We start from the raw sequence: 64276 nt of genomic DNA on the forward strand, positions 1-64276 counted from the left end.
GGGACCGCATCGGCTCGTTGATGCGGTCCCCGATCCGACTGCCCCATTGCCGCCCACATAATCCGATCGTTTGGCCCCAGGGCCAAACGATCGGATTATTTTTTTTTTACCTAAATGCTCCCCGATATCGCCCACCCGTAGGTGGGGATATCGGGGGAAGATCCGCTCGCTTGGCGACATCGCCAAGCGAGCGGATCTGCTCGTGTATGGCCACCTTTACTGTTGGTTTCTCTGCTAAGTTTTTTTTTTCTTTACACAGAAATCCCTTTCCATTACTGAATCTGAGGATCTTCTTGATATAATCTTCACTAAACTTTAGGGATTCCATTCACACACTGCCATCTAGTGACTCAAATAAGTTATTTTCAGAATCCACATTTAACGTATTTTTTATCCATCTTACAAGTTTTCCTAATAAAACAACATATGTTGTAAACTAAAGAGTCTAGGGGTTCTGCTTAAACCTGCCCGTTATCTGATCAGTCCAGTTTGGCCCAGTGTGGAAGTGGCCTCATGATGGTTTTGGGGTAGGAAAAAGCTGAGTGCTTGTCATGGTTCTTGGACAAAGAAACGTATAGCTTAAGTAACAAATACAAATCTCAAGTTTTTGAATATAATGAACAGTTTATTGAAGTGCTGCTAAAGTTCTTCATTAATTCCCTTGTCTAGTTCTGTGCTAGTGTTTTCTGCAATCTGCTTCTCCCTGGCAATTAAACCTCTGCACTATCCACTATAAACTGCAAATTAGCATATAGTGAAAAAAACAATATAATTCATCAACAGTGAAAATTTAGTGTACTTTGGCCAGGTGTGTCAAGTGTTTAGACACTTTAACAAATGGTAAGAAGATAAGATCTTATACCACAATTGTTCTCTAAGTCTAATACCCCATGGGGAGATTAGCCACCAATAAATCTCTGCTATCGTGGGTGACTAATGTCCCCGAAATAGTTGCCTGTGGTAGCAGAGATTTATTGCGGGCAACTAATTTCCCCATGGGGCACTAGCCTTAAGGGTGAACTACAAAAAAAAATAACACAAAAAGTTTGCCCAACTAAATAGTGTGCATGGGATCTACAGGTCCTTTTCACTTTTTGACCTCTTTACTTTTCAATGCCCATTTCAAGTAATTTCTAACCTTACGATTCATATGGCAAACTTGATTTGTGCCACTTGTAAAATATGTTTATTACATAGGCAGCAGATGACATTTTGGATTAGGGAAAGAGTACAATTGGCGCACACAATATGCCACGGTAAAATGATTAAGCCATGCCCACGTATAAGGGACACACTCACATTTAAGGACGCATTCTTTATAAACCCAAATTCCTTAAAGGAGAAGGAAAGGCTAATAAAGAGTTAATCTCAAAATGCAGGCATACCTTCAGTTCTTTAGATGATCAGAAGCCAAACAGGAAGGAAAAACGTTGAGCTGGGTAGAGAAGATTCCCATAATGCAACACTCCTGCACAGACTTGGCAACTAGGACTGTAGGCGGCGCATGCGCACAAACAGGAGTGCTCCCCCTAGCGTCTGGTTGCCATGGCAACCGCCGCCCTTACAAACAGTGTATGCAGTGGCAGCTTGGGACGCAGGTGCTGGTGGGGGGAGAGGCAAGCAGCGAGGGGGTAACGGGAGTGGACGCAGATGACGCAGCCGACAGGCAAGTGCTGGGGGGGGTGAGAGGCACCTTTCAATGAAAGAAACCGATGGTGGCGCCGTTCAATGAGAGGCAAGCGGAGCGGGGGGGGGGGGCGGTTGCTGACAAGAGGCGAGTTGGATGCACAACACCAGGACAGGACGAGAGGATGCGGGGGGGGGGGCATTACTGACAAGAGGCGAGTTGGATGCACAACACCAGGACAGGACGAGAGGATGCGGGGGGTGGGTGCTGACAAGAGGCGAGTTGGATACACAACACTAGGACACGAGCGGGGGTGCCCATACAGACATGCTGAACAAGATGGCGGCGCCGTTCACTGAAACAAGTATGTAGGTTCTAGTATGTGTATCTCTGTAAATCTTTCATTAGGCAAGCTAGAAATATAGCGATTTTACATAGCAATGGTAGTACTATTTTATAGTGTGCTTAATAGATTTTGACTTTCCTTGTCCTTTAAAATGTGTCACTGGGAACTTATTGAAGCAGATAAAAATCATGCTCCTGGTCTAACAACCAACAATACTGAGATTTCTAGTTTATTCCTAGGGCAGTAGACCAATAATGATTGCTATGTTTGAGTAGACCTGGAGCAAATTTTACACGTTACTACATTTCTAGCTAGAGTTGACACCAGGCTGTTATTTTACCGGCCAAGCCACTAAAACACCTGCCAAGGATGGGGCCAGGATTACAAATTCAGCAGCAATAGTGCTGCTGGCCTTTAACAGGCAGGGGGGAGAAATGTCTGTGCACCTCACCCTCCTGCCAGCATACTAATAAAAGTACAACTTTACTAATGCACAGTGGCCTAGCTAGGCACACGATTGTCCCAGGGCGCAGCACCCTGCTACAAACTTTCAGATTTATGGAAAGAGGCAACACACTACTCACCTAATATGTTGACATGCTCCTTCATTCTCTTCTGTCTTATGCACTTCCCTCCTGTCTTTCTCCACTACCCATTTTTTTCCTTCTTCCATAACATTCCGTTCATATTTGCTTACATTTTACTTCACATCCCAAATTTTCCTGTCCCAAGTTTTTGCTTTTGCAGTTTTTTAATCTTACCTTTTATTCTAAACTTTCACTTCTTATGCGCTCTCCTTATTTCCTGTTTCCCTTTAATTTTACTTCTTCTTGTATTCATCAAAATTTACTGCATCACCTTACTATATTATACTCTTCTTGAGCATAAATGTTCATTTATATATGCAAATGGCTGCAGGCACTAAATATAGCTATTTTATTATTTTTTCTTAAAGGAAAAAGAAAGTCAAAGTCACTTGGGGGTGCCAAAATATTAGGCACCCCCAAGTGACTTTAACCGCCTACCTTTTACCCCAGGCTGGTGCCCCTGTTCGGAGAGAACAGCACCAGCCCAGGGTAGCTGCCTGCGCTTCCTCCTTTGTGATTCGCTGCGCACGCATGCGTAGTAGAGTGAAAAGCCGAACTTAAACATTAAAGTCTGCTTTTTTGCTCTACGGTGCATGCGCCGACCGCTGGCATTTCAGCCAACGGAAGCAGGAAGGAGGAAGCGATCCGCTTCAGGTGCCCCGGGCTGGTGCTGTCTTCTCCGAACAGTCACTTGGGGCTGCCAATGGGAACAGGAGGAGCCCAGATGCAGAGTAGCAGAGGTGCCAGCTGGAAGTGGTATTTGGCACCTGAATTCACAGGTAGCTTCAAAGCAATTAAGGCAGAAATCGGAATCGAGGAAGAAGCAGAGGTCAGGACTGGCAGCAATCAGGAAGAAAGGTCAAGGTGACAACAGGAATTAAGTCAGGAACAATGCTCAGTGTCTAACCAGAAAGGACGCTGTGCGCATGCATCAGAATGTGTGGTGCGTACACCAAAACGTATGCATGTTAAAGTATGCTCACACGTGTGTAAATTTGCTCACGAATCGCCACTCGTGCGCTGAGTTAGAAGCGAACGCCAAGGAGGCAGGTAAGTTTGGTGTTCCTGACAGCAAATGACTTTTCTCACCCCTTCTTTGTCTTCTACTTTTCAATTCTCTCCTCTTCTCTGTAATTCTAAGCCCTCCTGCTCCACACTCTGAACACCCCTGCTTCATAATTTTCCTTTTTCTTAATTACCTTCTCCTATTCTCCCATTTTCTGTATCCAAATCTCTACTTCCCAATTCTTCTACATCTTTGTCTTCTTGCATATTCTTGCTGATGCTATTTTCATTCACCCAGCTCCTTTCCCCAAGACCCCTTTGCAGCAAACCCTCAAAAAGCCATCAGGACACGGCCACAAGCTACAACAATTTAAATAAAGAAAAGGTATTTAAATTGTTGCCTTTGCATTTCAACTGGACAAGCAAAGTGTCCAATTGTGCTGTGTGAGCAACATTATATGTAGAGAAGAGTCAAGTGAATAGGATACTAGAAATGCTTTTCCATTTATAGAATTCATTCTGTGACATTTTTTCAGAAACCTGAAGTAGAAACTGCGCTCCCCCCGACATGGTTTGTTATATGTTGGTTTGTTTGTGCATGATTTGTTATATTTTGCTCAACTACAGGATAATCACTGTAACATCAAAAATAAATAACTGGGGCCTTTTAAACTAAAAATTTATGCATGTAAGGTTGACTGATTATACAGGTTGTGCACATTTCTGGAAAATGCCCAAGTACATATGAATCATTCACAGTGGTTCAGTTGTGTTACACTGGGGGTGGGAGGCCTCTGTCACTGCAGTGAGAACAATCAAGGTGATCTGTGATATCTTTTCAGCTTCTCTTGCAATTTCACAGTTATATGACTCATTCCAGTCTTCACGCCACAGTAAAAATAACATGAGAATATCGGCAAACATAAGCAAGAATACAAGCCTATATACAGAATTATAGTATATTACAAAACAATACTGCCACCCAAAATGAAAAGAATAACACGAGAATTATCTTCACATGAGTCTGTTTGGGTGACACATATTTAAAGGAGAAAGAAATGCATTTTGGCATTTTACTGCCAACAGATTAAGCACATTAGTGCCACCTATATTTATTCTGCAGAAAGCTTTACCATACCTGAGTAAACAGCCCTAGAAGCTCCCTTCTTTTTCTTGGTCTCTGTAGCTTCCGAGCTGCAGCTCTAGCCACTGGTAGGTCAGATCACAAATTCTTATGGGAGGGGGAGTGAATACTTATGAATTCTTCTGGGAGGGGGAGAGGGTGAAAAGAGAGAGCTGTGCAGACTCGTGCCCCTACACAGGAGGAGCCCTGAAGGAGATTCGGAAGAACATGTTTACGCAAAAGAAGACAAGGAATCGTGTGTTTCTTTTGATAGAGTGCAGCTTTTCTGTGAATGGCTGTATTTGCATAGCCCTTTCTGATAAAGCTTACTTAGTTTTCACCTTTACTTCTCCTTTAATATCAAGAAGACAAATAACACATTTATATATTAAATTGCTCAATGTCATATTAAGCAATCTTTTTATGCATTTTTTTTTTTACATTGACATTTTAAGAGAAAAAAGGAAAATGTTGCAATATAATGATAGTTCACTTTAAAGTATATAAGCTCTGCAGTAAGCAACAGACTGATTTAGCAGTCACTCTGGTGCTTTCCTGAGCTTCTTCCATCTCAATCAGCTTAGGGTGTGATATATTTATATCTGCATATCCAGGGTAATCTTTTGTTGAACTGCTTAAAGCCTTGTGAGTCATTGGTGCTCTCTTCTTTATAATATACTGTACATATATCATTCTACATTTTAAACGTGGCTGAACGTGCAATGCTGAAGGGCCCTTTATTTGCCTTTAATACTTTGAACCATTGGATCCAACATTTTTTTAACCTGTGAACATAGTTACCAAGCATTTCCAGCATTATTGCATGCAGAAAATTGTGGACATTGCAGTACCTGAGACTGATGCATCAACTCCTGTGCTAAATTTGTGTCCTTTGGCAAATTTGGTTTAATATGGGCAGGCATGTGCACACATGGAGGGAGATTTATTAACGCACGAACGCTCCGAATGCGTCCAAATGCGTTTTTTTCATAATCATCGTGTTTTTTGCGACAATTTCGTACCTAGCGCGACTTTTTCGTCGCTTTAACGCTTTTTCGTACTTTGCGACAAAATTTTCGCGACAAATCGTATTGTCGCGCCGAGTACGAAAGTTTCGGATTCCTTCAAGCTTCGGTATCGTGACTTTTCTTGCGCCAGGTTGGAGCTGGAGAGTTCCATTGATTCCTATGGGAGGCTTCCAAAATCATGTACCAATGAATAGATAAAAGTCTCAGAGCTTTAACGTCGTCTCCCAGGTGAATCAAATCTTAATCAGTTGCATCTTCCTATAATTTCTCCTCTGTGTGGAAGTCCAAAATCGGTCTGTGAAACTGTGTAGTGGAGCTACAAGGAAACACACAGTGTAGTATTAAAGGTATATATGAAAATGTAACAATAAAACATTTTGGCTTTAAAGAAAAAACAAATACCAAAAAACAAAAAACAGTGCCAAAGTGAATAAAAATTGACTTTCACCAATGCACCCAGTACGTAAAAAAACTCACCAGATATAACCAGTTTTCAAGGTGTATAACAATAATTTGTGTGTATCCTCCAGGTTACGCCCAGCCTCTCACCATTCAGGATGCTGCAGAACTCCCAACAGGCAACAACACATGGAACAAATAGGATTCCAAAATAGTGTAATAAAGTTTTTTATTAAAATGAATAAAAATGCCACCAAAAGGCTACTCACAAATTACGTGCTTCATGTGAAGATTTGCCATGCTTCTTCAGGAACCAAAGTTATATGTACAGTATACATTCTCAGCTATTTAAAGTTTATTGTGTCCGTATGGGGCCAACATGCGCATTCGTGCATTCTTGTACACCCCAACTTGTGCACGCAAGCACAAACGCATGTGCACTTTAACGCACATGTGCACGCAATTACCTAGCCAACACTATTGTTAATGCACACAATTACCTGGGCAACACTATTGTTGGTATCAAAGTCCCATTTGATAGTCCCATTTAGGGCATCTGGTCCATATATATATCCATTTTTCAGCAGCCTTGGTTCTTTCCTCAAAGACTTTCTACTTCCTGCTTCCCTTGGCAGAGTTGACTTAATTTGCTTAAATGGGTTGAGAATAATTTCCAGAGGTGCAATGTGGATTGGACACTCATAATGCAGAGACGTCTACTTGGGGGAGACTTATGCTTGGGGAATGGTGGCTCTAAAACAACTGATGCCCCTCCCTTTTTGATGTGTATGTACAATACTGTTATTCTGCCTTGCATGGTCCCTGAAAAGAAAGTGGCATCACAGAGTGGGAGGATTCTATGTGATGTAGCGGAGCATAAGCTACATTTCTTTGATCTCATTTGCAAGTTTTAATAGCAGCTTTAGTTCTGTTACAGCATTAATTCCCATGCCAATGCCCACTGGCATCTCTGCCTGTACCACAGAATTCACTTCTTAGCTGAACTTTGACCAAACTCGTGACCCTCTCAGAGGCATCCATAGCTCATCATGAAAGGCAAGAAGGCACTGTCTGTCAGTACTCCCTTGCTGATGCAACTCTTATGAATGGCGGGAACTCATCCACAGGCTTTTTTCTGTTCTTCTAACTAAAATCAAGACACAAAGGAAAGCCGGCACCTTGGCATTTCTCAGCTGGACCTAATAACGCAGCAGCACCCAGGTTAGATGTACTACTCATTCAGGATGCTGTATTCAGACGATTTTTCATCCAGTGCGAGAGGAAAGCACTAGTCATTATTAGTAGTAAGACTACTAACAGTCTTTTAAAAAAAAAATCACAGCAGGTTGTGCAATTCTTGGATGCGGCAGATAGGGGTGACACTGTAATAACACATAATATGATAATACCTCAAAGCCCCCAGAAATGTGTTTAAACTTTACATAACCTGACAAATTTTGTAAAATGGGAGTGGTATTTAGAGAATGTAGTCGCAAAAGTAATTGTGGTCAAAAAATGTTGCTGTGCTACGCGCAGCATTTCTTTTTCTCCCTCTTTGCATTTTCCAAAAGTTGGAAGGCATGCTACCGAACAGTTTGATGTCCAATATACATAGGTATACTTTATCAAAGTACATGGCACTTACATACCCCAAAATATACCTTGTTCGCACTAATTTCTTGGCTTACATTTACCTAATTCATAAGCACATGGGCAGTTTTGTGTATGGTAAATGAAGCAAAAATGTTTGGTGACCCCTAAAAACCATATGTTTTTGGAAAGTACACATTCAGACAAATCCAACATGGGTAAAGATGCCTTTCTACACCAAAGTACCAAGCTGCAAAGCTTTCCTAAAGTTAGCTTTTTTTTGACAACTCTGAAAATCACCTAAAAATGTTGCAATTTGCTGCATTTATCTCACACAATTATTTACATACAATGGCAAATCAAATAACAGTGTGATACCCAATATGCATAGATAAACCAAAGTATGCAGTACAGGCCCAAATTGTTGGCACCCCAGAAATTTTTCCAGAAAATCAAGCATTTCTCACATTAAAGTATTGCAGTAACACATGTTTTGCTATACACATGTTTATTCCCTTTGTGTGTATTGGAACACAACAAAAAAAAAGGGAGGAAAAAAAGCAAATTGGACATAATGTCACACAAAACTCCAAAAATGGGCTGGACAAAATTATTGGCACCCTTTCAAAATCGTGGATATATAAGATTGTTTCAAACATGTGATACTCCTTTAAACTCACCTGGGGCAAGTAACAGGTGTGGGCAATTTAAAAATTACACCTGAAAGCAGATAAAAAGGAGAGAAGTTCACTTAGTCTTTGCATTTTGTGTCTGTGTGTGCCACTCTAAGCATGGACAACAGAAAGAAGACAAGAGAACTGTCTGAGGACTTGAGAACCAAAAATATTAAAAATATTAACAATCTCAAGGTTACAAGTCCATCTCCATTGTCCACAGTGCGCAACATTATCAAGAAGTTTGCAACCCATGGCACTGTAGCATGAGAAAAATTGATGAAAGGTTGGAACGCAGGATAGTTCGGATGGTGGATAAGCAGCCCCAAACAAGTTTCAAAGAAATTCAAGCTGTCCTGCAGGCTCAGGGAGCATCGGTATCAGCGCAAACTATCCGTCGCCATTTAAATGAAATGAAATGCTATGGCAGGAGTCCCAGGAGGACCCCACTGCTGACACAGAGACATAAAAAAGCAAGACTACAGTTTGCCAAAATATACTTGAGTAAGTCACAATCCTTCTGGGAAAACGTCTTGTGAACAGATCAGACCAAGATAGTGCTTTTTGGCAAAGCACATCATTCTACTCTTTACCGCAAACGGAATGAGGCCTACAAAGAAAAGAACACAGTACCTACAGTGAAATATGGTGGAAGTTAAATTATGTTTTGGGATTGTTTTGCTGCCTCTGGCACTAGGTCCTTGAATGTGTGCAAGGCATCATGAAATCTGATGATTACCAAAGGAATTTGGGTCACACTGTAGAGCCCAGAAAGCTGGGTTTGCGTCCGAGATCTTGGGTCTTCCAGCAGGACAATGACCCCAAACATATGTCAAAAAGCACCCAGAAATTGATGGCAACAAAGCGCTGGAGAGTTCTGAAGTGGCCAGCAATGAGTCCAGATCTAAATTATATTGAACATCTGTGGAGCGATCTTAAAATTGCTGTTGGGAAAAGGCGCCCTTCCAATAAGAGAGACCTGGAGCAGTTGGCAAAGGAAGAGTGGTCCAAAATTCCCAGTGAGAGGTGTAAGAAGCTTATTGATGGTTATAGGAAGTGACTGATTTCAGTTATTTGGTGTGCAACCAAATATTAAGTTAAGGGTGCCAATAATTTTGTCCAGCCCATTTTTGGAGTTTTGTGTGACATTATGTCCAATTTGCTTTTTTTCCTCCCATTTTTGTTCTGTTCCAATACACAAAAAGGGAATAAACATGTGTATAGCAAAACATGTGTTACTGCAATACTTTTCTGTGAGAAATACTTGATTTTCTGGAAAAATTTCTGGGGTGCCAACAACTTAGGCCATGACTGTATATACAGACCCCAAATAAAAATAGTGCATATGAATTTTCTTGTCAACTCAGTTTCTGCAAACAAGACCCCCTACTTGTATATTATGTGCTGTAACACGCCCCTAACTGTACAGAAACCTCCAGAAAACCATATATTTTTGGAAAGTACACATTCTGACAAAATATGCGTAGATTTACCAAAGTATGTGGTTATGTATGGACCCCATTTAATAGTAGTGCATATGAATTTTTTTTACCTGCCAACTCAGCTCCTGAAACAGAGCCCTCAACTGCATATCATGTGCTGTAAGACCCCTATCTGTAAAAAGACCCCCAGAAAAAAGTACATATTCTGACATCAGAAACAGGTGAAGACTTCTTTCTACGCCAAGCTACCAAATGGCAAAGCTGCCGGTGCAAAGAGAGCTTTAATTGCAAAGCACTTATATGATCCGTGCTTGGCAGTTACAGCTTTTTCTGCAAGCATGTATAAAATCCATGTTTGGCAGGAAAAGTGTTAATCATCATTACCCTTGTGTACCGATAAAAGAATAAAGGTTTTGCGCTGAACTCAAATCCAAGTAAAGGCAGCTCTCAGTATCGTCTTCACATACACCAACCAGGAAGTGCTTAAAAAAAAGAGAGAGCACACAAGGTAAAACTACCTTTGTATTACCAATGATATAATTACAAGGTTTCAAAATCCTATTACCAGTTAGCAAGAGATGTGAGTAAAATGTATCAGGTAAGGGTCCACCACAGTGCTCCCCCTCCCACCTCCCTTGTATAGCCAACAATTAACATTTAATTATGGCAACAAGAGTGTTGATGCTTGCCCTTTCTGCTTACCTCACACACACTAATATTTACCTCTATATGTGTTGATATATTAACAGGTACAACTAGCAGAGAACTTCCTAACTAACAACTCCTTGTTTCCCTTAGGTGGATGACCCATAGGAAGTACTAGCTCAAAGGCAACTTGTCAGCTGCTACCACACCAATTAGACCTTTTTGTCTCATTCCTTACCCACCCAGGACCTCTACCCCATTATCTACTGGAGTTCCCAAACTATGGAAAACCTCCCCCATTATCACCTACTGTTCTTATGAGCCACCAACAACGGCAGGGTGGTTGCACCCCTTCATACCTTCCTGCATCACCACAATGATAAAGCCAACTTAGCTTCTTCACTCAAATCAAAATTCAACAGGTAGTAGGCTACAGTGTTGGACTGGGGTGCCATGGGCCCATCAGAAAACCTTAGACTTCGACTTTATTCTCTTTATAACTTCTCTGTAAGTATTATTATCTAGCCTTCCTTCCATTTTTTCTCTTATAAAAATGGGGTATGGCAAAGGCATACAAGGCCAATGACTGGGTGAACAGGAGGGCCCACTGACACCTGGGCTTGTATCCTGGTAGGCCAGTCTGACACTGGTAGGCTATTGCCTTTGGGTGTACCCCATCAGGCCCAAACCAATGATATCCTTTATCAGTATTTTCATTGGTGTGTACCCAAGTTTGTTGCCCCCAAAGGTAATGTAACCCCTATTTGGTTATATAAGACCAAAGTCCGGCTATAGGTAGAGCATGGGGTACATTGGACTCTCTTTCCACAGAATGGGCCTTCACAAAAGTGGAATTTACTACACGGGTGTTATATAACTACACCTTCCACTGCCAAGTGTAAACACAACATTTAAATAAAGAAGTAGATGGATGCCAGAAGCTCTTGCAAAAAACTTAACAACTGATTTATTTCTACAGACAAAAGATAATGTTGCAGGATTCAGACAAAATACTTACAGCACATGAGGTGATAAAGCAAGGCAGTCTCAATAGATGATGAAGTAGAACAGTACTGCAACACTGTGGTTAGTGTAGGGATAGTAGTCTTTTATCCTTAGGATGTTCACTTTATTGGACCAGATGCCAAACAGCCGATGGTGGATCAGGGGAAAGAAACTAGCCTGGCACCTGTGTCTTAACTGCGGTCCCTACAATAAGGCTGCAGAGCCTGTAAAGGAGACTAATCCTCTAACTCCCAAGTTTGAGCCAGACACTGTTCTTACTAAATAAGTCTAACTGCCACACGTTCCTTAACATGCTATAACAGGAGATATCATATTCTTGCTATACCTCGTTCACGGGGTCCCTGCTCCCTGACTTCTCTAAGGGTGATGGTACCCTTAGGGGCTAACACTTCTGGGCCGGTGTGGATCCCAGGCTTTCTGGAGACAACCCCAGAGGTGAATTGCTGCAGGCCAAGAAGGAAGAACCACCCCTTCCCAAACACTATATTAAAGTGTGGTAGGGTGTGGTGTAAGCTATGGGCCAATAAGAGTGGTATATATAAATATCAAATAGATACAAAAATCCTTGCCCAGTAACAAGGAGAAAAAGGAAGTGTAGGGTTTAAAGCATAAACATAAGGATGTCTGGGACACCAAGTTCAGACCCTACCATGTCTGTGAACTTTAGCAAAAACTCTTTCCAGTTTAAACCCAAAAACCCCACCATCTTACCTGCCATTCTGACGCACTGCTGCCCATCATGCTGCATGGTAGACATATGAATGATCCATGATTGCAATGATGACTGGCCAAATACTTGGAACAGAGAACAATAACATAAGCAACAGTATTATTTTAAATAATTCCAAAAATTGGCACTTGGACAAACATTCTTACTTCTCATAAGCTAAAAATGGGCCATCACCCCTGGGACATCATAGACATGCGTACATTTGAAAAAGCAACACTGGGCAAACCTCATGGCCTGGGAGTTTGCACAAGTAAATCACCGGGACCCTACACCCAAGGGGAATAATCTCATAACTGGTAAGGGTGGACTCTCAAATGGACCAGCCATTCACCCTAACTCAACTCAATGTTGGAGTTTGTTGTCCAGTACCTCGGGATGTATCATAGATGACCTCAGATTTTTTCACCATGTTACCCCAGGATATGCCTTAAATGGAAAAAAAAAACATTGGGAAAACCCTTTTTCCAATAGTTCAGACATGACTTTGTCCCTATATTTCCTTAGGTGACTTCCCCTTTTTGTCCTAATCTTCCTTTTTTGAAATTAATGTAAATTTAAGCATGAGAGCTCAAGTTCTGGGGTATCATCAGTCAGACTGGCCCACATAGATACCCGGAAAACTCCCGGTGGGCCCAAGTGTCAGTGGGCCCTCCTGCTTCTAACCATTTGGTCTAATTCATGGTAATTTCTATTTCTTTATGGGAACAAATCGATTAAATATAAAGAATAGATTATAGTATGTAAAGATAAAAAAAATGGGAAAATATAGAGAATGAAGGAAAAGTGGAAGAAAAATAGTTTGAAGAGTGAGCCCACAGTCTAACGTTTTCTGGTGGGCCCCTGGCATCCCAGTCCAACACTGGAGCACTAGTGCTTAAATTTACATAAATTTTCAAATTTACAGGCTACTTCATTGAAAGCTCAACAGTAACCCTTCTTATTTTGCCCCACCTGTGAGTTAGACTGGGAACCCCCACCAGACCCCCTTGGAAAGGGCAATTGAGTTGGATATCTTGGACACATTCAGTGTAGCCACAGGCCAATATCCCTGTGACTCCACTGGATGGACTTTCGCACAAACTGTTCATCATATTGCAGGAGGAGGAGGGATAATATTTTAACATACTCTCCCATACAGATTCGTTCCTTGGTCTCTTTTTAACGTGTGCTTCTAAATGCCCCACAAAACATACATAAGTGGAGACCATGGCAAAATCTGAGTTTTCCTTCTGTTTTTTCTTTACTATAGTCCCACTTTTTTCCACTTCTGGGGCTACCGTACTGGCCTGTTTTACCAGAGAGTTTGAGTTACCATTGCCAGCTGTACTATCTGCCTCTTGGGGCCCCTTATCCTCCACTTTTGTAGCACCCACCTGCTCCCCCCCTGGAGGAGCATCCTTATTTATCCCCACCCCACACTTCCACCACATGAATGGGGTTCTAAACTGGCCATGAGGACTCCAACAAGCAGCCAACTATTTTAACAAATCCCATATACCCTCAAGAATGCCCCACTAACGTTGTGCCTGTATTAAAACCTGGCTGATCAGACTGAGATGTAGATGCTAACTGTAAAGAATGTGTCTCTGCATTGGGTGAGCAGGTGCTGGGATGCTGGCAGCAGCAGTAGTGTCTCTCTGTTCCGGTAATTCCAGCAATAACACCCCCCTCTGAACGTGCTGCTGCTTATTGCCCTTCGTCTCCTTCCTGCGCTGAATTCCTCAGGGATGTTTGCATGCTCTGTGTGGGCTGTTAGTGCCCCACTTGCTCCCTCCATGCTGGCAGGCTCCTGGATCCCTGCTTCTGAGGGGTTAATTATGTAAAACTGCTCCAAGTCCCTCCTCCTTGTGGCTTGCTACTGACTCGCTCTCTCTCTCTCACACATGCTGCCTGGATCCGTCCCCCACCGCACAGGCTGTGCTCTCTTCTGCCGCTAGCTGCCAGCTCTCTCTCACTGAGACCGAGACATACAGGGAGCCGGAGCATCTTAGCAGCTGGACCAAATAGCGCAGCAGCGTTCAGGTAAGATTTACTTCTCACCCTCAGTATATTCAATCCCCATGGCTCTGGTTAAGTAAAATTTAATGACAGACGTGTTTCTATCCTCAGTGTGAGACGAAAGCACGACTTAGTAGCAGTACGACCACCCACATTCATATTAAATAAATGTACTTGTATGTGGCAGACAGGGGTGGCGCTTAAGGTGGCATGAAGTAAATGGCGGGCTCACAAGGTGACAGGTCGCTGCGCTTCTTGCCTTCCACATCCTTTCATCTACATGTCTGTATTGCGCTGCTGGTGACCTTGTAGCTGTTTCAGTGTAACCGACGCCACAATATTGCACTAAATTCTATTTATTTGTAACATAGATTGGGAGAAATAGCACACACTGCCTTAACTCAAGATTGCCCTTGTATAAAGCTCGTCAGAAGCTTACAGTTTCCCTTCCTTTATGCCGTCATGATTGAAATATCCGCTGCTCTACATCCAGCGCGCTGCCACAGATTAAGCTTTTGCTTTCCTAACGTTTATTTGACACTCGCTCAATGTACATTTTATGTTTCCAGCAGCTTCCCTTTATGTTGTGTTTAAACAAGTACCCACACTAGAATGTTCTTTCATCCGATATTTTTAGATGATTCTCTCTCCACTTGCTCATATGGACCCTGTAGGCATCTGTCATTAGCGCATTCTGATTGGTTGATTTAGTCAAATGCGTCATCGCTGTAGTGAGCGTCTACCAGGGTGTGCGTGTGTCTGTGCGTGTTTTGGCTACCTTGATGAATTCATGTTCATAGCCACATGGTGCTAAGCCAGACTCTAGCTTTTGTTTATCACAGTGTTCCTTGTAATATAACACCACATTTTCTTCCTTTACATACTGTTCTCAAATATAACCGAAGGGCATACAGGTTACATTAATGACAGCAGTGTCTTTTACTCCCACACATCTTCCTGTTACAGTTAGAACTTGTTTTCCTGTTAGTTGATCAGTGAGTAAGCACACACACCATTACAAAATGGTTGTTCAAGGTAAAAAATGTAGAAGGCCATTATTTACTGGGGACAAGAAAAAGTGTGAGATCAGGGAAATGTATTATGCTTTATATATCAGCAAGACCACAAGAGAACTGTAAAATGAGAAATGTTTATCTAAGTGGTAAGGAAATGCCAGCATTTAAACCCAGAAGGAAGTACAGGGGAACACTCAGTTTAACTGAAAAAGCTACTTAAATGAGTGATTAAACGTTTTCAGGAAAACTCAAAGTTGCTTTAGACTTAATTCTACTAAATACTGTATACTATGGCTGAATGAAAATCCTTATGCTCATATTCAGAATGTATAGTTTTTCTTTAATGGTTATTAGCTTTAATAAGCAGGAAATGCTCTCTTAACATCCTCTATTGGTCAATATTTTTTTGTAATCCTTTTTGTGGTACAGCACTGCTAAATATGTTAAAACATTATATGTGCTTATTAGTAAAAATAATAATCGAGCAACAAGTAGCAATATAAAGGTATTCTGGGGCATTTTGCCCCCTGTTTCATTACACTAAAACCACTAAAAATGGTTAATCAGTATATATATATATATATATATATATATATTATTAGCTTTTTGTCACCTCTGCAAACTTGATCTTAGTGTCGGAGCATATTATCATATTATTTTGATAAAATAAGGGCTTGCACTCCAATAATCACAGGCACAGTGGTAGTATTAAAAATTAATTATCTTTTATATAGTATACAAAAAGGAACAAAAGTCAATTTTAATCAATGGAATACAGTCAATTTCACATAATTCTATAAGATAATACATACCACAAGAATGTGCACAGGTAAAGAAAAAGGACACACAGGTAAGCGGATACACTTGCCAAAGATGAGAATTACCCCAAAGTTTCGGCACTGAAATCCTTTCTCAAGGGAGCATTTTATCATAGCCTGCTTTATGCTGAAAGGCAGTCACAATGTGTGCTATTGTCCTAAAAACCTAACCAGTATTGTTGAAATCAAAACCAGGCAGCACCTGGTGCAAATCAGAACTAGGCACTCTTTCCATTCCACTCCTTGTTCATGAAGCCACGCTATTGGGAGGTACAGGTATGGGATCTCTTAACCGGAAACCCGCTATCCAGAAAGTTCCGAATTACGGAAAGGCCATCTCCCATAGGGGCACATTCATCAAAGTACGACTGGTCAGAGTACAAAAAATTTTTTGTGCATTTGTGCCACTTTTTCATACGGCACAAAGTGTGACAAAATCTTATTGTCGCGCCGACTATGAAAGTTTTGGATTCATTCAAGCTTCGGTATCGTGACTTTCCTTGGGCCAAGTTGGAGCTGCAGAGTGCCATTGAGTCCTATGGGAGGCTTCCAAAATCATGCACAGAAGGATCAAAGTTAGAAAGGTTTTCCTGCATTTTACAATCGTTCGAAAAAATGTACTATTCGGCCATTATACGATAAGATACAATTTTTTCGTATTTTCAAATACAAATTTTCCGTACTTTAAAAAGCACAATACAAAAAAATCATATTTCATACGATTTTTTTGTATCATGCTTTTTAAACGTACGGATATCGTATTTTGATAAATCTGGCCCAAAGACTCCATTATAAGCAAATAATTCTAATTTTTAAAAATGATTTCCTTTTTCTCTATAATAATAAAACAGTACCTTGTACATGATCCTAACTAAGATATAATTAATCCTTACTGGAGGCAAAACAAGCCTATTGGGTTTATTCAATATTTAAATGATTTTTAGCAGACTTAAGTTATGGAGATCCAAATTACAGAAGATTCCATATCCGGAAAACCCCCGGTCCCGAGCATTCTGGATAACAGGTCCCATATCTGTACAAAGTCCCAATCAACATGAGTACTAATGTAAAGATTCCAAATGTTCTATTCCTTGCATTTATTTTTTATAAGAAACATTTTTGTATTTTACAGCATAAATTTGAATATTGCACCTCTACAAATATAAATTAAGACCAACAGTCGGTAGAGACACCATCCTACAATGCATTTTAAAACTTCCAAAATGAGTTTGGAATTGACTGATATGCAAAGCATGAATACACCAGAGGATGACAACATAAGTAATGATTCGAATGAGTTGATAAATGTGGACAACCCTAGGACGAGTAGGTGGGTATAATTCCTTATATTTCTTTAAGCTTTCATCCTACAAAGCTAAAACATTTCTATTTAGATAACTAAATTTAACATTTTAAAGGGGATATATAATGTGCTGTGTGTAGTATGTAGTCTAAATATATAATAAAACTTATTTTAAACAGTATACATTACAAGCCTGTCCCTACTGTAAAATAACTGTCATGGAGCCATGTTAGTTACAGATGAATGGCTCCATGACAGTTATTTTACAGTGGGAACAGGCTTAAATACCTAGGCATTCGCTGCACTTTGTAAAGAGGGCCATGCCTATGTCAGTTGGGTATACTCGCCCACAAGCTTAAAGGACAAAGTGTACAGTGGCCCCACAATGTATGGAAACTTTTCTTTTGTTCTGATAGTAAATGGATATCACTCAGGATCTTCACTATACTAATACCAATAATTGTATGAAACGTCATTCTGTAGAATATCATGGGTATTAGTATGGCCAGCCTAAGTGTCTGGATGCATATAAACATAGCAGCTTGCAGAAAGATCAGTTTTACCTTATATGTGCTACTAAGCCTGGTGTGAAGCTAGATAAGAGGATTACTGCTAGCACCGAGCACTTTCAGGGCTAAGTTATTTGTTCCATTGAAGGGAAGTTGCTATCTATAAGAATAAAGCTGGCCATACACATTCAGATTTTATTCTTCTTCCACTGATCGTTCGGCTATCGGTCGTATTTTTACATGCAACAATCAAAAACTAACTTAAAGGGGACCTGTCACCCAGACATAAAAAGCTGTATAATAAAAGTCCTTTTCAAGTATGGGTGTGTTTTTATAACACACCCATACGCATTATAAAGGCATTTAAAAATCCCAGCTGTCAGTCATATATTGCTTGCCCCGCCTCTATGCCTCAGGCATAGAGGCGGGGCAGACAATAACTTTAGCTTTCTGTTCAGCTCTACCTAGATGTCACTGCTCATATCACTTTTCCCCTCCCTCCTCATCATCTAATTGTGTAGCCAGTGCATGGGTATGGGCATCTGGTCCCCCATTCTGGCACATAAACAAGATTTTGGCATGATACAAAGCTTGTCTTAATAACTGTGTCCACAAAATGGTGCCTGCCTGCTTGCTGTGATTGTGTAATTCCAAGACTGAAGGAAACAAGATTCATATTATTTATATAGAGTAAGTGAAGTTTATTTTGCTCTACTAACAATATAGAAAAACATTTGGAGTTATTTCTTAGGGTGGACAGGTCCCCTTTAAGGTAGATGTAGCAATTTCTAAAACTAATGTAGGGACCCATAGGGTTAACATGTCCCTATGGCTTTAAACCCTACAACTTCCGTAGTTTGTGCTGTTACTGGGCAAAGACCCATGTATCAAATTATAGTTTTGAATATGTGTCTTATTGATTAACAGGGAGACCACTCCCTTGGCACTCTGATATAGTGTTTAGCAGAGGGGTGGGTCTTCCTCTTTGGCTGCATCTGCTGACTCTGGTGGAAGTTCCACTGAGCCTGGGATCAACAGGGCCCCAGTAAAGTGAGTACCCTAGAGGCTGCATCTAACTCTAGTGAAGTCAGGGAACAGGGACCCCATCAATGAGGAGTAGGAAGTCAATGAGGAATAATAGTGTCAGGATAATTTATAAGAGCACTTTCTAGGAAAGTGAGATTAGTTAGAAAGAGCAGTTTTCTGGCTCCAACCAGGTTAAATTAGCTGGAACTATTCTTCCCTACAGGCACTGTTGCCTTAGAGCAGCACCACAGTTAAGACGCAGGTATCAGGTCAGTTCCTATCCCTGATCCCTAGTCTGCTGCGAGGGTTAAGGTCCCCATACACGGGCCGATTCTAGCTGCCAATATCGGTCCCTTAGACCGATTCGGCAGCTATTCGGCCCGTGTATGGGCACTACCGACGGGACTGCCCGATCGATATCTGGCCTGAAATCGGGCAGATCTCGATCGGGCAGGTTTAAAAATCTAGTCGGATTGGGGACTGCATCGGCTTGTTGATGCGGTCCCCAAACCGACTTTGCCTATACCTGTGGGGCCAAACGATCTCGAGACATCACCAAGCGAGCGGATCTTAAGGTGTATGGGGACCTTTACACTAACTTAAGGTACACCTTCCACTGATGTTCAGGGCTGAATCGTCAGATTTGAAGGTAGAAACAATAGAAATTCTACTTCCTTCTGCCGATAGAGGGGATTATAGGCAGATAGGGGATGTTCTTTTTTCCCATAAAAACGATCAACGCACCAGAGGTCACCCTTTTAGATTAGAGGAACGGAGCTTCCATTTGAAGCAGCGTAGGTGGTTTTTCACAATGAGGGTAGTGAGGTTGTGGAATGCCCTTCCTAGTTATGTGGTAATGGCAGATTCTGTTAAAGCCTTTAAGAGGGGCCTGGATAAGTTTTTGAACAAGCAGATTATCATTCTCATGATAGAACCATTATTAGCTGCTAAATAAAATACTGAATCCTACTTTTATCTTTGCTGTTATTAGGTAATTCCTAGTTACCATATAGATGTTTACACCGTTCTTTTCTTGGTCATACGAAAATATCATAGTAGCGATCCGAAAGTCACAAAATTTTTGTATCGTTGTTAATGGCACGAAAACCTTTCTGAATTTGAAACTTCAATGCATGAGTTTGGAAGCGTTCCATTGGACTCAATGGCACTCTACAGCTCCAACCTGGCCAAAAGAAAGTTATGATACCAATGCTTGAATGAATTCCGAAATGGTCATAGTGTTTGCGAAAAATATGACTTTTTTGTGGAATTTAATGAAAACCACTAAAAAGTCGTACTATTTTAACAATATTATTTATTGCTACTTGTATGGCCAGACTGTGCCAACAGAATGCCATCCATCTTTTCAGTTTTTTATATACATTTAAATAATGGAGAAGTGGTGGAACTATTAATGTTCCATTATTATAGGCAGCTGATCCTCAAGTAATCTACTAAATCAGGAGATCCCAAACCTTTTATACCCGTGATCCACATTTAAATGGAAAAAGTGTTGGGGAGCAACACAAGCATTAAAATGGTTCCTGGGTGTGCCAATAAGAGCTATAATTGGCTCACGATTGGGGAACTGATGGCTGGGGAACACTGTACTAAATCATAGTCTATGAAACATAAGCTAAATATACTACCAGAAGTGAATTAATTTTTATAACCCTCCAGTCTCCTCTATCAGGTGAGGATGGAATTACATTCGGCATTATTCAAGCCATAATTCTGCATATTCAGAGAAAGAAAACACTTGTAGGAATGAATTCTTTTTTTTCTTCTATCTGCAGTACATTTATTGCTGATCGAGAAAGTAGAAGGAGCCTAACCAACAGTCATGTGGAAAAAAAAAAATGTGAGGATTATGTAAGTGTAAGTATTTTTAAATAGTTTTACACTTTTCCATTTTTAACTTTTTTAAATGCACAATATATTGAATTTAAACCAAAATCATATGTTACAAATTATTTAGAATGTTTTTGGTTAGGGGTTTGTTAGCACAAAGTTGCTCAATTAGGTACAGCAAATAGTGTGAGTGAATAGATGGGGTGTGGGCCTGTGGATGGTGCTTCAATTGTGGCTTACTTCATAACGTATACATTTAGTTGAACCTGTTTATGCTATTAAACCCAGTCAACCTCTGGGTCATTTACTAGTTTGTTGTTTACAGTTCATTTCTAAACGCAAACGAAAACACAGTTTTGTGCATGCTGAAAAAAATATTTTTTATATATTATAGGTTAGCGATAAAATATGTGTAACCTTTTCTTGCCACACTTCTGTAGAAGTAGATTACACTCGCTCTTTTATGGGCTGTTTCCTTGTAATTTGGAATCCAGTAGCCTGGTCCCACTTGCATGAACAGTACTGGGAACTGGGAATTACAGCGCAGTGCCTCCACCTAGTGGGCACTGAGGAGCACACCTCAGGGGTTTCCACTAGGAAGTCACACACTTTTGCAGCAAAGATCACTTTTATGTAAAAATAGAAAATTGCAACGGGCATCTAATACAGAAACAATCCTACACTGGGGGACCTATCTGTCTCTCTAGCAGATAATACACACTGATTGTCCTTTCGATATCACAGTCCCTCAACTCTGGATGGCATTAAAAATACATAGTTCAGTTAAATGCAGAATGTCCCTTCCCAAAAGCTCTTATACCCCAGGTAGCGCTACCTGCCCCATAGTACGACTGCTTGGATTTAGTAGCCGCTCCCATGTAGCAGGTACACAAACCTGTCCTCACATAGGGGCCCTACACTTCTGGCTTAGCCAATATCCTCCCTTTGGTGGCTCACTAACCAGGGGGCTCTTAAAGGCAGACACACTGGAGTTCACAGGCAGCTCTGCAGCGCAGATACTTTCCACAGTGGCACCAGTCACCTCCTGGATCTAGCAGCTTGGCAGGGAACAGGATGGGTTTTTTCTGTACAGCTGGGGCTCTAGGCCTCCTGGCCAAGCTCCACACAGGATAAAGATGAAGCCTGTCTGATCTCCTGGGCAGTCTCTATCTCACTGGTTCTGGCTGGATCTGGAGCAGGGGTCTCTTATAACCTTCTGGCTCCACCCTTGGTTTTGGTTTCAAAGCCAGGCACTCCCTGGTCCTCCTTCTCTCCCAGAAGTGCACTGGGGCTCCCAGCCAACCGGGTTATTGCTCTGCCTGTAACCTGTAAGGCTGAATAATGTCAGGCAGAACAGTGGGGAGGTTTCTCTGATCCCCTACAGATGCAAATTTCAGAGCCCACAGACACATGGAACCCTGAAATTAACACCTGTCTTGAGGAGTTTACTTCCTGGATTCCCTTGCATCTACACATTCTAATGCTGTAATTAGTGTCACATGCAACAGTGCTTTATTCACAAAATTTACCAAAGCAGATGCATCTTAACAGGTGCCTACTGTTATGGTGGAATTCTCTGGAAAGTATTGGAAAATGTGGATATTTGCCACATTGAGCTTCTGTTTATAAATGAGGGATATATTTAATTTTGTCTGGGTATGATAATTCAGTGTTAAGAATTTTCTCAACGCTGAAAGTACACTATTTTTGTAGTTTCCCTTTACACTGAAAAAATGCTGTTCTGTGAACCAGTATAATAACTTGAAACTAAACTGTGCTTAATTTTCAGAGTCCTGGCAGGACCTCCATTGGAATGTCTGTCTTTAACCTGAGTAATGCTATTATGGGCAGTGGGATTCTGGGTCTGGCATACGCCTTGGCTAATACGGGTATTATTCTTTTTGTGTAAGTACATGCTTTATATTTCAGACATCTTTGCCATGGATTCTGGGGGTTTGTAAAATAACATTTTTTCCAGCTGCATGCTGCTATTTGTCACTAGTGCACTGCAAATTGCTCGTGCTGGAAATCAGTCAGACCAGGTAGTCAGCAGCTCACAGCCTGATTGTGGTGTTTGAAGCTGAAAAAACATGTCAGGTTGAGCTACTAATAAATAAATGATTAAATATCCACAAGTCTAAGAATAAAATAATAAAGGATACTTGCTACAAATACTGTATGTATTTAAATATCCGCCACAGCAATAGATAGGCAGCTGGGCTCAAAATAAGGAATGAAAATGAAAGATGGCCATGTGTTCCACAATGGAATGCACTGCAATTTTTAGCCTTCCAAAACAGCGAAATCTTGCCAGCCCCATAGTAGGGGGTCAGCGGAGGGAGCCACCATGGTAAAGGGGAGGTTGGTAACGGTCCAGCCAGGTAACTGAGATTGTTATGGGGATTGTTGTGCTGGCGAGGGGTATGTGGGTCAGCAGGAAGGCAGTCAAACTGTGACAAAGAGCAGGGCCCAGCAGGATCAGGGCCCACCAAATGTTTTCTTGGCATGCCAGTGGGCCAGTCTGACTCTACTAATGTTTGGTTTGACCTCTTGGTTATAACCCTTTCTTTAATTTGTCCTTGCCTATTGTCTTCCGTGATATGTGGCTTTTGTGGTGGTTTTTGATTTTTTCACCATTGGCAGCTATACTCTGTGTTATAATTCTTGTTTCACAAGTAATTCTAATTGCTATGAAAGCTTTGTATCTTGTACGTTACTGGCAATTATGTCACAGGAGATTAGAGAAGGCATGCATAGATCTGAATGCTGTTTGTTGCTTTTGTGAAGTGGTTTTCAATCATATTATAAGCAGGTGACATTGCATCTACAGACAAGAGTTACAAAATGGCCTTGTTTAAAATATAGATTGCCATTAAGTCAAAATGTATAGCTGGTTTGTGTAAAGGCTATATAATCACTTTCTCTTGAAATAAATAATTCCTTCCTCTACTTAAAGAGGCAGTTGCCACACCTAAACAGTCTACTAGAACCAAATACAAGGGCCATAACATTTTTGAAATGGCCAGTCCATTTCATTCTTCTGTCTTTAGGCGAGGACTTCAAGCAAACAGACCTGGGCCATCCATATGTAGGACCAAATTGTGCTGATCCAATAATTGGTAATGAGTAGAACAAACAATATACACACATGTAAAAAACAGCAAATATGTAAAAAAAAGATTATTATTATTAACATTTATTTATAAAGCGCCAAAATATTCCGCAGCGCTGACATATTCCGCAGCATTTATAACAGAATTACAAAAGAAGTCATACCCCTGGGTAGTATTAAAGCAACAGTAACACCAACAAAGTAAGAGTTTTAAAGTAATTATAAAATGTGATGTTGCCCTGCTCTGTTAAAAGTTGTTACAGAGATACTACTGTAGTTCATATAAATAAGCCACGGGGGCAGCCATTTAAACTGAAAAAAAGTAGAAAAGGCACAGGTTACATACCGTAGCACAGGGGTGTCAAACTCAATCACATAAGGGGGCCAAAATCTAAAACACAGGCTAAGTCGCGGGCCAAATTTTTTATTTATATTTTATATTTATCACAATGTGTAAAAAGTGGAGTAAGACATTACCGGTGATGTTGCTCATAGAAGCCAATAGATGCTTTGCTACTGTTGAAATCTGATTACTGATTGGTAGCCTTGGGCAACATTACTGGTAATGCTTCACTCCACTTTTTACACAGCATGATAAATATACCCCTTAGTTACTATGTGAGGAAAATGGAAATTGATCAGGCTGGATGCTCAGACACACTCACCAAGGGCCACATTAAAACAGCCAGGCGTGCCGGATTTAGCCCCCGGGCCTTGTGTTTGACATATATGCCGTAGCAGATAACAAATATGTCCTGTAGAGTACAATGGTGTTTTATCTGTTATCTGCTATGTAACCTGTGCCTTTTGTCCTTTTTTTCAGCTTGAATGGCTGCCCCTGTGGCTACACAGCTGGGTATTTATATAAACTATAGTAGGGTTTCGGAGGCACCAGTTATACCAGGGCAGGGCAACAGTACATTATATTGTACTGTTCATTTAAAGGACATGTAAACCCCACGCACAAAAATGTAATCAGTGAACAGCTTCTTTGAAATCTTTCAATACCTGCCATTCTGGTTGTTCAAAGGTTAGTAGTAAGGCTGCAGCATCTCTTAATCACATAGATTTCCTTCTCCTCCTCTAATGCACTTGGCTCCCTCCCTCAGGAATTTACTTTGGCTGTTGGCTAGTGACATGCTCAGTTGTTCTCAGCTCAGATTACTAAACAAGTCCTTCAGTCAAGCAGCCAATGAAGACATGGCATTGCTGGTTTCCATAGAAACTCTGCTCTAGCTGTCTGCTCATATTTCTCCTTTCCTCTCTTTTTAACTCTCCCGAGCTCAGCGTAACCATTACAGTGCTCAAACAAAGCACAACTTTTTATTAAAGGACGTTCTCCCTGTGTGAGCCTGCATTCTTGATTAAATTTATGCTGAACTAGGGTCATTTTGCTGAACTAGGGTCTCTTTGTGCATGTATGCTGTTTGCAGATTTAAATGTAACTGATGATGTGTCAGGGGGAAAATGGCCACCGGGTGAAAACTGCTATTTGTTTTACAGTAGGAAAATGTGATGGTGCTGGCAAACAGAGGGGATATATGCAGTATATATGATGCCGTTTGGGTGGGGGTAGATGTGCCTAACTTATACAATAGAAGGAAAATATAGGGTATACATGTTCTTTAAAGGACAATGAAAGGTTAATATAAATTAAAAGTAAGTCTAAAGGCATTCTTTTTAAGTACTTACTGCATATCTAAATTCCCAGATCCCTGCTTGCTTCTCTGAGATATGGTGCTGGCAGCCTAGAGCAGTGTGAAGACTACAGTGACATCACTGAAATCTCTCTGTCCTTCCTGTAGGCTGCCAGCGGCAGCCTTCCTATTCTCTGAGCATGTGTGTAACTTGATCCTGTCTCCTTTTCTGAGCTACACATACCCACCAGCCAATCAGAAGCGGATCTGCCAGAAGGGAGGGGGGAAGGGAATGAAACACATGTGCAGTATGAAGCAAGGAGGGAAAGGAAGGGAGAATACCTTTTTAGAGATGGCTGCCTGTTCTAGAAAATGTGAAGTAAGTGTGACTGAGTAAATATTTGATTAGGTGAGCCAAAAGTGTGGCGTTTTTACTAAACAATAGGAGGACCATTGGGCAGTATGCTTTTTACATTTTGACTTGCATTCTCCTTTAAGGGTGAATATCTAAATCCTTTGCATTTTTTAAATAATTTTGGATAATTCACCAGATTCAATTTTCAGTACATTTTGTACCAGTAATTAAATATACCACATTCCTTGTATTGCAGTTCATATATTGTTAAATCTGATTTGTGAGTGACAGATGCAATAAGAGTTGCAGCAAGCAGCCTTGGTTGCATATGTTTAAAGTTGTAGTCAGCATAAAACTTTCATAGTATTCATAAAACCTCAATATAGACCAAATTTAAGACACAAGTGGCAGGGTACAAGGTGCAAAACAAACTCAGGCCATCACTTTTGCACTCAAACCCAGGAATAGTAATGCTCATACAATTTGTACTACAATGAATCACACCATGACAGTTTCCAGTGAAGGAAACTGAGTTGTACAAGAAGTCTCAAATGTGCAGTTATATCCTGAAAATCATCTGGAACACATTTTTGGTAATAATCACAGGTGCATGTTTTTTGTAAAATTTCTCTTAGGCTGATGTCAGACGAGGCGTAGGGCGGATATTTTCGGCAAGTGGAAAAGCCAAAAATTCCGCCCTACGCCTCCTACATGTGCCTGCACCTGAATGAATGGAATATGCTTGGGTTCAGGCACATGTAGCGGAAATATGCATAAAAACGTGAGAGTTTGAAAGTCTCGCGTTTTTATGTGTATTTCGGCTACATGTGCCTGAACTCAAGCATATTCCATTCATTCGGGTGCAGGCACATGTAGGAGGCGTAGGGCGGTATTTTCGGCAAGCGCTTTTTCGCTTCCTGAAAATATCCGCCCTACGCCTCGTCTGGCATTAGCCTTAGATGCAAAAGGGAAGTCATTAGTGGAGTTTTTATTACCACTATGCCTTGTGTGCCTTAGCCCTAAAAAGTGATTAACCCAAGTAAAGTTAATTGCTTGCATTGTGCTAGGAGGAAGCACACAAAGGTGTCAATAGCTTCATTTTAATAATTGAAAAACATTTATGAATGTTAAACATAATTAGGGGTTATTTTAAAGTTTGCCTGAAAGGAACAGTTTAGTGTAAAAATGAAACTGGATAAAATAGACTGTGCAAAATAAAAAATATTTCTAATATAGTTAGTTAGCCAAAAACATAATCTATAAAGTCTGGAGTGAGCAGATGTCTAACATAACAGGCAGAACTCTACTTCCTGCTTTCAGCTCTCTAACCTCTTAGTCAGTGACCACTTGGGACATAACTGTTGAGTTAGTTTGTAAGTCTGCAGGTCAGAATCAAAAGCAAGCATACAAAAAGAGAGGGGGATTGATCAATGCACATTCCCTGGTCCCCTGTTTCATAAGTAAATTATCTATGCTAATGCATGTATTTACAAACAGGGGTTTTTAGTTACAAAATTATGATCATAAGATTGGTAAGCCACCATACCACGTCAAGGTAAACCCCGCATGGTGGTCCTATCTATTTACCTCTGGTCATATTTTTCAAAGGCTGGCACTCCCGTGCACTATTGCCATTCTTGACCTGGGGGCTGGTTTGAGTCAGAGGGCTTAGTCACTCCCATGCCTTCAGCTTTTATAGAAAGAGATTGCCAGGACAACAACTTGGTTCCACAGGCTTAATCCTCCCCCGCTTGCGGCTTGTAAAGGAGAAGACTGCCCATTAACCAACACCCATTTTATTAAAGACATAAGACCACCATTAATGGGACGGGTGTGGGGGTGCTAACCCACATGGAAGTTTGGCCATTCTTCCTGCAGAATAACATAGATACATAGAAAGGGGTTGTGGGAGCACTCCAAGGCTAAATAGAGTATACAAGTACAATGGAAGTGCGACTGATCTGGCCAAATTAACTACAAGCATACACAAAGAGAGGGGGATTGATCAATGCAGAATCAAAAGCAAACTAACTGAACAGTTATATCTAGTATAAATAAATTTAAAGCAACTGGACTTGTTAAGTAATCATTGAAGACGTTTCACTACTCATCCGAGCAGCTTCTTCAGTTCCAGAAGAAGAAGAAGCTGCTCAGATGAGTAGTGAAACGTCTTCAATGATTACTTAACAAGTCCAGTTGCTTTAAATTTATTTATACTAGATATACCATGACCTGGATGAATGAAAATCTTCATAGACAACTGAACAGTTAGTTTCACCCTTGAGGTCACTGATTGGTTACTGACTTCTAACAGCTTAGAAAGCTGTAAATGAGGAAGCTGTGTTCTGGCCATTATGTTAGACATCCATTTACTCAAGCCTTTATATATTACATTTTTGGCTAACTATATTGAAAGCATTTTCTATTTTGCACAGTTTATCTCTTTTACCCAGTTTCATTTTTCCATTGAACTGTTCTTTAAATGTAAATCATAAAATATAAATACTGTAACATTTACAAGTGCTAATCTTTAAAACTCATTGTCTTTGTCTCAGGCACAGAATTGATTAAGATAGAAATCTAAATTATTTTCAGGATGCATAATTCATTTTATGTGTGCAGATGGCATGCAAAAGGATCTTGAACAAATCATGGGCCAGATTCAGTTCCATAAGAAAAATGTATCTAATAGTTTATCACCTGAAATCTTATGGACGACATTCAATTTGAAGAGAGAAAATGTGTCTTCTAATTTAATTCCATTTTTTTCCCCATAGACGTAAATTGAGTTTTCATGTGATAAACTTGCATTGAATTGCATCTGTCTCGATTGGAAAATCTGGAATTGAAGTAGGAGATAAGCTTTTCTCATCAAATTGAATCTGGACCTATGGTGATTAAGTTACAAAATACAAGATTTTCTATCAAAATTCATTTTCATTCTTAAAAGAATTATCTGGAATATATTATTGATGCATGTAGACCCTTACTATATGTGACTTTTTGTTCATTTAACCCTTTCACTGCCAGCCGTTTTGGTCAAAGCGGAACTTGTATTGCCAGACAGTTTTTGAACATTTTGCACTGTTTCACTTTAGGGGCCTTTCCTCTGGGGTACTTTTAGTTTACCCAGGAAAACAATATATTGTTTTTTTCAGGACAAACTAAGCTTTCAAAATATGGAAGAATTTTGGTGTAATTCCAATTCTGTAACAAGATATAGGCTTCTAAATGTCTAAAACATTTTTAAAAATCATATTTTCCATAATATAAACACATATACCAGAAACAAAAATTATTTATTATTATACATTTCTGGAAAGAACAGATTCTGGGGAATCCAGAATAGGCACAATTGTCTGTCTACTCCAAACTATCAAGTCACAATGCTTTCCTAAAGTTATAGGTTTTTATCAAAATTTGTGAAGTTTTTAAAAAATCGCTTCAAAGCTTCGAGTCTATAGTATCTTATCTCCTACAGGTCATAAAGTAACCAAATAAAACACCCTAAATATGAACGCCAGGGGTCCACTGAACAGTTTGATGCCCAGAAAGTCATATATTTTTGGAAAGTACACATTCCCCCGAATCTAAAATGGGTACCCGTGTCTTTCTACTCCAAAGTACCAAGCCACACAGCTTTTCTAAAGTTAGCAATTTTGATGGCATTTCCAAAAATCCCTTCAAAGCTTCCAGTTTCCAGCACCTTATCTCCCACATAGCATTAGGTACCAAGATAAAACACCCTAAATTTGAACTCCAGGGGTCCACTGAACAGTTTGATGCCCAATATGTATAGGTTTACCTAAGTATGTGGCATGTAGGGGCCCCAATGTGAACATACCCCATAATGATCTATCATTTCTGTCATTTCAGCTCCTGCAAAATCAACACATTTACATACTTTATGTGGGATAATGCTACAAAAAAGTACGCTCACCCCAGAAAGCCATATATTTTTGGAAAGTACACATTCCCCCGAATCTAAAATGGGTACCCGTGTCTTTCCACTCCAAAGTACCAAAACGCAAAGCATTTCTAAAGTTAGCAATTTTGATGACATTTCCAAAAATCCGCTCAAAGCTTCCACTTTGCAGCATCTTATCTCCCACATAGCATTAGGTACCAAGATAAAACACCCTGAATTTGAATGCCAGTGGTCCACTGAACAGTTTGATAACCAATATGTATAGGTTTACCTAAGAATGTGGCATGTAGGGGCCCCAATGTTAACATACCCCATAATGATCTATCATTTCTGCTCCTGTAAAATCAACACATTTACATCCTTTATGTGGGATAATGCTACAAAAAAGTATGCTCACCCCAGAAAGCCATATATTTTTGGAAAGTGCACATTCCCCCGAATCTAAAATGGGTACCCATGTCTTTCTACACCAAAGTACCAAGCCGCAAAGCATTTCTAAAGTTAGCAATTTTGATGACATTTCCAAAAATCCGCTCAAAGCTTCCACTTTGCAGCATCTTATCTCCCACATAGCATTAGGTACCAAGATAAAACACCCTGATTTTGAATGCCAGTGGTCCACTGAACAGTTTGTTGCCCAGTTTGTATAGGTTTACCTAAGTATGTGGCATGTAGGGGCCCCAATGGGAACATACCCCCATATGATGCGTCATTTCAGAAAATCAACACATTTACATCCTTTATGTGGGATAATGCTACAAAAAAGTACACTCACCCCAGAAAGCCATATATTTTTGTAAAGTACACATTCCCTCGAATCTATAATGGGTACCCATGTCTTTCTACTCCAAAGTACCAAGCCGCAAAGGTTTCCTAAGTTTGCTGATTTTTGTGATATTTCAGAAAATCGCCTAAAAATGTTGCAGTTTGCCGCATTTATCTCACACAATATCTTGCGTACAATGGCAAATCACCCCCAATAGGAACATCAGAGGTCTACTGAACAGTTTGATGCCCAATATGCATAGATATACCAAAGTCTGTGGTATGTACTGACCCCAAAATGAAAATAGAGTATATGGATTTCTCGCCTGCCAGCTCAGCTTTTGCACACAGAGCCCCCTGTCAGTGTATTATGTGCAGTAACACCCCCAAACTATACAGAAAAACCCAGAAAACCATATATTTTTGGAAATTACCCATTCTGACAAATCCAACATGGGTAAAGAGTCCTTTCTATACCAAAGTACCAAGCCGCAAAGCTTTTCTAAAGTTAGTGGTTTTTATGATATTTCAGAAAATTGCCTAAAAATGTTGCAGTTTGCCACATTTATCTCACACAATATCTTGCGTACAATGGCAAATCACCCCCAATAGGAACACCAGAGGTCTACTGAACAGTTTGATGCCCAATATGCATAGATATACCAAAGTCTGTGGTGTGTACTGACCCCAAAATGAAAATAGCGCATATGGATTTCTTGCCTGCCAACTCAGCTTTTGCATAAGAGCCCCCTCTCAGCATATTATCTGCTGTAACACCCCCAAACTATACAGAGACCCCCAGGAAACCATATAGTTTTGGAAAGTACACATTCTGATATATCCAACAAGTGTAAAGAGTCCTTTCTACACCAAAGTACCAATCTGCAAAGCTTTCCTACAGTTATTGGTTTTTATGACATTTCAGAAAATCGCCTAAAAATGTTGCAGTTTGCCGCATTTATCTCACACAATTTTTTGCGTACAAAGGCAAGTCACCCCAAATAGGAACACCTATGGTCTACTGAACAGTTTGATGCCCAATATGCATAGATATACCAAAGTCTGTGGTATTCACTGACCCCAAAATGCCGCTTCTGCAGAGAGAATGCTTATCTGCCAAACAACGTACGCCGCACGTTGTTGGCAGATAAGCTCTTTCCCTGCAACAACGTACGCCATACGTTGTTGGCAGGGAAAGGGTTAATGACTCTTACACACGGGCATTTAATGGAACATATGAAAGATCCACCACAGGGGAAGCAGACTGCGTGTAAGAGCCCTAATTTATAACTTCTTTCCCAGTTAAAGTTTACTTTAAACATAACATCTTTTAGGAATTATAATAGATTCATTTGGATGTATTTATTTATAACACTATTTATTTCTTAATGTAACTGTTGTTTTTATTATACTGTTAAAGATTTGTGGTTGCTTTCATAATGAACATATATGTTTTCATATCTAATCTTAGATCTGTGTCCAGACCTGTTTCTTAGACGTTTAAAAGAACGTAATGTTAATTTACAAACATAAGTGCTAAACTGAACAAGTTAATTTGCCCATGGTAACTAATCTTAGTAAATTAGCCATTTTAACTTTTGCAATTAGAGAAAAAAGGCATTCTTTCTAAGTGCATGCTCACATATTTAAAGGAGCAGTATACACCTCTATATTCTTCCTATTCTTTTAATAAAAAAACATTTTTTTGTTAATAAAAAGAAATAACTGCATTTTTTGCATTCACACTTACTACATTACTTGTAATAAGCTGAGTAAGATTAAATAGAGATAATGAACTGTGTATAAACATTCCCTCTTTCCCCACTTTGTTGTTTTGACATATAGATAAGCAGAAGTTCATTATAGCTACCTTTCAAGAATTGAGAAGTTTTAAACACTGCTTAGCTTCAGTTTCTTTGTTTGCCCTATTTAACTTAAAGGGGAAGTATCATAAATGGGAATCTGCTTAACTTGGTTCAGTACAGACAGGCAGCTTATGTTCTGAGCAGAGAGGAGTGGGAGTGGTCCAACCATTCTTATCTGACATCTAAAGTTTAACCCCCACCTGCCTTTTTTCCTATCTGAAAGAAAACCTGGAAAAAAATCAAAGATTCAACCCAATTCACCCTTACTTTGTCTGACACTTTCCCTCTCACTCACCTGAGTTACTAACAAACACATAGAGCATTATTTCTTGGTTATTTATGAGAAAAAACATGAAAGAAGCCACATATTACTTGCTTTTTCCTTTCTGAGCAATGTGAAACATACATGCCAAGTGAGCTAGCAGGTGATGTGGGAGTTGTAATTAATCAGTAACTTTAGGGCATCCACTTGCACATTCCCATACCTTTTATATAACTATTAAAAAAATGTAGGAACAATAACTTGTGCTACTGTTGTAGTCACTCTTTATATGTATGCAAGCTAATTGATAACAGACTATATGGCCAATTCTTAAGAATACTGGACTGGCTTTAGGTAGGGTTATAGTCCATATTCATTCACTAAATTTTTTTTACTTTGTTTCAAAACTGGAAACCACAAATCAAAAAGAGACATCACTCAGAAGGCAGATCAACCAGGTCAGGGGAAAACAAAAATCCATTAGAAATATAACCAGTGAGCCACCGGGCCCCCTGCAAAAAAAGGGCCCAGCGCGCACCGAAGCCTAACCCACCACCCAGTTATAGTGTTTGTGCAAAGGTTTCCTTTGTTTTGTTTATACATCACCAGCCACAGTTCAGGCTCTGCCCATGTAGCAGAGTAAAGTTAATGCCACATGTAGCATAGGTAGTGTATTCTCGGCAAGCTGAAAAACGCTTGACGAGAATACACTAGGTACGCTGAAAAATCCTCCTACCTGTGCCTGCACCCGATAGCATTGGATACGCTCGGGTGCAGACACACCTAGCTGATATTGCTGAAAATGCAAAGTCTCGTGTTTTTGGCAGCTATCAGCTATATGTGCCTGCACATGAGCCTTTAAAATGCTATCAGGGGCAGGCACAGGTAGTAGGATTTTTAAACGTACATAGTGTATTCTCGGCAAGCGTTTTTTGGGTTGCCGCAAATACCCTACCTATGCTACGTGTGGCATTAGCCTAAATGCTACAGACTGATCAGGTGGGCCTGATTAGACTCAGCTGTCCAATCAAGAAGCCTGATAGCCTGGCAAGTCAGTCTGCAGAAGAGCTCTGACAGAGAGCCGTCTTTGAATCCAACATACATGATTCTATGTGCCTGTACACACAGTTGCCCGTGCAGAGGTCTGCAATATTGCTGCAATTGGTGTGTCACTGCCACTGATATGGAGTCTCTGAAGTCTCTTTTATGTACTCTTTACATTTGTTAAACTTCTATCTGGCTGCTGAAGTAAGATTTGTATCTGCATGTGTAAATTGCAGGAGGGTGACTGGCAGCTGATCTAAGTCTGCAGGTGAGCAGCACAAACCCCAAATGCAAAAGAGCCTGAAGTGCTGTGTATATGTGTATATAAGCAATAAGCTGCTTTACTGTTCTGTATACATATACAACTTCATCAGCACCCAGCCCAGCTCCATTCCTTTATTTCCCTCTGCACGTTTGTTGTTTAGGGGTGTGGCCTCATGACATGCCACAGCAAATCAGCTTTCACTCTGCTCTGTCACTCACACATTTCTGCAACACTGACGCAAAGCAGTGAGCCAGAGATTTTGGAAGGTGGGTGGGGAAGCTGCTACAATAATTGGCCTTAACTTTGTAAGGGTGCAAAATTTCTAAAAGCTATAAATTGTCAAAATGTTTGTCTAGACTTAGAGCTGGGCGGTATGACCAAAAATTTATATCACGGTATTTTTCAAAATTATATCGGTATCACGGTATTTGACGGTATATAAATAAAAAATAAATAATAAATATTGGTGGCCAGGAAGAATCCTGGAATGCTGGTGATACCGTCTGTGGGATAGATGTTTATGTAAATTAGAATTTTCAGTTGGGGTAACTTCCGAACGGAAAGTGTTTGATTTTTAAAAAAATGCTGGGAAAGTAAAATTCATGGAGGCTTATTGGTACCTAGAAATAGATGTCTACTCTCTAAAAACATTTTAAATTGAGGTTTAATCCTAAATAAGAGGTAGCCAAGGAATGCAAAAACCTTTATGGTCATGTGTGTTGGAAGGGACCTGTGTCCATTGACCAATTCTGTAACCTGTGCTGTAACTGAGAAATTGCTAGCTGTCAAAAGGCTGAGTACTCCTAAGTTATTAGGGTTTTTTTCTGCACTTAATTATTTAACCAAGTGTTGGGGCAGTGTGATCTTGCAATGTCATGTGTTGCGTGACATACTACACCAGGTAATTTTGTTCTCTATTTATTCACTCTCTACACTTCTTTTATTTGACCTAACTACTAGATCATCCACAACTGCTTAACTGTGGTTAAAGGAACAGTAACACCAAAAAATTAAAGTGTATAAAAGTAATTACAATATAATGTACTGTTGCCCTGCATTGCTACAATTGGTGTGTTTGCCTCAGAAAGACTACTATAGTTTATATAAATAAGCTGCTGTGTAGCCATGGGGGCAGCCATTCAAAGGAGAAAAGGCACAGGTTACTTAGCAGATAACAGATAATTCCCCATTATATGGGGCTTATCTACTAGTTATCTGCTATGTAACCTGTGCCTTTTCTCCTTTTTTCCAGCTTGAATGGCTGCCCCCATGGCTACACAGCAGCTTATTTATATAGTAGCTTTTCTGTAGCAAAAACACCAGTTTTTTGCAGAGCAACAGCACATTATATTTTAATTACTTTAAAACACTTTAATTTTTTGATGTTACTGTTCCTTTAATGTTTCCCCCAGATTCCTGTCATATGTGTGGTTAGTTAAGCAAATGTCAGTTTTACAATGGGGGGGAAATAATGTGTTTTATTTTCATATTGTTCAGCTAAAGTTTAAGCTGGTGTACAGAGTCCCTGGAGTTAATGGACAAGAGTGTGTTGGTCCTCCATTATTATTATATTGCAGTAGTCTGCTCCATGTGAATTGGGTTCGCAGAGAGATTGCTGCTTGGTGATTATTCTGCAGCTGTGCAGGGATTGGCACCCCAAAGAAGGGAGCTAAGATTTACAGTATAGGCGAGAAAGAACCATGGTGAAACAGGGTCTGCGGGTTCTGTATGACCCTATTTCTTGTAAGTGTAAAAACTTCTGTGTTTGGCTTGTAAAGGATTGGAGCACAAAACCTTTGGTTACTAAGGAAAATATTTCAGTTGGTCAACAATGCACTACTGGTCCAGTAGCCTACACATTCATGAAGATGTGAGTTCGAATCCCGAATGGGAAAAAATCGTATTAGTCACGATAATATCGTATTGGCGATCTGAAAGTCACAAACTTGTAAACAGCATGAAAACCTTTCTGATTTTTTCGCGCAAGCATATGAAAAAGTCGCGTGGGCGTTAAAAAAGTCGCGCAAGACACGAAAAATTCAGCGAAAATACGCTCGGAGTGTTCAAATGAACACAAAGCCATATTAATTTTGGTCTTGTAACTATGGCTACAGAAAACATGCAGTCAAATCTGGCACTTTGCATGTACCTCCTTTTTAATTACTCCTTTACCCATGTTTACCCATTCAAAACCTACTGTTTTAGTAATTGTTAACTGATGTGAAAAGCCTGATATTAAGTGTTATTTGATTCTAGCAATATTATTGCCAGAATTAGAAGAAGTAAATGTCCTTTCTCTCCTACACAAAGCTGTTTGCTTTTATCAGCACTTCCGATGAGCAGTATTTCTATCCGAACCTTACAATAATTAGTTTTCTTAACTGATCATTTGTCATGTAGCATGTGACTGTAATAACTACAAAATAACTATTTTGGGTGTGAGGCGTGACTGATTTGTTCTGTATTTCAGCAATGATATTTACAACAGTATGAATAATATTTTGGATGATATCTTTCTGTGACACACTCATGTCCTAGAGAAAAGTTGAATCATTTATTATAATTACAGTATCCACCCTTTCTGTATAGTCTGCAGTATTACCAGATACAAAAAAAAGAGATATTTTAATCACATGCACTTTGTTGCACTACTCTCTCAGCTTATCCTTAGCCAATAATGTGCACATGCTGAAAACCAGAGGAAAAAACAGAGGACTACTGTGCACAAAAGCATCTGCCCGAAATAAGTTATTGACACAGTCATCCAAAATGATAAGAAAAAATGGCTAATGACCTGTAAACCAGATTATTCCAAAGTGCAGAAGTGTTAAAATCATTAGTAAAGCATGCAGTAGTTGAAAAAACATGATGCCAGGAAATAGGTTCCTGCGCCAGTATGACTGAATAATTGGTTAACACTATCGATTCTGAAGTGGGCTTTTTTCAAGTGGGCTTTTTTACCTCCACTCTGACCTACTGATACACTCACATTTATAAATATATATATATATATATATACATATACTAACTATAGATCTTGAAAGCACTATAGCCTTGGGTATTATATTTGTCCAAGAAGTCATTCAACTACTCTTAAAGGCTTTAATGGAATCTGCCATCACAGCATACACACCTTCTGGGAGAACCGTTTTCTCTGCTTCAAATGATTTTTCAGTTCCACAAGTCTTAATGCATGGTTCTTTGTTCTTGTCTGTCTATAATGACCTCTAACGTACTCCAAAAGAGTAATAAGGTCTCATCACAAGCCCCTTTCCTCCAGAGAAAACAACCCCAAACATGGTAGTCTTTCTTCCAAATTAAATGTTATTCAAATCCTTTTGCTAGTTTAGTTGCACATCTGTACACTCATTCCAGATAAACTGCATTGCATACGCAAGATGAGACATTACGAGTCAGATGTTAAAATGCAAAGTTATGCTTTCATCACTCTAGTTGATGCCCTCTTTTATGAAGACCTTTATTCGGATTAGTAATTACTGAGTAACTTTGTCTAGCACTATACAGTTTATCTAAAAAAAATCCACTAAACTAAATATATAATAAAACTAGCATTTATATTATTTCTACCAAAGTGTGTAAACTTGCATTTAGTAACACTGAACTTCATTTGCTAATTTGCTTCCCTGTTCTCCAGTTTATTCCAGTTCAATCTATCTGCAAACAGCAACCTACTGCATTGTTTCAGTATCATCAGCAAAGAGACAGTACCAACAATACCAACACTAAGGTCCTTAATAAACAAATTGAAAGAAAAGGTCTGAAAACAGCACTGCAGTACTCCACTAACAATACTGGTCCAATTAGAAAATGTTTAATTCCCTGTGTCTAGGTTTCTGCTCACCTGCACATATAAGAACTACATTATATATATATATATATAATGTGAATGATAAAAGAGATTCTATCATATATTTTTTTCCCCTTTTCTTTCCTAGGATACTTTTGACTTCAGTTACACTTTTATCAGTATACTCCATAAATCTTCTGTTGAAATGCTCACTGGAGACAGGTAACTTTAACCTTTTTTTCTGAGTCTAACATGTTGTTTAGGTTAGTGAATATTAGTTAATTGTTTTCCTTGCAATAATAGTACAGAATGTGACTATTACAGTGGGATAACGTAGTAACACATTTTCTGTTAGATGGGGCAATATGCACATTATTTTCAATTCCCTATATCTATATATGCCCCATATGTATTAGTCGAGATCCGTGATCCCCAACCAGTGGCTCGTGAGCAACGTGTTGCTCACCGACCCCTTGGATGTTGCTCTCAGTGCTCCCAAACCAGGTAGTTATTTTTTAATTCTTCACTTGATGTCAAGTTTTGGTTGAATAAAAACAAGATTTACTACCAAATAAAGCCTCCTGTAAGTTGACAGTGTGCATAGAGGCTACCTAATAGCCAATCTTAGCCCTTATTTGGCACCTCCATGAACTTATATAATGCCTGTGTTGCTCTCCCAGTTTTTTTACATTTGACTGTGGCTCAGGAATAAGAAAATTTGGGGACCCCTGGTCTAGATTATATAAATTAAGGGCAAGAATGTCTGTGGTCTCGGTAGGGGGGAAGGGTCAATTTTTTTTGCAATGCTACATAAGTGAGACCAAGGTTGTATTTAGGTTTGACCGCCCCCTCCCCTCCCTGAACAGCATATGTGCAGAACAGCTGGTGCATGCCCTGGTCGCTGAAAAAGGGCTTACTTCCCACCCCAGCTACTCTACCAGATTAAGCAGTGCCTAAGCAGCAAGCCTGTAAGGTAGTGTGAAAGATAACTGGTACATTCAGTAAAAAAGAAAAAATATTTAAAGCTAAATTCTTGTAAGGTACCGTGGCCACCGATTCTGTCAGTAGCAATAAGAAAAATGGTTTACAAGAAAAGGCTGTAACCTGATATTAGCTTCTCAACGTAGTTTTCAGTATAGTTAAAATTATGCTCTAAGGGGGCCGTTTACTGACACTTAATTTTTTTTTCTGATTCTGATTTTTTTTGTCACAATGCAAAAGAGTTTCAGAAAAAGGTTGCAAGTCTTTTAAGCCTTACTATGTGGCAAAATGGCTAAAAAGCCAAATCCAACAATTCTACAGCCAAAACCTGTCGAGATCACGAAGTAGTCAATGGCAAAGGTCCCTTACCCTTCCCTAGAGGATCTTTCTTTACTTTGAAATAGAGGTTTTGGTTTTTTGACGCTGTCTTTTTGTGCAACAATTTGAAAAAGTAGAGGTTTCACCACATGATCGCCACGGGGGGGTGGGGGTTGCGAGCGGGGGAATCCAATATGGCAGCCATCACAGACTGCAAATACAGCTAAGTAAGAAGTTAATAGTTAGTGACCATTATTTAAAAAAATAAAGTTTTGCTATAGGCAAGGGGGCTCTACACTATATTAAGGGCTATAGTAGTAGCCTTTCCTTTCTCTTTAAAGCTTACACAAAGGCAAGCAGTCACAGCAGCCAGACAGGTGGGGGGGCTACACAGAGGGGCCTCGGGCCACCAGTTGGACACTTTACTTTGAAAAGGATTTTTATGAATGAGAACATATTTAAAATCATTTGTTATTATGTATACATCAGTATTAATGGTAATGGGTTTTGTGATGTAGCAAATTAAATATAATGGTTTAAGCAACATTTCTAAAGTCATAATTTAATTTCCTCAAACTTTGGTTTTGTTCAGGTTGCATGGTATATGAAAAGCTAGGAGAGCAAGTATTTGGTACTCCAGGTCGGTTACTAGTCTTTGGATCAACTTCTCTACAGAACACTGGAGGCAAGTATTCTAGTATGAACAAGTGACCTATACTTAAAACTTGATGTTATTGTTCTACTTGCAGGTGGTTTAAAAAAGTTAAACTCTGATTTACCAAAGTTATTGTATAGTGGCTGTATAATTTCTTTTTTTCCTGACAAGTGGAAGGTAAAAAGCAGCTGCATCATTTGGTAAATATCAGTGTGCACATTGACATTTCTATTGTAAATTTCCTCCACAATTTTTAAAAACAAGCCCATCTTTCCACTTGTTTACTGTTAAATATGAATTAACACTGGGTTGTCTTTACAGGCATAGGTCATAAGTACAGTATATGTACGTTCTAGAATTAAATTTTTTTTATAATATTTGCAGACATAGTACTGTATTTATTAAAACAGTTAAGACGGCAATCTGGTCATGATCAAAATACTTTTTTATTTTACTGTTTGATTACAGAAATTATGCCTGACTGATGGGAGAAAGTAAACTGCAGGAGGGTGATCTAAAGAATGCAAAAATCCTCATTAATTTTTATGAAGTCTTACACTGACCACAAAATCTAACTATGAAGAATACATCTAGGGGCAGATTTATCAAAATGTTAGTTTAAAGCTTGGGTGAGTTCCAACTCTCTCCCATTTATAAATACAGTACGCTTCTAAAAATCCCATAGGAATGAATAGAACATAGGTGAGTTTTTATGTATTAAGCTTTAAACTCACATTTTAATAAATCTGCCCCTTAATGTCTATGATCTTTATAGCATTAAAATGTTATCATGCTCTGAACTTATTAAATTAATTTAAATTAATGCTGTCTGCTTTCATATGCCATAAGTTTTACCTTTCCTGGTAACAATATCAATACAAAATTCTGATGTAATGAAAAATACAGGCTGAAAAGTTTTGGATTTTTTTGCAATTCGTCTTTCTTTTGTTAGCCTTTTCAGGCTATAGTTCTCCTGAACTGTAATACTTAAGGTAGAGGGCATAGAGAGATGTTGGAATGGCATCCGTAAATTAAAGTACAAAAAAAAAATCCTCATACACTAATGGCATCTTGAAGGGGGGCAAACACATGCCTTTGGTTAGCCTGGTTCTGAGAACAGAAGTAACAAAAAAATTGATGGCTGACATCTTCACAGGGTTGAGTAGAAACTCTCGTCTGACCACTGCAGTTATATCACAATTCATCAATTATGGTTTAGAGGAAAAGTGGTTGTAGATCAACTTCGCCACCCAAAATTTTAAGATCAACTTCGCCACCCAATTTCCATGAAAAAGTGCCTTATTAGATTTGCTTGCTTGACAATAATAAGTTGCAAAATTGAATGCTTTCTCAGATATGAAGGGTTCCATGTTTTTTTATGGAGGATACTGAAAAATAAAGAGAAAAGGTTGCACATTAGGAAATCTCCTTCCTCTTGTCTTTTTATAATTAGCATTCTTTATGTAACTGTACATTGTTTTATTATATTAACCCCTGTTGTATGGCTTTGTATGTAATTCTGTATGTCCAATGTATAAACTCACTACTTGTACAGCACTGTAGAATATGTTGGCACTTTATAAATACATGTTAGGAACAATACAGTATGGGTTTTGTTATCTGGAAAACCATTATCCAAAAAATTCCAAATTACGGGAAGGCCATCTCCCATATACTCCATTAAGCAAATAATTCAGTTTTTTAAAATTGATTTCCTTTTTCTCTGCAATAATAAAAGGGTGCCTTGTACTTAATCCTAACTAACATATCATTAATACTTAACAGAGGCAAAACAATCTTATTGGATTTATTTCATGTTTAAATTATTTTGTTGTAGACTACCTTGTAGGTATGGAAATCCAAATTAAGTAAGGTCCCTCATCTGGAAAACCCCAGTTCCCGAGCATTCTGGATAACAGGTCCCATACCTGTAATAACACCACACTTTATGTTTGTAGACTGAAGTGCCCTTTGATAATTAGATATGCCCTGAATGTTCATATATTTTCTTAAGGTAAACATAAACAGTCCAAAAAAAGCTTCTAAATCAGTCCTTCCAGCCTGAGTCACCAGGTAACTGGCCCATGTATAGTGGCCATATCAGGGAAAGATCCACTTTTTTGGTGACCTTTCCAAACAAGTGACTCTCCAAGGCTGTCTCCTGCTTAAAGGCACATAGAACCTGAAGAAAATTAGACAGTGAGCTTAATTCCCTGACAACTACACATCCCCAAAAGCAATTGTTGGAATGTTTTAAAAAACCCAGTGCACAATGTTTGAGGGTGCACAATGTTGGAGTCTTGTCACTTACTTCATGGCCTTCAGCATTTTATCTAAATTAAGATAAATATTATAATTATCAGAATATGACTCCTATAGTTATGTGTCCCATTCTCATTCATTGACTGACAATACTGATTTCCTCTTATTTATTTTCTTAACAGCAATGCTAAGCTACCTGTTTATAGTAAAAAGTGAATTGCCCTCTGTCATTGCATTTTTGTTAGGAAAAGAGCCTGATGCAAGGTAAGTTCCACATGTACATTTCAGTTAACCTGTTATTAATTAGTCACATGTAGTAATATATATTATTAAAATAATGTTTTCCATGAATATAACTGGTATCTGCAATGGTCTTGTTTCAAAGTTCAGTGTACACTTCCTTCTAACATTTTTTTTGTAATTTATAATTGACTTATAGTTTAAAAAAAAAAATAAAGACAATGATATCCTTTTTTTTGGATAGGATAAAAAAGGTTTGCACTGGGTAGTGAAGGACTTTGATAAGTAAAGGGTTCAAAACATAATGGGTACATGTTAAGTCTGTGTTTGTGATGTTTAAATTGATTAGGCATTATTCAGATTCTATTTTATGAAATTGTCAAATATTCATTTCTTTTCATCTCCTGTGTAGGACAGGCATGGGATCTCTTATCTGGAACTCCATTTTAATAAAATAATTCCCTTTTTCTCTGTAACAATAAAACAGTACCTTGTACTGTTGTCCCAGCTACTATATAATTAACCCCTATTGGGAGTTTTAATGTTTCAATGATTTTTAAAAGACTTAAATTACAGAAAGACCCTAGAAAGTTGGGACAGTTGAGAGCTATGATGCGCCTCCTGGATACATATATATATATATATAATATATACAGTGGATATAAAAAGTCTACACAACTCTGATAAAATGTCAGGTTCCTGTGCTGTACAAAAATGAGACAAAGATAAATCATTTCAGAACTTTTTCCACCTTTAATGTGACCTATAAACTGTACCACTCAATTGGAAAACAAACTGAAATCTTTTAGGTGGAGGGAAGAAAACCAAAAAAACTAAAATAATGTGGTTGCATAAGTGTACACACCGTTAAACTAATACTTTGTTGAAGCACTGTTTGATTTTATTACAGCACTCAGTCCTTTTGAGTATGAATCAGCATGGCACATTTTGACTTTGCAAGATTTGCCCATTCTTCTTTGCAGAAACACTCCAAATCTGTCAGATTGCGAGGGCATCTCCTGTGCACAGCCCTCTTCAGATCACCCCACAGATTTTCAATCGGATTCAGGTCTGGGCTCTGGCTGGGCCATTCCAAAACTTTAATCTTCTTCCAGTGAAGCCAGTCCTTTGTTGGTCTGGATGTATGCTTTGGGTCGTTGTCATGCTGAAAGATAAAGTTCCTCCTCATGTTCAGCTTTCTAGCAGAAGCCTGAAGGTTTTGTGCCAATATTGACTGGTATTTGGAACTGTTCATAATTCCCTCTATCTTAACTAAGGCCACAGTTCCAGATGAAGAAAAACAGCCCCAAAGCATGATGCTGCCACCACCATGCTTCACTTGGGTATGGTGTCCTTTTGGTGATGTGCAGTAATTGTTTTTGTACCAAACATATTTTTTGGAATTATGGCCAAAAAGTTCAACCTTGGTTTCATCAGACCATAACACCTTTTCCCACATGCTTTTGGGAGACTTCAGATGTGTTTTTGCAAAATGTAGTCTGGCTTGGATGTTTTTCTTCATAAGAAAAGGCTTTCGTCTTGCCACTCTACCCCGTAGCCCAGACATATGAAGAATACGGGAGATTGTTGTCACATGTACCACACAGCCAGTACTTACCAGATATTCCTGCAGCTCCTTTAATGTTGCTGTAGGCCTCTTGGTAGCCTCCCTGACCAGTTTTCTTCTCGTCTTTTCATAAATTTTGGAGGGACGTCCTGTTCTTGTTAATGTCACTGTTTCATATTTTCTCCACTTGATGATGACTTCACTGTGTTTCATGGTATATCTAATGCCTTGGAAATTCTTTTGTACCCTTCTCCTGACTGATATCTTTTAACAATGAGATCCCTCTGATGCTTTAGAGGCTCTCTGTGGACCATGGCTTTTGCTGTGGGATGCAACTAAAAAAATGCCAAGAAAGACCAACTAAAGCAGCTGAACTTTATTTGGGGTTAATCAAAGGCACTTTAAATGATGGCAGGTGTATGCTGACTCCTATGTAACATGATTTTGAATGTGATTGCTTAATTCTGAACACAGCTACATCCCCAGTTAGAAGAGGGTGTGCACACTTATGCAACCACATTATTTTAGTTTTTTTGGTTTTCTTCCCTCCACCTAAAAAATTTCAGTTTGTTTTTCAATTGAGTGGTACAGTTTATAGGTCACAGTAAAGGTGGAAAAAGTTCTGAAATGATTTATCTTTGTCTCATTTTTGTACAGCACAGGAACCTGACATTTTATCAGAGGTGTGTAGACTTTTTATATCCACTATACATGAATGCAAGAAATGCTCCCAAAATGTCACTGGAGTGGGTAGGGCAGACAAGGGTATATTATTAAGCAATAGCTGTCAGAAGATGTTTTGGGCAGGGTGGGGACAAGGACAAAGTTCAAACCACCCACAAGCCAAACCCAGTCATATATATATACCTATATATCGATCTAGATATATAGATAGTAACAATGAAAATAGTAATTGTGGCATGTGAAAAGTTTGGACACCCTTTCACTCTTATAGAGATATTGGTCAAGAACACTAGACTATTAGATTTTAGATAAAATGTGACTGTTCACATTTGCAAATATGTATTTATTACAAAGAAAAAGGAAATGAAATAATTTTTAAAGAAGTAAATTATTTAAAATGAAGTCTACAGGGGATGGCCTTCCTGTAATTTCTGGACACCAGGTTTCCATATAACAGATCTCATAACCGTACACAATTACTATATAACTGTAGTAATATTAATACTTATTGTATATCTATTATACATAAATAATTTTGCTCTGTTTTCAGCTTTTGGTATATGAATGGTTCCATTCTTGTGATTATTGTAACAGTTTTCATTATACTTCCATTGTGTCTTCTCAAGAATCTAGGTAGGTATTTTTTTTTATTTTTAATATTTACAACGCATGTAAGCTTTTAATCTCTGTGGGGCAGGGCAGCTAAAATATAACCATACGTTAAATAGAAACTTAATTTACAGACTTTACAAAGACAGTGGCCTTGCTTTATGTAAAACTAGACAGATATTATTTAAATAAAGTATAAGAGTAATAATAAAGTAAGAGTATTGGTGAATTAATAGTAAATTGAGTCTAAGAAGCACGCCACAACAGTTAGAACACTGTATATACATACATACATCCCTGTTTACACCCCATTCATGTAACGATATTACTCTTGTATCAGAAGAGTGCCAAGACAGGGTAAGTAAGCAGGAGGTTCTTTTTTTGAAAGATAAAATGCGAAGTTGGTTTTGAACATTTTGTTTGATGTTTTTCCGAAGAAGTCCTATTAAGTACATGAGTTACGGGGAAAACATATAGGAATCAAAAAACAGAATAGTTCACCCCTAGAATATAACTTTACCATTAATGTGCCTACAAGTAACCTTTGTGGCCTTTTGTTTTAACACCCATACTGTTATTTAAGCCCAAAGCATTACCTTGGATAAATGTTTGACTAGTAACATGTGTTCTCTTGGGTTACATAGGTTATCTTGGTTACACCAGTGGGTTTTCCTTGACTTGCATGGTTTTTTTTCTTGTGGTGGTAAGTTACAAATTTTTTAATTAAATCAGTGATTCTTAGAGCTAGGTCACACAGTGCGTAGATCACTTCTCTGTGTGACCTTGCCCTTAACCTTATGATAAAAGGGACAATTGGGACCCCCATGCTGTTTTGGTGTATTTCACAGAAATATTCTGCTACATTATTCAAAAAGAATTTAATAAGGTGCTTAATTCATTCTAAACAAATATTTTGGGGTTACAAAGCTGCATGTCATATATAATTTTGGTTGACTGAGGAAAAGAAACCTTGGATTAAATGAAACATTGTTTCACTCTTGGCAATTAACTTATTTTGACATTTCTTTATATTACAGGTAATCTATAAGAAATTCCAAATACCATGTCCATTGCAAGATGTGAATGAAACTTCACATGTGATTCAAAATGGAACAACTGAGGATATGTGCAAGCCCCACTACTTTACTTTTAATGATAAGGTAATGTATATTTTTTATACTACTTTTTTTTTCCTTCTTATAATAGACTTGTACAGACTCATTACTAGCTCAACATTTATCAGTTCAAAGCTTCTGTTAGGAATAATGTGTCTGCAGTATGCTGCTCTGTTTGGTGGTTATGTTGTTAACATGCATCATTATCTAGTCTTTGCTAATCAGTTTAGCATAGACATTATGCAGTTTGCTGCCTTTTTTTGCTGAGACAAAAGTTTTGTTAATCCTCAATCGACAGCACATCATTTGTGGGGTTAGGTCTATTTCTTAAAGCCTAGCCTGTATGATTAACCAGAACTTACCTGTTATCTGGTTCCAGTAATTATTGCTGCAAGATTCTTATGGAATATTAATTAGTTGCATATGCAGCTTACTTTCTAAACCAGTAAAAAATCATGTGACCTCTGCCAATCCAAACTTGCATCCTCAGAAAGCACTACAGTAAAATGGTCACTTTCTTTGATTTTACACAGTGTATAACAGTAAAAGAAAGGACAATAAATAAATAAATAAATAACAGCTTTAGATAGAAATGCCGCATGGGTACAGATTCATTGGGGCCTGAAGGCTGTTACAGGAAGGCAGAGTTAAAAAATGAATATGAGCTTCACCCCAAAGAACTTTATTAATATAATCAATTAAACATTCTGCACCATCAAAGTAAAGGTCGCCGTACACAGGCAGATTTAAGTTGCCAATTTGGGTCCTTCAGATCAGCTTATCTGACTGTATATGGGGGCCATCCAACAAGCCTCCCTGACTAATATCTGGCCAAAAATTGGACAGAAGTCGATGGGGAAGGCTTGATTGAGGACCACACCAGCTCATAGATACAGTCTTCTCTCCAATGGCTGCTATTACCTTCACTGTAATTTGATCATTTAGGAATTATCCAAATATTGCCCGCCTTACTTGGGCATATCTGGAGAAAGTATCTTATGGTATATGGCCACTCTTACTCTTTAGTATTCACAGATCAGCAATCTGTCTCTCTGCATAAAGAGTCAGATTTTGATTGACTCAAGTACAGTGGTGAGTACTCTTGGCCTTGACCAGCACCGGATTTCTACTGGGGGCGCCCCGAGGCCGCCCCCATTCATCGCCCCCCTATTTTCCCCCCCGCCCGTGCAAACGCTCATGCGCGAGAGAGGAGTAACTCACTTAATTATTTCAGAAATAGTGCAGAAGTTTTAATTGATTACATATATATATATATATATATATATATATATATATATATATATATATAATTACATTTTCATTTTTAAAATAGTTCTTGCAGCAAAATAAAATTCTGAATCTAAACAATTTTTGTATAATGTAGCATTTCCACCCCACTTGTAATTCTACCACTCTACTACAACATAGCTGTCAGTCAAAAATTGGTAATTTAAATTTTTGGTTGTTGTGAATTTCAGATTTTTAGTAACTTGATTTTTCTTCTTTCTTCCATAGACTGTTTATGCTTTACCAACATTAGCATTTGCATTTGTATGCCATCCATCAGTCCTCCCAATATACAGTGAACTGAGAGAGTAAGAAAACTTTATATAATACTAAAAATGATTGAAATACTTGTATTTTTATATTATATTTATTTTTCTTAAAAGTGAAAAGAAAAGTTCTGTGTGTGTATAATTATTGAAATCAAATTAGGGAATAAAATAATGTTTTATTATTGATTCTCTACAGTTCAGAATATTTATCAATTAAGTACTGTTCCGAATAAGTAAACATAGCAATAACGAAAACAATAATGATTCAATGTTTATATTCATTATAAATTGTATTATTAATTGCTGAGTTTAAAATTAATATTTGTAATTTTTTTACTTATTTTTGTGTTTTTCAGTCGCTCTCAAAAAAGAATGCAGTTGGTTTCCAACATCTCCTTCTTTGCAATGTTTGTTATGTATCTTTTAACTGCATTGTTTGGTTATCTGACATTTTATGGTAAGTAAATGAATAATTTCCTTTAAGGTGGCCATACACGCACCGATATTATCGTACGAAACCTCGTTTCGTACGATAATCGGTGCGTGTATGGCATGTCAGCGAGCCGACCGATATCGCAGGAAGCTGCTGAAATCGGTCGGCTCGCCGATCGGCCAAGTTAGAAAATTTTGATCGGGCGCCATAGAAGGCGCCTGACCAAAATTCTCCCTTCAGAGCTGAATCGGCAGAAGGAGGTAGAAATCCTATTGTTTCTACCTCCTTACCTGCCGATTCAGCCCTGAATGGTGTGTGGCGGATCTGACGATGTTTCGTGCGACCGACGGTCGTACGAAACATCGTGAGATCGCCACGTGTATGGCCAGCTTTACAGATAAAGGTATAGTAGATGACATAATGAAAAGGGAAGCACTTTGACAATGATAGGCCAGATTTGTAACAAAACTATTTAAAACTATTTAATGTAAAAAAATTAGAGTTTAATCAATATAGACAAACAATGGAGTAGAAAACAAGCGAATTTGCATATAGAGTCTCATTTCTGTCACTTCTCTTTTTTATAGCAGTATACAGATCTTGGTGATATTATAATGGAAAAATTAGATTTTGATGTAATGATTATGATAATGATGATATTGAATATAAGTGTCTGATTGGAGTAGGAAAGTGAAGATTTAAATATTACCCAATGGCAGTTTGCTGAATCTACAAGGTTAATGAGCAAGCATGTAAAAGGGGGAGCAAGGCCAGGTTTTGAGTAGAAAGACCATCAGTTCTGTTTTAGTTAGGTTCTGTTTGAGGTGGTGTTGATTCATTTAGACAGAGATAATTTAAAGGCAGTTATCAATCAGTTATCAGTCTGAATATCAGGGGTTATTGAAAGGGAATCTAAATAAATATATCAGGATATTGTCAATGTACAAATGATTTTAAATGATGGAATAATGAAAATAGAACCAGCATACCACCTGATTGTGGATACCAAGATAATGCATAATAAGCAATACAATGTAATGATCAACCAATACAAAGGAAAATAATAATCCAGGGAAATGAGAATAGAGAAGTGTCCATTGGATCTCGCATAGGATGCAGCAGATTATGGATGTGTCGTAACTCAAGAAAAAAAGACGTTCTCAAGTTACTTGAGTTTCAAGGCAAAAGACATGATGGCCAAGTGTAGCCTCTTTATGAAAAGGTTTGACACAGACCCATTTAAAAAAAAAAAGGAAGAATTGCTTTTATGATTAATATCTGGGGTAAGAACAGGAGCACAATCCATAGAGTGAGTCCTAATGAGGCCATACACGCAAGATTTGCTCGTTTGGTGACCTCTTTCCCCTGATATGCCCACCGTGGGCATATGACCATAAACTATCGCATAGCAATGAAGGGCATAGGAATAGTCAGAATAAGGACCACATCAATGAGCCGACGCGGTACGTGATACAGTGAAGAATCAAGCCTTTCAGACTGACATCTGGCCCCATATACGGACAGATAAGCTGCCAAGTCGTTCTTAAGGAACTAAATCAGCAGCTGAAATCTACCAGTGTATGGTCACCTTTAGGCTGGTGGCACATGAGTAAATTAGGCGCTTGCAATAAATCTCCTCTACCATGGGTGACTAATCTCTCTAAATGCTGCATGCGTGAGCTTGTGCGGGGGGCTGGGGGCGGGGGGTGTGAGTCACAGATTAGAAAACCGGCGCTGTGCTTGCCAACTGGCAGCAAAGTAAATCATTGGTGGGAAAACATTTGCAGCACTTTATTTTTTTTTTTTTTTTTAGCAACATGTTGACCCGAATGCTTTTTCCCACAGGTACTGTAAAATCTGAGTTACTTAATGCATACCAGAACAAACATGATATTCTCATCTTGACTGTGCGTCTGGCTGTCATAATTGCAGTAATACTTACTGTACCAGTACTATTTTTTACTGTAAGTAAAATACAAATTATAATCTGAAATATACTTTTAACTTCTGTACATATGTAAACCATAGAAGAGCAAAACGTATTTTCTTTTTTTCTTAATTAGTAAAATTAGCAAAGTAGTTGTAGTTTCATGCTATCAAACTAGCAAACTAACTAGCAAAAACAAGGATTAGAGTGCAATAAAGGTTGTTTTCAATTAAAATTTGGCCTTTAAAATAAAATATTTTTCAATTTTTATTTTTTAGAGCTTTAAACTATATTTTTATTTACATTTATTTTTTATTTCCAAACAAAGATGCATGAGTAGTACAAAATTCTGTGCAGCTGTTAATGAATACAAAACAAATCTTGCAGATCTAGAAGCAATACAAAATTAATCTTGCAGATTTAGAAAGCATAGGTTGTACTGAAAAAAACAATATATAGTTTTACCCCAGGAATTGCTAAAAAAATAAAGAGAGCACATAATGACAGAAATAATGTTCAAATCTTGCTTGTTGGTGAAAGGGCTAAACAAGTCCTTATAGGCTGAGAGACTAAGTTGGTTTTAGGTTTTGCTACAAGGCCATTTCCTCTGAGCTCCCTCTGTATTTGAGGAACTACTGGGCTTTTGCCTCTCATTGTTTACAATTGAATAGCAGGCGATTTTTCATCTTTGCATTGATTTTGTTTATAATCTCTTCTAGAAAAAAACTTTATAGGTAATACTGTATTTTTGTGCCACAAAGGTTGTTGTAGCTTTTATTATAATTGCAGTATCTGTGCAGTCTTTCCCATTGTCATATGATGCAGAAAATCATTGTGTGTGACTCTTGTGTCTTTTTAAAGGTGCGCTCTTCACTCTTTGAACTAGCACGGAAAACAAAATACAACTATTGGCAGAACATTTTAGTAACAATAATTCTTTTGGCTTTGGTTAATGTTCTGGTCATTACCATACCATCTATGAAGGATATCTTTGGAGTAGTGGGTAGGTACACCTGTCAATATTAGGTGAATAAACACTGCTGCCACCATGCTATTTATTATTATGTAAGGGAGGAGGATACATCTAACCAAAGGCTTTGTAGCTGTAAACAAATTACAGGGCTGCAGCATATACCGATTAAATGTTTATTTTCCACTTTAAAAAATTGTATCCAAAGCCTGAACAGCTAGAAAAAATAATGTTTTATAACCAATATAACATTACCAGTGCTACATAAAATGTTGAGATAGTTTGCATGACTAACCAGTTAATACCTTTGTTATTTTTAAAGGAAAGTGTAAACAGAGATTGTAGATCTTTATGTACAGTGCCTTCCATAATGTTTGGGACAAAGACACATTTTTCTTTGATTTACCCCCCTGCTCATTAATGTAAAATATTAAATCAAACAATTCAGACTTGATTAAAGTGCACATTCCAGACTTAAATATAAAGTTATTTGCATACAATTACAACACTTTTTATACATAGCCCCCCCTCATTTCAGGGCACCATAATGTTTGGGACAGAGTAATGGTAGGTATTTTGGTGCATATCCCTTGCATGCAATGACTGCTTGAAGTCTGTGATTCATAGACATCACCAGGTTCTGATTATCTTTTCTGGCGATGCTCTGCCAAGCCTCTGCTGCAGTAATCTTTAACTCCTGCTTGTTCCCTTTAAGTTTCCTCTTCAGCATATGGAAGACATGGTTAGTTGGATTGAAATCAGGTGACTGGCTTGGCCTTTAAAGAATTTTCCATTTCTTAGCTTTGGCATTACAGAGCTCACCAGTGCATTCTTTCTTCTTAATGATATTCCAGGCAGTTGATTTTGGTAATTCTAAAGTTTGACCAATGTCTCTAATGGTTTTATTCTTGTTTTGTTGGCACAGCTTTTCTCCATGTTGAACAATGGCAACAACATATTTCAAATGGTAGACGCAGCCTAGGTATCTTATCCCTGTGTAGCCAATTGTCCCAAACATTATGGTGCCCTGAGATAGGGGGACTAAAATGTTGTAATTTCTACATGGCGAATCAGAAATGTATGCAAATAACTTTAAATTACAGTTTGAAATGTACACTTCATAATGTCTGAATTGTTTGATTTAAAATTTTACACTGAGGAGAAGAGGGGTAAACCAAAGAAAAATGTGTCTTTGTTCCAATCGTAATGGAGGGCACTGTATGTCTTTAAACATGATTTGAAGCAGGGAATTATTAAGGGTGATGTATAAAAAGGATGAGTAATAAAAAAAACGAATGCAAACATTGAGCCAGATCCTGCTAAAAGGAAGATTTTAACTATACAGAAATTCACTGGTATAAAGGCACTGCAAAAACTTTAGAGTGAAAGAAAGCTATTTTACATTTGCTACCTGTACTTTTTGGTATCTGTCAATCTCAAAGAATATAGGGCTTATTTAAAATATTCATATAAGGTAAAACCTGGAGCACAATGTCAGTTATATTCTGTAATATGGTATGTGAAAAACTAAAATTCTTGTACATCTTCTACTGGGCAAATTTTCAACTGACTGTATGTAGCTTTTGAATGAGAGGACGATGGAAATCAATGCAGGCAATGGAGAGTTAACAGTACCAGAACCTGAGATTGCAGTAGTGAAGTTGTAGCATAATGAAAGGGGCAAGGCAGTGTACAGGTATGGGTTCCCTTATTTGGAAGCTCAGAATTAGGGGGTGACAATCTCCCATAAACTCCATTTTAATCATATAATTGAGATTTTTAAAAATTATTTCCTTGTTCTTTGTAATAATAAAACATAGTACCTTGTACTTAATCCTAACTAATGTATAATTGATCCACATTGCAGGCAATGTTTACAATGTTAAAAGAATAAGTAAACCTTTTTTCCTATCACTAAAATTACTCTAAACAGCCTCCAGAATTACCTACCTTTGTCCCAGCATTCTGTCTGATCTGGTTCCTCAGTTAGACATTAATCCTTTCCTTTGCTTCCTTGTGCAGAGTGAAGCCCCGCCCCCACTTCCTGTTCAGTTCTCTCTTCAATTCAACAGCCTGTTGTTGGAGTGGAGAGCCTTCTGCACATGCCTGGAGGAAGCAGGAGCCAGTCTGTGCATTAGCAGGGTTTTTTTTTTTTTTTATGAGAGACCTGAACAGGAAGTGGGGGGGGGGGCTTCACTCAGCACAAGGAAGCAAAGGAAAGGATTAACGTCTAACTGAGGAACCAGGTCAGACAGAATGCTGGGGCAAAGGTAGGTAATTCTGGAGTAATTTTACTGATAGAAAAAAAAAAGGTTTACTTATTCTTTAAGTCATTCTTTAGTAGACTTAAAGTATGGTGATCCAAATTACGGAAAGGCCCCTTATCTGGAAAACCCCTGGTCCCAAGCATTTTGAATAACTGGCCCATACCTGTATTTAATTCTGCATTGTATGAAGTAATCAAATTCTTATAATGACAGCACATTAAATAATGCAACTTTTAATTTAAAAAATAGTTGCCACACAGCAAAATGTTGGGCATAGTGTAAGACTGAACCCAAAATTCAAATGTAAATTCAGTGTAAATGCTAAAAATGAAGGTTTGTTTGGCCTAATGATGCTTTGCATAAATTATTTGCTTGATTACTTATAGAACATTTATCATGCTAAACATTGTGGTTTTGCAGGTGTAACATCTGCCAATATGTTGATCTTCATTCTTCCTTCATCCTTATATTTGAAAATCTCCAAAGATTCTCCAGGACTCTTCAAAGATAGGTTGTGGGTATGTATAATATTGTGTTAGTGTTATAAGTAACCTTTGTAAACACATTCATGTTCTGTGGGTAAAAACAACTGCATAATTTAAATTAATATGTAAGTTGTATGCAGAAAAGCATTCTTTAGAAATTAAAATAGCTTTGCAGAGAAAGCTGAATTTAATCCAAGTATAGTATGGATAATGCAACTTACTAATTGCAGACCAATTGCCTTTATGCAGATCACTAAACACCGACATGAATTCTTATAATCCATTGTTATACACAAGAACAAATATAACCTGTAAATTATATGGGTATAAATTGATGGCATAAGTTAAAATTGGTGTTTAAACCATGTGCATTTTAAGATATAGTATACCCCCCATAGTTCAAGGTATATTAGAAGCTAACTGTATTAAAGTAACCTTGTGACTTTTTATGGCATTTGAACTACTTTTGATTAATGTCTTTTATATTTTTACAATAAGTGATTAAATCAACATGTTCATAGGATTCCATTGAGGGGAAATAGAAAGAAATTGGTTATTAGCGACAGAAATGAAAACTGATGAATTAATTTGTTAGTATATGATGCAACTTTGCTTGTCCTTTTGTCTTTGTATTTGCAGGCATTTATTTTCCTGTCATTAGGAGTGTTATTCTCCTTAGTCAGCATTCCCCTTGTGATCTACGACTGGATTAGCTCATGAGACTTCAGTGAAGGTCACTAGTCCCAATGAAACTGCTGCTTGTTGCTCTCCAATATCACAAACACATCTGTTGTTTCAAGGGCACTGTAGTTGGGAAGAAGTCATACGTTACTGTTTCTTCTTTATTTGTAATTGTAGAGCTATTTCGTGTATCTTCTATGTGTTTTATACAAGCCATGCTAATTTACATATTTCTAGCCTATTACCTTTTTAAGCTCATCTTGTATTTCTACCTTTGATCTGTTTAATCTGACATTGACTGTCATTCTCAACACTGTATCATAGCTTTTTCTTAATATTTAAAGGAGAACTGAAACCCTAAATGGAAAATGGCGTATAATGTATTTTATATAGTGAACTCATTGTACCAGCCCAGACTTCATCAGTTCTATACAAGATTCTATACAATGATCCAGGCCTTCAAAGTTGTCCTCAGGAACTCACCATCTTTTAAGTGCCAGTGACACTGCACATGTATAGTGTGCCCTTGGCAGTGGTTAGAAAGCTAAGATTAGGGTGTGTCAGAAATTATCAAGCAGAAAATAAAAGCTGATGCTACATGGCTGATATAATTAAATTATGATGCAGAAATAACTGTTTGCAGAGTTCCCATGTAATGTAAATCTAAATTAATTACTAATTGGCTTTGTTTTGTGACTTTTTATACTGTATAGTTTGTGTGTTAGAGCAACCCAGAGCATATGCTGTGGATCAGCAGAAAAATGTTGGTAATCTATTGAGAGCACCTTTGGAGGCACAGATCTTCATTGCTGAAAGCCTGTGCTATTAGTTTAGTAGAAGAGCCCAAAACACATTGTGGAGAATGTTTAGCCTAATTCTTTGATAAGCCTTAGTTCTCCTTTAAAATAATTCTATGCAAATATGCTCGCTTCCTCCCAGCTTATTGTTTCCAGTTATGTATTTTCACTGATCCTTACCTAGAGGGTTGGTTATTGTTTCTATGGTTACATAGATTATGGTGACTCAAAACATAGCTTTTGTGTTTGATTCTATGCTAAGCAATTGTGCAGGTCACAAAGTGCTTCATGCTATTTACATCTTCAGCCCTGGTGGCAAAAAAATATTTTAATAGTCATTAGGTAGAAACATTTGTTCACACATTTAGCTTGTTTGTTGGAAAAGTAGGTATTAAAAACCAAAAATGATGTACAAGCATTGAAATATTTAAGACACTCTTTCTAAATGTAATTGTGAATTTGTTTTACGTGATAATTTTGAATGTTATATTGTTGTTTATTATTTTCTAATTAGGTAGCTCTACAAAAAATTGATGGACAGATAACCTTTTGCTTAAACATGACAGTATCAGACTGGGCTGGGGGGGATATTGGGGAAAAACCTGGTGGGCCTTGACCACCTGGACAGTCCCCTCTCCCCTGATCACAGCCACAAATTTAAGAAATTAAAAGGTATGTGGTATGCAGTGCACTGGGAAGTGGGGGGGGGAGGTTTGGGGGCAGATGCCAGGATAAGGACCCCTATGTTCACAATCAGGGCCTTGAAGTTACAGCCCCAGATGCCCCATTCCTACCTTGATAACAGTTGTTTGTATATAAGCATTTCCAGAATAACAGCTGTGACCTTTTTCTCTACAACTTCCTGCACTTTATAACAGAACAGCTGTATATTTTCTTGCAGCTTTCTGCACCTGATCATATACTGTTACAGAACAGCAGCTGCAGCTTTGTATTCCCTGCAACTCCCTGCCCCTGGTCATATACTGTTCCAGAACAACAGATTTGTTTTACTTGCAACTACCTGTATCATGTATCAGTGTGCAGGAAAAGTATATGATCCAGTGCAGGGAGTTGCAGAGAAAACAAGCTGTAATTCTAGAATTGGACAACAGTACATACTTATGTGTACTGTTTGTATATCTTTTATAATTTAATAATAGATGCAGGGAGTTGCATAGTGTGTACCAATGTTTTGTGGACTATAGATTGTTTTGTCCACTTGGCACGTTCATTTGTAAATCATGCACATTTGCTTTGCAACATACCATTGCACTATAAACATATTTTCTTGCATTTTACAACTGAGCTTATTGATCTGGCAGCAGCACAAGCAAAATTATGCAGGCAGGGAGCAGAGAAACACAGAGGGAAGAAACTGGGAGGGGTTTTCCCTGCTACTGTTGGGTTTAGCCTGTCAATCAGGGCTGTGACCACTTCCTGTTGGAGACTGAAGAGACACTCCCAACTTTCATTTCACTCTGGCTTCTGACCTGAGAGGTTGTCTCTGCAGCGCTCATATAATGACAGTTTTAGGAGGTAAAATGCTTTCAAAACATCATTTTTTTCTGCATCATTTCACATTTTGAGCGAGGATGAATATTATAACTGAATATAAACTTTTTATAAAATGTTTCCTTTAAGGAGAAACATCATGCCTTGAAGCAGTGATAAACCATGTTGTACAGGGATGTTGTAAAACCTGTTGTTCAGCCGAAAATAAAACTGTTATGGTAGAAAGCCATATATTCAGTTTTGCATACTAATCATTGTCAGTAAGTGGACAAAGGGTGGTAAGGCCTAAACCAAAAGTCATCTGTACCTTTCCAATATTGTTGTAGTGGAGATTGTTACAGTCACAAAAAACAAAGCATGTAGGGACACCATCAGTGAATATATGTTCTGTACATATCTGCACAAAGTACCATTCATGTGTTTGACAATGTAGGGGCTGATTTATGAAATATCAGATCACATTTCCCAAAGTTAGAACAACACATACTCAATACCTGTATTAATGCAACAGAACGTGTTTAGCTGCGCAAATGCCACTCTGTCCTTTGGGGAAAACAAGTTTGCTGTGTATCGCTGCGTTCTGCTGTGCAGGGCTGCATACTTAAGTAGCACTATATAAATAGAAATATACATACATATAGCCTTTGTTAAATAAACTTATGGATATATCTTTACCAGGGGTGAGGCTTAGGAAGGGGTCTTATTATTGTTCTTTCTACTCCTCTACATAAACAACATATTTGAATAAATTATAAACTTTGTCTCTAAATACATACAAGAGGTGTAGTTTGTAAGAAGAAGGTTTGGGTAGGGCAGATCAGGGCGCATCCAAGTGGATCAAGATATATCCGGTGATATAAAAGTATGGCCAACCTCTTTTTTTTTTTTTCATTTTTGATTTACATTAATCACTAATTTAATTTTTAATAAGCAGACAAAAAATATAAATACAAATAAAATATTAATAAAAAATATAATATCTCTTAAAAATAAAATTTAAAAATGCATTCACGGAGTGGTACAGAAGTCCAAATGTATCAAATGTGTCATGTTTTGCACTTACTTTTATTATTGTGGCATTTTAGTTTTGGTGTTGCTTCTGTTTTTTAAACATGGAGAAAGTTGCTTTTCGATTAATATTACAATACAATACAATATAAAATATAAGAGGATCATAACACGTTGTACAGGAAATTACTCTTTGTAGCTCTGACCACCAGTATCTTCTACTGGCAGGGGATGTTGCTTAACTCTAACAGAATGGCAGAATGGCATTTGACCGCTTGGAGCAGTAGCTCAAAAAACATCTAATTTTCAGCAAAAAATTCTTATTTTTAAAAATGTCCATTTTTCCATAATAAAACAGTACCTTGTAAATGATGGTAACTAATCTGCATACATCCATATTGAAAGCAAAACTGTCCTGCTGTGTTTATTTAATGTTTAAATGATTTTAAGATATAGTGATCCACGTTACAAAAAGATTCCTTATCGGGAAAACCCCAGGTCTGAAACATTCTGGATAATATATCCTATACCTGTAATGTCTCTACCCCAGAATGACTTGATCTCCACTTTTATCCTTAGTTTGCTTGTCTTAGCAATACTGTCTACAACTTGGGCTGAATTATTATGTCTCAAGGATCATTGTCAGGCAAAATGTTTACAGAAATGAAGAGTAACTTCCTCAACTCACTTGCAAAAAACAAGTGTATATTTTACCACTAACTGGTTTTTCTAAAATATAAAAAGTTTACTAGGTGGTGAACAAAAAACAGCGGGAAGAAATATAATTTTTTCTTTTTAAATATGATCAAAAGCAAAAATTACTTTATTTGAGGTATGATAGATCAGCCTCATTTTTTAAGGATATTTATATATTATGTATCAAAATCATGGAAACTACTGTGGAAGATCCTAAATTTAAATCTGCAGAGAAAGTCAAACAATCATGTGTATTAGGTATAAATAAGGCTTTCTGTGCACAGTAGCCCATATTTTATGTTTTACGGAACATATTTAGAACAAAAGTGAAAGTAAATTCTAACAGCATTTTCCATTCAATCCCCTTAGTTATTCATAATGCACTGTACCACTGTGGAGTAGTAATTACTAAACCAAAAATCAAATCAATGTATTTCTAAGATACCATCTTATTAGAGAAGGTCAGATTAGAGAATTGTGTAGTATGATTTAAACCTTGTCTTCAACCATGTTTAACATTTTTTTTTATACTTCCCCCACATATCTCAAAAATTTTACAGATCTTTGAAAATATATCCATCATCCTGCTACAGTACTATGGGTATTCAGATAAGCAATAGGCACTCATCCCATATGACCTTAAAGATAGACCCATTCACTGCTTTAGGCTTTTCTTGGGATGGCGAACTCGCAACATTGAAACAGAAATTTAATAAATCGTGTGATAGTTACTAGTGTAGGCTGAAATCATAATCAGACATTTAAAGTTTTAGGTGCAATGTAAAGCGAACTTAGATAAGGTATTTTTTAAAAAGTATAAGTGTAAAAGTAACTATACATTCTAGCCAAAACATCGTTGGCTGCTAGAATACTAGATTTAAGCTTGAAGAAGTGTGGTGTTGTAGTAGAAACAAGTAGTGCCTGATTTACTAGATTTCAAGGTCATGGGGATAAAAATGAAAGCATGAAAAAAAGCACATTAAGGGGCACATTTAGTAAAATTTGTTTTTTTTCTGGCCTTGAAAGTCATATAAATTCAACATGGCATAAATTCAAATTAAACTCAATCATTGCTGTATTTTTAAAGTGTCACAATAAATCGTTTGTATGAAAATTTTCAGTTTACGTTAGAAAATCCAGAATTTCTCGAGTTGAAAGTATTGTTAAAACTCTAAAAGATGTTCGTTTCCATGAATCCTCTTTATTTTTCCAAATTAAGAATTGCTCCAGCAGCCATTTTAGGAGCATTGGCACTCTTGGAAAGCAATAATGTGTATGTTTCACTTGAAACTGGGTGAAACTGAAAACAATGAGGGGATTAACTTTCCCTTGAAAAGTGTAAAATAGAAAACAATAAGGGGATTACGTTCACCTTGAAGCTGGGTTAAACTGAAAATAATGAGGGGATTAACTTGTCCTTGAAAATGTTTCAAGGACAGACTGTCACTGACTATTCTAGCTTCCATAGGACCCAATGGTATTTGACAGATAAAACCTGTCGAAGTTTTTTTTTTTTTTTAAAAAGTTAAACATTTATAAACCTTGAATTATTTTAGAAAAACTTGAATTTTTCAGGGAACAATTATGAAAACATCGAGTTCTGGGTAAAACCCAATCGTTAATCTCAAAATTATCAAGAAGTATGAAAAATCCGACTTTATCTCAAAATTGCTTAGTAAATGTGTGCAACCATTAACTTTTATAAAAACTTGCCAGATTATACTGCCAACTTACAGACTATTTAAAGTTTAAAAAAATACTTGTGTATTTTCTTGCCAACTTGATTTTTAATAAATTTTCCCCATGATTGTAAGATAGGTAAACTGTTAGAAAACACTTTTCATAGTACTAATGTTGACGCTAGGGGGCCCATTTACTTACTCATGAACCGGCCGAATGCGTCCGATTGCGTTTTTTCCGTAATGATCGGTATTTGGCGATTTTTTCGGAAAATTATCGCGACTTTTTCGTTGCCATCCGAATGTTGCGCAAAATCTGGCAATTTTTTCGTAGCGTTAGAACTTGTGCGAAAAGTCGCGCCTTTTTCGTAGCCATTCCGAAAGTTGCGCAAAATGTTGCGATTTTTTCGTAGCGTTCGGATTCATTCAAGCTTCAGTATGGTGACTTTTCTTGGGCCAGGTTGGAGCTGCAGGGTGCCATTGAGTCCTATGGGAGGCTTCCAAAATCATGCTAAGTCTGAAAGTTTCGGCCGCCACTTACGAGCGCTCAATACGAAAAAGTCGCGACAAGATACGAGCGAATCGTAATGGCTACGAAAAACTCGCGTTTTTTCGCGAAAATCGTATTGGTAACGAAAAACTCGCGACAATTTCCGAAAAAATCGCAAAAAATACGAAAAAGTCGCAAAATGTTCGTTTTCCAATCAGAATTTTTCCAATTTGAATTCGTGTCTTAGTAAATCAGCCCCTATATGTTATTTGGGGACTCAAGCAGAAAAAGTATTCACTGTATGCAAATGTTATTCTTTCAATTGTAACATAAGTTTGACACCCAGTACGTAAACACAAAACAAACCTCAATTATTAATGCAGCGACAAGTGGGGTTAAAACAGGGTGAAAATACCTTGCAAACTGAGGTGAATTGTTGTGGAGAAAATTCACCCTTTAATATGCCCCTTTGATGCCATTGATTAAAGATACATGGTTCCAAACATGCTGCTTGCACACATAGTTGCACTAAGCACCAGTTCACTCACCCAGCCAGCTTGACTCTGAAAATGTTAGCCACTTGCACCAAATAACCCCATCCCATTAGAATATATTTCTGAGTGTAAATTATTGCCAGCAATTTTATGTCTAAATTAAGAGATTAATTTTCTGGCACATACCCGTTTGCTAATCTATTTTAGCAAACAGGTGCCTTATAACAAGCATATGGTCTGTATAGTTGTAGTAGTGCTGTTGACAATAGAAACATTTTGTGACAATGGAAAATGATGCCAGAAAAGAAGCAAATCATTTTCTATGACTGCTTTTTTGTTTTATAGGCAGCTTTTTTACTTTACTGAATAGAACATCTCTTTTAAGCAGTATTGCTATATCCAGTCATGCAGTGCTTCACACAGTCACATTCCTTAAAAATGTTATTCATTCTTTGTGTATATGTATATATATATGATGTAAAAAGATAGTTTACTATATTTTTGCAATTATTTTTGGTTTTAGTTTTTAATGTGTGTTATATATATATATAAATATTTTTAAAAATATCACTGAAAATGTAGAAAGTTAGGTTTCCATAAGTAAATTATTTGCCGTTAAACTAAACTTTCCATCTGACTGTTGAATAGATATAGGTAATTTGTATTTGGTCATTCATACTAGAGAAATATAAAACTACCATGTGATGCTAGTTTAATCTCAGCAGCTTCAAGTGATATAAAACATAATGTAAGTAATGTATTAAAAGTATTTAAGAAACCTAAAAACATTTCATACAATGTTTTGTAGTGTAAATGCTGGTATTGTGTATTTAGTATTAATATTATTAATTCATGTTAAAGGGGTAGAAACGGGTTTAATATTTTTATCTTCATTAGCCTCTGTGGTTTGGAGAAAAATTACTTGAATATTGTCAGTTATAACAATGAGCACAAATGTAATGTTGCACAATACATCTGGATGTCATTTAACATTGTAGCTGTCTAGTAGGCACATTCTTATATACTGCAACATTTCTTATTAAAAGCATGTTTTACATTATGATGGCCATTTTCCCTCATAGCAAAACCAAAGCCCACAATACATACCTTCTTTTTTCACATAGTTATTCAGCAGATGATATTAAAAGGGTCCTCCAGCAATAATTATTTTTGCATGATTAAAGGAAATGTATTTTTAAGAAACTTTGCAACCAATATGCATTCATTGATAATTTTCAGTGGTTTTTAAGTTATTTTTACATGTAATTGCTATTGAAAGCATGTGTCTGACTGTTTAGCAGACTGCTGGTTCTGACTTCTGAAACAATGTTGCAAGCCTGCTGATAACTATTTAGTTAAAAAACCTAGAGGAGACCTGACTCCTGTTACATTGTTTTAAGAATCGGACCCTGAAAACAGAAAGGGATAAACAACCACTGTTGACTGCAAATACATTTAGGGCAGTGGCACTGTCCACGATAAATCTTCTATATTGCAGGCGACTAATGTCCTGACATGCTAGCCCACTGGCAAGAATGTAAATTGTTGGTGGGATGGCATACCTGTAGCTTTGGTTTCTAGAAGTCGCCTGAAGTTTCCTTGCAAAGCAACTTCGGGAAACTGAAACGGCACATATGCAATCTCACTGCAATTTACATTCTTGCTGGTGTGATGGCATGTCGGGGAGAGTAGTTACCCGCAATAGTGAAGTTTTATCGCGGGCGACTAATCCACCTGGGTGCCACTGCGCTTATAAATCATTTTGACTTTTTGTAATGGATGTATAGTGAAAATTTGCTTAGAATTACATTTTCTAAGTAACCTGTTACTAATTTACCATCAGAAAACCTGGGGCCCTGTGCATGTGAGACATATAGTACCCCATAGTTTACTGACTAAACAGTAATTAAATTTGTTTTTGTAAATATTGTTTTTCAGGCCTAAATTGCATTGTCCTTATAGAAGCAGATTTAAAGGAGAAGGAAAGGCTAATAAAGAGCTAATCTTAAGCTGCAGGCATACCTCTCAGTAGCGCTCTTAAGTCTCCCCATATTTCTCTTGTTCAGATGATTAGAAGCCTCACAGGGAAAAAAACGATGAGCTCTGTAAAGGAACTTCCCATAATGCCTCACTCTTGCACCAAGACCGGTGTACATGCTCAGTTAGTAAGACTATGAGGAGGCTTCCTGCTGATTGGCTCAGATCCACATATGTAAGGGGGGGAGGGAGTCCTTAGCATTCTTGGGGGAGAGGGAGAGAGCTGTGTGTCTCTGGCAAACAGACACAACAAATCTTTTGATAGAGGACTGTAAGTGCTTATGGCTGTATTTACATAGACCTTTATGATAAAGCTTCTACCTTTCTTTCTCCTTTAAATATATATATATATATAGTGCTTGGAATGTGGAATAATTAGCAACAAAATCCAGCACTCCCAGGCCTTGATGTGCAAAAACAAGGTTAGTCTTTATTCAACATTTAGCTCTGATTTGAGCTTTCATCAGGAGCCTTCCATTTGGGGAATCCTTTAACAAAATGCTGCAGGGCCCCAATGTGTGGGATTCTTTACACTAGATGATGTGCTTAGCATTTCAAGGATTTTCCAGATTCATATTACAATTTTGTATTGTGGTTCTTGGGCTTGCTTAAATGACTGCCAAGATGGTTGTGTGTTATGTGTATATTTATCTTTTTTGCTTTTACACAGTTTTTTTACACAATGATCAGCACAAGTTATTGGGACCATCATGTCAGACATTACTTGAATGTTATTAGCACAATTTTATGTGACTTTTTGTATTGATGTAATTTAGTCCAAGAAAATGCTTATTTTTGTCAATTTTAAGAGGACATTTCAGTTTTGTTCTGTGTTTTTGTTTTCCATTAAAGTATAGGCTTTTAGGTGTTGTAACAAATCTGTTTTTAATAAAGATGTTCAACTTAAAACCTAATCTGATTTCTGTTATTCATGCATATTTATTTACAAGATACACGCAAATCATGTTTGTTTAAATATAAAACTCATATTACTTGCTCACACCTCTCGTTGCTGGTTATTCAGCTTTT

The 64276-nt window shown here is 38.0% G+C and overlaps 1 protein-coding gene across 2 annotated transcripts; it reads left to right on the plus strand.

Moving 5' to 3' along the window:
* The first annotated feature begins 14083 nt into the window (after window positions 1–14083).
* On the plus strand, window positions 14084–56629 carry slc38a1 (solute carrier family 38 member 1). 2 transcript variants are annotated; one of them, XM_018092276.2, is made up of 16 exons: window positions 14084–14244; window positions 17187–17384; window positions 20689–20770; window positions 22533–22648; window positions 37933–38006; window positions 39676–39768; window positions 42183–42264; window positions 45042–45124; window positions 45745–45803; window positions 46138–46260; window positions 47731–47810; window positions 48128–48228; window positions 50050–50168; window positions 50993–51134; window positions 53789–53886; window positions 54493–56629. In XM_018092276.2, exons 2-16 carry the CDS (start codon window positions 17257–17259, stop codon window positions 54571–54573), a joined length of 1461 nt encoding a protein of 486 aa, XP_017947765.1. In that variant the 5' UTR covers window positions 14084–14244; window positions 17187–17256; the 3' UTR covers window positions 54574–56629. The 2 variants fall into 2 exon arrangements, with proteins under 2 accessions (XP_017947765.1, XP_031754814.1); XM_031898954.1 differs by having other exon boundaries at window positions 20689–20764.
* The last annotated feature ends 7647 nt before the right edge of the window (window positions 56630–64276 follow it).

The sequence above is a fragment of the Xenopus tropicalis genome, chromosome 3 (genome assembly GCF_000004195.4).
Source record: "Xenopus tropicalis strain Nigerian chromosome 3, UCB_Xtro_10.0, whole genome shotgun sequence".
Lineage (NCBI taxonomy): Eukaryota > Metazoa > Chordata > Amphibia > Anura > Pipidae > Xenopus > Xenopus tropicalis.

Coding starts and splice junctions, on each gene's coding strand:
- slc38a1 (XM_018092276.2), top strand. CDS start 17,257: ATGCATTTTAAAACTTCCAAAATGAGTTTGGAATTGACTGATATGCAA. Junction 39,769..42,182: donor TTCTCTACAGAACACTGGAG/GCAAGTATTCTA, acceptor TTTTCTTAACAG/CAATGCTAAGCTACCTGTTT. Junction 45,804..46,137: donor TGGTTTTTTTTCTTGTGGTG/GTAAGTTACAAA, acceptor TTTATATTACAG/GTAATCTATAAGAAATTCCA.